The sequence below is a fragment of the Harpia harpyja genome, chromosome 14, assembly GCF_026419915.1.
Source record: "Harpia harpyja isolate bHarHar1 chromosome 14, bHarHar1 primary haplotype, whole genome shotgun sequence".
Lineage (NCBI taxonomy): Eukaryota > Metazoa > Chordata > Aves > Accipitriformes > Accipitridae > Harpia > Harpia harpyja.
Genome location: NC_068953.1, coordinates 21,674,122 through 21,746,210, shown reverse-complemented (window position 1 = coordinate 21,746,210; position 72,089 = coordinate 21,674,122).

Sequence of the window (72,089 nt, the reverse complement as noted above, 5' to 3'; positions counted from 1 at the left end):
GTCATACTTATACTCCAAAGCTTTGAGCCTGAGATGATAAAAATCATGGTCCCAGTTGAAACTAGGAGCTACTAGAAATAACCACTGGATACTTTATAATTTAGTCCCTGTGGTTTTATTTCTATTAATCCAATCAAAGGCCTTTTTTCTTCACTAATGAAACTGGAATGAAACACAAAAGGGAGGCTGACCTGTTAGCAGGTGACTGTTTCTTATAAGTTATTCATTAAAAACACCCTAATGCTCTGGTGCTGAAGGAGGCTGTACCTACTTCTGTATAAATTAAACATAAGTAAGTTCGTTGCAAGGGAAAAAAAAAGTTATTTCTCCTAACTCCAAATCATTGTACAGCATGCATGTAGAGGAAACTGAACCCTTGCAGACATTTGCAGAGGATTGGGAACTAACCCTTACATACCAGCTGCCCCCATAATTTTCAATTCCAAGTAGGTCTGAATGTCCAATTTTACCGTAGGCACAAATATTACCAATACTTTGCAGTCAATGTACTCTAGATAAGATAGGAATGGGCCTTGGTTTAGCCCTTCTTGCTAATGTTAGAGTTGGCTCAGAAATATAAGGGAAGAACTTTGGCAGAAAAACTGCAGTTGAAATTTTTCTTTATTAAATTTAATTACATTATTAGTAAAACTGTTTGGGGCATTATATTGTTGATTTGCATAATTCAATCCTTCTGTATGGAACTTTGAAGAATGTGCCACTGGCATTTCTTGAAAAAACACTATCTGAAAACACCAACCTGCCTGCAAACTTCACTGTTTGTTTTTCGTTTTTTCCAATGTTATTTTCAGATTCTCCCAGCATCTCTATGATCGAGCATTATTAGCAAGTATCCACTCTGGACTGCATTCCTGTCTGAATATACAATTCTTGAGAACTTTCCTGCATCTTAGCAAAAAATGAAGAGAGGATACTTATCAGAGCAATCGTCCAATTAGCCACCCACAACAGCCTGTGTCTGGAGCCTTGTCCATTTTGATATATGCAACAAAAAGTCCAAACTGAAACTTAGTCATCTTTATGCTCTGAACTCTGGCAAGAATTACAAAGTGGACACAAGCTCGGCAATGAACCCTACTTCTGCAGCAAGTTTTCTCCCCAGAACACCCCCAGCCCTGCGTCTGAGCTGTCCATCTTCAACACATACATCCATCTTACAGAAGGATCCTTAGGCATTCTATAGGCTCCAGTCTGCCTTAAACCTACGTTAACATCACCGAGGAGAAATACAAATTTAAGCTGACACAGACTTGCTTGTCTCTTCCTTTATGTTTAAACACAGATGGTTGCTTTTGTTGTGCCGCCGCATTTCAGCCAATGCAAGCAGCAAAGTACTTAACTGGAATATATATCTCTTCTCCTCTCCAAACATTCACAGGTTTTTTTTGTAGGTGAAGTATCCTTCTTAAGAATATATACAGTGTTTTCATGCATCTTGATCTAATCCTTTAGTCCTTATAATTTATTGTTAACTGCTTGGATGTAGGAGCCATGACAGCTTTGAGTAAAGCATTTAAGCAGGCATCTGCTTTATATAAATTATAGGAACCTTGGTCACACAAGTTTTCAGAGAGAAACAAAGGTCTTTTACCAACATCTGTAGCTTTTGGGATAGTGATTTTTTTTTTTTTTTTTCCTGCAAGAGGCTTTGGATCTTGGAAACAGTAACGGAGCAAATCTATGAACTATCTGCAGACTTGTTATTTACATTTGTATTTGGTATTGTGCTAATGGCTGCAAGGCAGGAGGAACATGATTGACATGGGGGTTGGGAGACGGAAAACACTTTGTTAGTCTCAAATCAGCTCCTTGGAGGCTAAAGCTCTGATTAACTGTAACTGGAGTGGATTGTCTTAATCTGACTGCTGTAGTATTTTATGTCTAGTCATTTAGGCTTATTTCTGTAAATACTTAGATAAGCTTGAATCAATTACTTCAATGTCTCCCTTTGGCTCCTACCATCGGAAATGGCATGGTGTCATGATATAAGTAGGCAGAACAGCAGGATCAGGGAAATGATACCTTGTGCACACAGAGCAAAGAAGATGTGTGTTAACACAAGAGAAAGCTTTGGAAGATGGCTTCTCGTATGCAAAGGAGGATGTTTCACATTGTTGCTCAGTGTCTCTCGAAAAGAAAACCTTATAACCAGGAAGGGTTGCAAAATCAATGTTATTCTGAATATTAGACTATCCCAGAGGACTTTCTCTCCCCTTTTGATCACCTCTTCTGGCTTTTGACTGGCTATGAGACATCTGAAAGGACAGCAGGACTTTTGCTGGTGATACACAGTTGACCAAAGGTCTGATGTGCATATGCTCTTGTTGCCTTCTCGCTTGTGCTGCTTAGATTACTTTGGCTCACTCATGAGGCTTTATGCATTGTACATTTCCTGACTAAACCCAAAGAAGTGTGACAGAGCAAACTAATTGAAACACAGTACTCTGCATCTCACTTTGGTACCACCGTTCCGTGCCGCAGCCGCACAGTTCAAAGTTAATAGAGTGCTGTGTCAGGGATGCCACTCACCGAGGTGAAATGCAACACAATGGTGGACAAACCTGGTGAGTGGTTTTCCTCTTCAAAAGTAGCTTGGAGACATGACTTCACTCTCTTTAGTAACTCTGGACGCACAAAGGCATAGCTGTGAAGGTGATGGGATCATATCAAATCTACCCGAGTGCAGAGCTTTGGTTTAATTTTTTTTTTTTTTTTTTAATATCAATGGCTGGTCTCAGCTCTAATTAACCTACTCCCCTATCAGTCCATTCCCTCCCCACATGCTGTCTTTTCCCCTTCCTCTTTGTGATCTCCATTTCACTGCAGAGATGGCCTGGCAAAGAGACATTATTCTATTTAGAAGCTGAGCACCTCACTAGAGGTGACAGGCCTGTTTTTAGGTCATTTATCTAATTGCTCTTTGCAGATAAGAATTAATTAGCCCGATTATTTTTCTTAGTTTTTGGATGGGTTCCCCACCTGGAGAGAAGAAATTCCTCTATGTCAGTGATTAATTGCTGAGCCAGAAGCTTTCTGCCTTGCATTTGTAATAAATGCCGACTGGTTCTTTAGGTCGCATTAGGAACCAGGCAGATTGTGGTTAAAATGCACAGGATAATAAAGCATTTGTACAAACAAGATCACTGCCATTAGATTTTGATTAAATATTTTAATTCATCTGGAGGTTGAGGGACTGCGGGAATCAAAAGGTTTAAGGTCTCCTATTCCCAGCACTTTCCGATGAGAGCTGCCCTATAGCCCTTTGATCTAAAACAGATGAACCTCATGGCAATGCTTCAGTTCAGGATTTGGCACAGCTGGTTTGTCTCATACTGGTCTGAGTGCTCAGAGGGTCGTGAGTGTGCAGCCAGCTCAACTCAATTGTGATAACATTTTGTGAACTACAATGGAGCAGGAGTTTGGTCGAGCTGAGGGAGGAAAGGTGAAGATTTGTGTGTGAAATTATGGCAGGTTTATATCCACCTGAGTTTAATGCAGTAGAAGTACTTCTCTTTCTTTTCTTTTCTTTTCTTTTCTTTTCTTTTCTTTTCTTTTCTTTTCTTTCCTTTCCTTTCCTTTCCTTTCCTTTCCTTTCCTTTCCTTTCCCTTCCTTTTCCTTTCTTTTCTTTTCTTTTCTTTTCTTTTCTTTTCTTTTCTTTTCTTTTCTTTTCTTTTCTTTTCTTTTCTTTTCTTTTCTTTTCCTTTCTTTTCTTTTCCTTTCTTTTCCTTTCTTTTCTTTTCCTTTCTTTTCTTTTCTTTCTCTTCTCCTCTTTCTTTTCTCTTCCCTTCCCTCTTCCCTTTTCCCTTTTCTTCCCTTTTCTTCCCACTTCCCTTTTCTTTCTGTTTCCCTTTCTGTTCCCCCCCCCCCCCTTTTTTTCCCCCTCTTTTCTTTCCATAATGATTCTGAGCATTCAGCCCGAAGAAAACAGTGTTTTTCTGCAGGACCTACTAAAAAAAAAGCAAAGTGGCCTCGATTCACAAGCTGGTCAGCCTAGGGCAGGTCTCCTTTTCAGGATTATACAGCAAGTCAGACAGTATGATCTCTTGTGCCCTTAAAACCTGATTTCTGCCCTAGAAAGTTCATGGAAGAAAATTAGAGTCTTGCCATTTATTTTGCTGTGCTTGTGAACTGTTTGAAGCCCCTGATGTCCCAATAGGAGAAATTAATTGCTGATGTTAGAGTGGTTTCTCTAACACAGCTGATCACAAAAGACATTGAGCTGCCTACTTCACAGTGATCACTACTACCTCAGAGAGACGAGGGCTGAAAAGGCAGAGGAATGAGATACTGTGACAACCATTGGTCTGACTCCCTCTGTCTCACAGCTGAGAGATGTTAGGAGGGCAGTATTGGGGCATCTGGCACTGAATGCCTTTGTTGTGTCTGTTTTCTAGAAAAGAAAAAAAATCTTCCTCATCCTGAAACACTTACACAACCTTTAAATTGGAGTGAATTAAATTAGGGTCCCAGTGTGGACTTTCACTGTTAGTGGGCAGAGTTATTTTACTTGGGGTTTTGGTTTTTTGGTTTTTAATGGAAAGAGGAAAAAAAAAAAAAGAGAAAAAACTGAAAACATGCAATTTTTCTCCTGACAAGTGGGCTGAAGACAGAAGAGGAGAACTGATATTTCTCTAATGTATAGGAACAATATTGCATTGTGAAAGGTAACTTTCCATGGAACTTCGATTTTTACTCAACCACAGTATTTTGAGAATACCATTCCCAACTGTGATTTAAAGACAGAAAAATCTAGTGCTACACTGATGGTTAGTCAAAAATCAATGCTTAAAAATTGCTCCTACCTTCAACTTTGAGCTATGGGATGTTATTTTGGCTTTGAGATCGAGTAAAGCTCATGTGTATCAGATATAGCTGATATTCCTCACTACCTACAAAACGATCAAAATTCTTTTACCTTTGCTTTTGTTAAATTGAGATTTCATTCTGGTCACCATTGCTGCCTGCAGTTCATAACTAGACCAGAATATGCACCCAAGACATTGCACCTCGTTGTTTTCTTTACCAGATACCCAAGGGGAGTCAGATACCTGAATTCAGTGGGAGTAGAGCTGCTAAATACTAGTTTTGATCTTAGCTATTGGACCCTATTTTAACTAATATATTACATAATAATTTGGGAATAAAGACAACATCTAACCATGTCACTGGGAAGTTACATTACAAGCCATTTTTCAGTTGTGGAAATGAAGCCCCTGTGAGTCTGAGCTCTTTCCCTAATGCCACTAAATGTGTCACTGGAAAAACTTCACACAAAACCTTAGCAATGTCTGCTCTTGTTTTAAGCCCACACCAAACCATTTAATTTAAGCAAGATTTACCTCCCCCACCTGCAGTGTCATTTCTGGCACTGTACATGAGGAAATTTAACAATATTGAGCGGCCTGAGTTATGATAATGAAAGAAGGTTGCTAAGAAAAACCATGATGATAGCCAAGAAATTAATATTACAGAGATGAAAATCTTCTTATAGACCCAAAATAATAGATGTTCTGTATCAATATATGACTAATCAGCACTCAAGGATTTATCTTTCAAATTACAGAACATGGTGGAGACATTTAATGCAATATGGTCTCCCTTCAGAGAGATACAGTATGTGACTAAATATCTCCAGTGAGTAATATTCACACTTACTCAAGTACTGTAAATATATCCCTGATAAATCTGGAGAGCGAATTCTTGTAAATTCTTGTTTAACACTGCAAGGAAGCTTAATAACTTTCCAATCTATCAACATGTTTTAATTTCCTACTGTGCAGTTTCTAACTGAAACAGGGCATTTAACAGAAGAGAGTCAAAACTAAAGGAGAATGGACTATCATGTATTAGAAAACCTTGGCATCAAATGTGCCACTGAATTGTATGGGTTCGGGCAGGACATTTTCGAATGTGAATGTTTCATTGCTGCTATGTCTAATTATGCATGCAATTTTTCATGTAAAATTAAGTGCATGTGCAATGTGCAGATTAATAAAAGAAATAATCCTTTCTAGTAGTAAGTGGAAATGGCTAAGAACCTGATAGGTGGTTGCAGCCAGGTGGTTACATCAGCAAGTGACATTATGTGTATTTACGCAGGCTTTGTAAGGTCCAGAATGCAGCCTGAGTAGAATACTCAGTAAAAATCATGCCACACTTAACAAAACCAACCTATTTTTAAGTGGGATTTAATAATGTTAACCTACATGTATTTTACAGGGCTTGGAAGCGTACAGATTGGCTGATTAGTAAATCAGGTTTATGTGATGTTTTAAGCCCCTGGTTTTGTCTTTTTTTCCTTGTTTAAGCATGTGTCTGGGGTGTGTGACAAGGGTACATCTACTCAACAAATTAAATCCAACAAGCTCATCGACATATATATTATCAGGTTGTTTGGGGTTTTATGGTTTTTTTGGTTTTGGTTTGTTTTTTTTTTTTGTAGAAGTCTTAACCTAATTTCTTTAGCCTCTTTTCTGAAGAAACAAACCCTGAACTGATGCTCAGTGGGAGAATGCCCACTGCAATGGTATGCACATAAGCTTGTGTTGGTCAGAGGGGAGCCAGGGCATTTGTTCTTGCTGGATCTGGAGGGAAGCAGATTTCAGAGTGAAGATACCATCAATGAGACAACCTCAGGGTTCATCTCCCTTAAAGCACTGCATATTCCTAGATCACAGTAAATCGTATAATGCTATTGCTCTCCTCCACTGCAATGAGAGCAGATGAATTTAGAGTCAGACCTTTACAACAGCTGGGACACAGGCCATACAAGGCTATAAGGAGCACTAAGAGGAAACCAGCGCAGCTCCTTAAAATCTAGGGGACTGCACTGAGGGGAAGCGTCAGCAGCCACACTGCCCAAAATCCGAGCTGCCCAGTAGTTTTCAGATATTGCCCCAAGAAGAAAGTTCACAAATAGTCAGAGCTGTGATGGATAGATGCCTGAATCCCAGCTGCGACATCTGGGTGTTACATGAATCAGTCTTTACCAATAAAACTGAAAATACCTCAACTTTTTTTTCTTGGGTGGTAATTATCTTTGGTTATCTAGAAGTTTTTTCCTGAAGCATTGGAACATTTTCTAAGGAATGGATTTAAGGAAAAGAGTTGGTGTAAGCCGTTACTTGACCAAATGCAGCAATGCCTGTATACTATTTTATGAAGTGTGCAAGGGTTTTTTAAAATATAAATTATTCAGTTATGATGATGATGATGTTACTGTGTATATAAACGTTTCCAGTCCCAGAATGGGCATAAACTACTTACTGTGAATAGCAAACTTCAAAGAAAACAACTGAGCTGAGAATTAATGACTCACTATTTCTGTTTTTTTCAGCTCTAGGGGTCTCTGCAAAAAACCCATCTTCCTACAAGTGATAACATGAAATCTTCCTGTTCCTCCTACTTGCCTTTTTCCTCCATGGGGTCTTTAAACTTACTTCAAGTATTTGAAAAACTTCCTACATTTTTCCTATAATCTTCCAAACCAGGTTTCCACAGTTTGTTGAAGACATTTTAATCTCCTGCTACCTGACAGGACTTTCCAGTATTCTCTGCAAAACTGATAATATCTGATTTTTCTTCTCTTTTATTTTTCCCCCCCTGCACAAAAATATTAGATGGGGAAATAAACACAGAAAACCAAGTACTCAACACATTACAGGACACCTGCAATAGGCCAAGGAATAAAATCATTATTTCCTGACCCCCTCAAGTCACCTTTTGCCTACCACAGTGCAGAGAAATTTGGAGTACAGAGAGCCACCTTCTTTTTGCCCATTATTCATATAATTAACAACATTGCAACAATTCACGATAGTCTTTTAAATATGAATTTTATCAATATCGGTGCTTCTCTTTGAATAATACATTCCTAGACATCTCTTGTTATGATTCACAACTCTTGGGTGCGATCGAGCCCCTAGTAACTCTCTTAAAAGTTCTTGAGACATATTTATTTCCATCATTTCAGGACACTCTTTGTAAAGATGAGTATCTTTCTTTTAATACCTCTTGCCTGGGTGCAAGGGGTGACCCTGATTTTTTCAAAATCTCATTTTGCAAAACACATGCTGAGTATATTAAGGCCCTGATGAGATACAGCACTGGTGAGAGAAACCTTCAAACATTACTTTTTTTCCTCCATAAAGTGGAAAACTCTAAATGATATTGTTGATTAGATACAGCATATTGGTAAAGGTCTTGCTAGCTCTCCTGAGCATGTCTGCTTGATTTCTAAATTCACAGCACTAAAATGTTTTCATTCCCTTTCCCTTCACTCCCCACTTAATCCTTAAGCATTTTCACCTTAATCCAGAAGTTTTCAAATGCCCTGACAAACCAGCTAAATGTAGAGAAATAGCTGCTTCTCTTAGCTTTTTTTCCCGTCAATCATTTAAAACCCAGCGGAATGTGTGATGAGGATGACTCAGTTTGTAGAAAAGCAGCAACTTAGCAGTTGGCTAATGTTTTGTGAGCTGCTTGGCTTAAACAGATGGAATACTTGTATTTCATACCTCAGCACCATCCCTGATTATGTTTTTTTAGTAGTCCCAGGTACTAACTACCTTAGCATTGGAAGAGATTGGTGGCAGTCTGGTGTTCACAGCTTACTTGTGATTCTGTAAGGTTTTCTTATTATATTCAATAGTTCTGTCAGACAGGTGTTGGAGGGATGCAGTTGTGCTTTGGGGAATAGCAGGTAAATTTATGCATCTTTAAAGAACTGGCAGATTTAGCTGCCTACATATGATTTAAGGGCCTGATCCCAAACCCATTAAACTTAATGGGAGTTTTTCATTGACTTAGTTGGCTTTGGATTAGCTCCTAAGTGAATTTCCAGTAGAAGGCAAAAACTCAGCCAACAAACCTGTCGATTTCTTGGCACACTCATCTCCTTTTAGTGAGCAGCGGCATAGCCAAACTTTGCAGCACTGTCCCCTAGAATTATTCTAACAAATACAACCTTTACCTGCAGACTCTTTTACCTCTCACCTGGAACTCCCAGAATCCTTGATAAAAGCTTGAAGGAACAAGTAAATATATTACAGGATTTTCCCCACAGAATTTTTGTTAAAAATGGAAAAAAGAAATGTAGGCTTTATTTAAATAAATTAGCATCTATTGGTTTAGAATAGAGAATTGCTGCACCATGTTGGACCTAAGGGCCATATAACCCGGTGTGCTCTCTGAATTTGGCTAAGAGCAGATCTCTCGAGACCAATGCAAGGCTATTTTCTAAAATATTCTGCTGTTTTTCAATGACCTGTGGCTTAGAAACTCCCTGAACAAGGGATCTCTATGCACTGAATAGCTCTCAGTGGGATTTTGTTCCATGAAGTTCTCCACAGATTGTTTTTGAAATTATGCAACACCCCTAAATCTTGTTACAAGGAATTTTAAAGTTGCTTTTGTGCTACAAAGAGTGAAATCTTATTTGTTTTGAACATACCCCTTGTTAGTTTCATTTGAAGACTTTTAAATCTTAGATTACTAGAGACAGTGAACACTCATTATCTATTTGCCATTTCCAGGCCAGCCAGAATGTTAAAGACCTATATCTGATCTCCTCCTCCCCCTCCTAGGTTGTTCTTTTTCAAGATGAAAAGTCTTGATCTATTTAGCTTAACTCAGAAAATATAATGTAACTTTTCCTAACCTCAAATAATTATGGACCTGCAATTAAATTTTGTGGCCAGCTTGGATTCAATCAATCCATTAGGCTTACTGGACATGATGATATTTGTTCTGACTTTTTTTTTTTTAAAATACCAAAATTAGTCTGACTCAACCTCCCTTATGAGACACTGCAGGGCAAAATAGGGGCGGGGGGGAAAATCTCTATTTTGAGGATTCCTGCCATTGCATTAGTTAATAATGAGGGACATATTAGTATTCTTGAAGTTCCTATAGTCTCTATGCTTCATACAGAGCTGTAAAATAAAACAGCCATACCCATTAATATGCTAATGTTATATGCTATGACCATGTTGCTCTCTCTCTGAGTATCTCCACTGTCTTCCTATCTCTTTCCACATCACATTAACACTCCCCGAGTGAAATCCTGACCCTGTTGAAGTCAATGGCAAAACTCCCATTGACTTCACTAGAGTCAGGATTATCTCCTCCGAGGAGCTTTATGACTTTGCTCCTGACTGCTTTTCTGTTTTCACATCCTACTGTATACCCTACTTGCTCTCCCTCTTTTCTGATAAATGCTCACCCTCATGCTCTCATTTATTTTGGTCTTGCACTCCTAATTCTGCACCTTTTTGAAACGAGTCTGCCAGCATCAAAAAGTCTTCCTCTGCTCTGCCTGCCCATAGACTCCCTCCTCCTGCTAGCAGATCCTGCTTAAATTTTGTACGGCTAATCATTCACTGCTAGCCATTGTTCAGGCATTCTCCCCTCCTTTCCCTACATCTGATCATGATGTAGGATATACTAAAATTGCAAGAATAGGTGAAAATTGCCTGCCCACCTCCTCAGATGACTTCAGACAAGGTTTTCATATGCAAGACATCTATAGTTAGGGAAATGCTTCCCGGGCATTTTCTCCCTCTCATTTTTCCACTTGTATTCAGTCCTTGCATTAGATAGACCTGTAATATTAATTCCTCACAGTTCTGTCTTATATTTTTAATTTAATTTTATTAGAGTTATGCACAGTTCTAGAAAAAATAAATTACCCTAAAATTAGCATGTTGAATAGGCTAAGGAGTAGTTAGAAATGAGCAGAGAATAATGCTTTGTAGATAATTTATCATGCAGGCAAGAAAAAAGAGTTTGCCTGACTAAGGACTTCAGACTCTCCATGAATATATAGTGTAATCAGTAAAGAGTTTCCATGATCAAGCACTAAGCAGAAAAAGGTCACAATACAAAGTTCATTTAAATCAATAGAAAGTCTCCGATTGTCTTCAATAGAGGCCCAAGTAAGGATTTCAGGATTTGACCCATTGCATCACATTGCACAGAAACCTTGTAATGCATTGTGGGTTGTTTTGTTTTTTTTTTTTAAATTTAAGTACATAGGCTGAGCAGCTTTATACTGTTGACTTTGAATAGTTTTGAGTCTAAGCTGAAAGACCCCAGAAACTATTAATACTCTCCAGAGAAATATCAGCCTGCAATAGTGAGTATGGATCCCTCTTGTTGACCTAGTTTATATCTACAGAATCAACCTACACAATTCTTTTCACCAGCTGCTCTGTGGCTTAGGGAGATGGGGTGTTAATTAATGAGACATTTGTTGAAATTTATAAGGGCTTTTCCTATCCAGGTTAGACATAAATTATGAAGGCTCTGGCAAAGTGGGCAGAATATTGTTGACTGTAACTGTTCTGCTTATTTTAGCCAGTACTGGAGAAAATAGGTCTTCAAAGAACAATTTACGTGCAGGAGCAAGCTTGATGAGGAAAAGAGAAGATTTGTTTTTCCTGTTCACTGTACTATTACTTTTTGAAATTTCTTTTTCAGTAGGGTCTTTTAGTCCCTGATCTGTTAGGTATAATATGCTTATAAGCATAATCATATGCTTATGAGATTGTGATCTGTTTGAAATGGGTATGATGTCATACAAAATTCAGTATTATCTGCTGCCTGGATTCCACAGAGATAAATATATTGGAAATGCACACACAGAGAGAAAATTAGATAGATTTGCTTTGATTATGTGTAGTCTTCTTTTTAATGTTAATTTCTCACAAAAATTCTAGCATGGGAATTTAATGGCAGACGTGTTTGTAGAAATAGCTACTTTAAAGTTAGTGTTGGAAAACAGTGGTTTTCTTAATAATGAAAAGCAAATTTCCATTTCTGAATCATAAGCATTGTCATTGTCAAGCTAATTCAAAGCCTGACATTTTATCAGTCAGGAAAAGAAACATGTAACATGCATTTAATTAATATCTCCCTCTGAGGGTTCGAACACACACAGGAGTCTATGATAGCCATTCATTTAGGAGCCTTTTGGTTCAAGCAGGAGATCCAGATCTGGAGGGCCCTGTTCCCGTTCACCCTCAACCCTTTTCATTTCTTATGACATGTGCCTGATTATATGCCAGTGGGGCACATTTTGCAATGAAATGTATTATTTTCATCAGAAAATGCTGATTCACCAAAAGCAAAATGTTATGCGGAAACATACTGGGTTTGATGAGCTTCTAAGAAAACACAGGTGGGCTCTGCTAAATGTTCATGTTTTTTCCATTCAGCTTGCATGATAGCTCCTAGGATCTGCAAATGCTGAACTTTCTGGATTTGTGATTTGATTATTTGTGAGATCCAGTCCCAGCCATCCCCCACCAAAGAGACAGCAATCCCTGCAAATCCTCATTCATGATTCAGATCCTTGCAGACCTAGAAAGCTTAGCGAAGCCTGTACAGAGCTACTAATTTGGGGGCTTGGCTTCTGAGTTCAATTTTATTCTGAAAAATTGCTTTTATTACTATTTTTTTTAGAAAATTTTGTTCATTCTGAAAGTAAAAAAAAAAAATAATCCTTCCACAGTTACTTTCTTGTTGCTTTTTCTCCAGAATTTCTAGCAAAATCACATCTGCTTGATTCATAACACTTTTGTTCATGAGCACCAAACACAGTTGCCTCACAAACCATTCTCCAGATGAGAATCCTAATTGAGTTATCAGATAGTTGCAAATGCTAAGAGCTGCTACAAGCTGAAAGAAAGGGATTAAATCCATTGCACAAATATCTTTCTGAATTACTACTATGGTAAATTCAGGCAGGAGCAGCTTTCTTTCATGGTTACTAGACCATTAACAAAAAAACCCCACAAGTCTATGTCCTGAAGATGATGGTTCAGCCTTGGTGAAGACATTTCATGAGCTACTGCAAATCCTATTTTCCTGAGAGGCCATAGGGTTATCATAGACTCAGAAATCAAAGAAGATCCTGTGCTCAAATTGCTCAGATCATCCTTTGCTCGCTCTTTACCATGGTCTTCACCCTGGGACTGTGTTTCCCTGTGAGCCATGTGGGCTCCTTGCTAGTCCTATGACTGCTCAAATGCAGTGATCTGCAGGACGATCAAAGAAGCCATTTCATGTTCCTTGTCAGGCATTGGGCCTCCTGATTTCTTATCAATTATCTGTCAAAAGAAGAGGGTGTTCTTCATTAACACATTGCAGTGCGGTAATTAACAACCAGATAGCACGGGGCTTAAAAAGTGGCCTCTCTTGACCACTTGTTCAATAAATATTGACATAAGCACCAGTAAAAGTATATCATATGGGTTTTCGCTAAAAACAACAAGCAAGAAAAGAGGAGAAAGGCAAACAAAGTGTATCACGACTTGTTTTTTGAAGAAACCTCTACCAGATTTTAGCAGCAAATGCAAACAACTCGGGCATTATTCAAGCCCAGGTTGCCTTGTTTCTTGTTTCTCTCCTGACTAAAGACATGTCCCCCTCCCCCTGCTTTTGGGTGGGGGGCAGAAAGGGGAGGTTACCTTCCTGTTGAAATAAGCCAGCAAGAACTTTGTCAAGGAATGAACTCTTACTGTAACCCACACCTCATTTGTCACCCTGATGGGCTGAGGAAAAGTGACATTTACAAACTGAGAATGAAAGTACATCCATTTCACCAGTCTGACACCCTGATATAATAACTATTTACCTTGAGAAAGAGGGACTGAGATTTCCGATTCTTGTGAATCTTCTCACTTTGGCACTTATTTTCTCACTCTGTCAAACAGCCCCAGATTAATGGAACAATTTGTTCAACAAATCATATTAGCAGAAAGCGCACAGGGTAAAGAGAAGGAGGCGGGGGAGCAGGAAATTTTTACTCATTCATAGCAGTGGTATCTCTGCAAATAAAAATGTAGTTATGCCTGACATTTACAGAGGTACAATGTGAAAGGGAAAAAGTGTAATGACTTTGGGCAGTTGAGAGATCACTTTGCAAGAACAGTAGTGCTCAAAAGGGAATAAGATAAAGTTACACATAACATCTAGATTGAGCTTCTTTCTGGAACATATTTGTCAAACACAGCAGGATCCGTCTGTGTTTAAAAAAGAGTTTTCCATTAAAATTAAGCACCGTGTGCTTTCCTAACTATAAAGGAATGCTCCCTTACTGTCTGCATTTCATAAATGTTAGGTAAAGAATTAAAGGAAGTTGGAGCCATATGGTGAATGCTATGAATCCTTCTTGCTGGCTTGATAATGTTCAAGGGACTGATACAAACCCCATCTAAGTCAATGGAGGATTTTCCATCGACTTCACAGGACTCCAAATTGGGCACAGAGCAGTCAGAAAACCAACTCTTCTTCTGCGTTTACTCCTCGTTTACACTGTATAATACCACTGCAAAAGCAAAACAGACAAACAAGGTTTCTTCTGTTTTCCTATACATATATAGCTCTTACCGTGGAGGCGAGAGAATGCAAGAATGCAACAATAGTTATTCCAGCTTTATAGGGCCTCAAATGTAAGTATAATCAATCCTGAGAAGTCATCTTGGGTATATGTTTTGGTTAGGAATTGGTAATGAGTTAAGACTGTACTGATGAGTAATTCACTGGGCAGCAAATCATACTTATTCCTCTCAGCTCTTTAACCCAGAGCTCCCTGCAAAACTGTGTCGGTATTTATAGTATATACAGAGTAGATTATCTTTAAGAAGTGTTTCTTTTTAAATCTGTGATGCCTGTTTCTGCTAGCCATGAAAATATACAGAGCAATGTAGCATCATCCCCCCGCATGCACACTCACACACTTACAAACACATTTTAAGAGGACACTCTAAGTTTGCCATCACGTTAATTTATTTCTGTTAGCTTGGTACAGCAGCACTGTACCCTGCATCTTCAATGAAAATTGACGCTCCCTTGTTCCATGTTTCTTTATGCTATGACCTTGGGTGTCAAGGGAAAATATTGCTTTGCATCCTTGTGTTGCTTGAGTCCTGCTTCTCTCTTTATAGCTTATTACTTGGCACACTTCAGAGCATCGTGTACTGCAATGAGATATGCACTCTACAGCTGGCAACACTAGGAATACTTCAGGCTATGGAGATAAGGAGAGCTGAGTCTGTTGTGCAAATAATATTTTGCCCCAAATTCAAGAATTTAAATGTATGGTTCAAAGATTTCTGGTGGTAAATTGTTACTTTCTTAATAAAATTACTTCTGTTATGGCTTGTTCCATAGCCGGGTGAAGTCATAGATCAGCCCTCCTCCATGAGGATGCTGATTCTCTCAGGACATTTTAGGTATGTTAGTATGCTGAGCAGGATGAATGGGGAGGAATCAGCTTTCTACATGACTGGGAAAAAAAAAAGCTGAAAACCCAAAGTCATTACTTATTAATTCAACTGTTTTTTACCTGTGTAAGTGAATAAGATACGTGCACAATTTGCTAAGGATGTGAATGAAGGGAATCTGGCATGATTAATGCAGTCAGGATTTGCAGCAGCACCACAGAGAGCAGAATCTGTCCTCTTCAAAATATGGCATGGGTAAGGGCAAGCACAGCAAATGAACAGTTGCTAAAGCTAACCCGATTTTAAGTGGCTCAGCCACTTCAACATATTTCAGTAAATCGAGAGCTTCTGAGAAAACATTGCCCCCTTCCCCTCTCCACCCACACCATGCTGAGCAAGACCCAGACGTTAGCAAGGCTGCAAAGTCCCTCTGCTGACCCTTCTCATCGCTTCTCGCCCCACAGACCGCTTTACTGCTTATTGGTTTTGTGAATTCCTGAAGTTCCTTGTTCTAGTTGGCCCTGAGGGCAAAACCACTGACATCCCCTATGGCTTGAACAGTGACCAAGGATGAAAGTAGTAGAGACTTCTTGGCTGCTCTTCCTTGGACATCTCCAAACTAGCACACACGCGAGTAATAACATAATTAGTTCAGAACAAAAGAGGCTTTGTACATTTCGAGGTTTACACCTCGCTGATCCTTCTGGGTGCATCCCAGTTCCATGGAAATTAAATTACAGCACAAGGACACAGTTGCAAGAAGAAGACCTGGCACGTGCCATGGTCAGATGGCAGGTTCTCCTGCCAGTCTGCAACCCCCAAGGTAAACAGAGATCAATCCCAGCTGGGTAGGAGGAATTTCTGGGACTTTTTTTTCTTTTTTTTTTTTTTAAATAGCAATCCCCTTCTCTCATTTTGGTAGGCTACCACAAGGGGGAAGAAGTTTATATCTTGAGGGTTCAAGAGAGTATTGGATTTTTTTTTGGCAAATTTGAAATTTTGTGGATGGAGCCTCTGGACAGTCTTATCACGTAGATACTGAAATAAGCTTCTGGTAAGGGCTAGTCTTCCTTATGACAGCATTAAAAGAAGGAAAAAAGAGGTGCCAAGGTGACTATCTTGCAACTGGAAATATGCCATAGAGAGGATAAAAACAAAACAGCCCTCCCTCTCCAGAGAGCTGGGAAAGAAAGAAACACAAAGCACTGATTGTGGATCTGTCCTTCCCAAAGCATCTCTGTTTGTCAACATATTCATATTACAGAAGGAAGTGCTCTCATCTTTTCCCAGCTGGGATTCTCCATCTCTCCAGGCCTGTTCACTCCCATTTAGTCACAGATGTAAAGATGGGTTTGAGGTGTTTGACACCTTTTCTAATTATCTAGGAATGACTAGAAAGCACAAGGACTCTATTTCAGGAATTGGCTCCACAGCAGAGGTCAGTTTGAAGGCTGTATGAACAGTGAGGGATGCTCTAAGAGATGGTCCTGAATCTATAAAAAACAAATAAAAAAGATTGAATCTCAAAAACTAAAATCCGTGAGGTGTGTGTATAGCGCTTTCTTTGAGAAGAGTAAATCATGTATTTTAATTTTGACCTCTTTGAATATTTCACACTTTTATTGTCATGGCAACTGGTGTTTTTTCCTTTAGAAATATCAGCAATTCAAACCATAATTCCCTTTCCCTTCCCGGCTTTTCCATATCACTGGATTATTTGCCCCCAGAAGAACCCCAGTAAATTGTCTGTGCTCCCACTGTAACAATGAGATGAGGCAGTGGAATATCATGTACCTGGGTACAAATGCCTAACTGGGCACTAGAGTAGCTCTCCAAGTCAGAGATGGATTTTGGAAGGAGCCAGGACTTATCCAGGTGCAATCACAGCTGTCTGAGTTGAATTTTTTGTGTAAGCAACACTGCAGCCCAACCCTTTGTTCTTTGTATGAACCTCAGTGACAAGGCTGTATATATATATATATATAAAAAAATAATAATCCCCAAAACAAAAAAACACAAGAAAAAAAATTTAAGATACTGTCATACATTAAATCCTACTTTAAATCCTATGTTCATAATTGGATCTTATGGGGTTTAATCTTCATGGGCTAAAGTTGAAGGAACACCCAGGACGATCAGCAGAAGTTGTGCTTATCAGACCTTATTCTGGAATTCTATTTTGCAGATCATACAGGCTAAAGATCTCTCTCATGCATCACTCACGAACATTTGGAGGGGAGCTTTAACTCCCAAATAGTAATATTAGTCCTTGTGTCATGTGAGATGATTTTGGTCATGTGGGAGTGCAATGTCCTGAAAGCTGAGGTCTGCCCAGAGCTGCAAACCTACTTGTGTATAGCCAAGAGGAGAATTCTGTAAACTGAAAAATAAAACCCTTAAAAAATGTATGTATCTTGCAGTGGAAAATGTAGCAGATTAATATGAAATTTGAATAGTATTTTGCTTCTTTGGTGCCATCCTTTATGACTTCTTATTCGTAATAATTCTTTAGATATTGAGCAAGCATTTCCACAAGTGCAGGATTTAAAAAATCCTAATGAAGATTTTTAATGCATACATGTCTTGTGGTTGGGTTCTCTCTGTTTTTTTTAGGGTGAAAATACTGACAGAAGCTATTTCTCCAGGAAGCTTTTCCTGGTCTAGGGACACTCATAATGCCTCTCTCCTGTGTAAATTATCTGATGTCTAATGGTGACAGACGCGTACACACATACACAGACTGTGATTGCATAAGCCTTGTTTCCTGAGTAAACCATGCTGAAAGAACCCATCAAGAATGCTAATCAGAATTTAAGACCATCAAATACTATATGTTGTAATACAGCTACAGCTTTTCATGTAAAGTTGCAAAACATATATACATAGGTCTATATATGTGCGTATTTAGAGTTTATAGATATATGTGTATATATTTGTGTACGTGTATATATATGCAGTTTTCCAGGTACTAGGAAGTCCCTTCTTCAGGCAGCATGTCATCAGTTTTGTTGCCTGTGCCACTGAACGCGCATTAGTTTGATGTGACTCAGCTTGTTGCATGATTTGTCCAAAATGTGAAAGGGGGCAGAGTGGGTGGATTGTCATTTAGCCATAATACAACCTGGGGTAAATGGGCCTCGGACACCCACGTATTTAGAAATCCAACGTACCCGTGAAACTTTTTTCACCCCTCTGATTAATATGGAGACACTGGTGTGAGTTTTACACACATTGCTCATCAGGCCAAGGTATAGAGACTTGCTGAGCTGAGACATAAATATGGCCTAATCATCAAATGTGGATTCGGGTCTCCCCTGCTGAGCAGGTAACAGTCTAAAGAGTTTAAACTGATACCTGCCCAGCATGTGGTCTCTTAATCAGCATCACATTCTTGCACTTCCTCCCTCACTTTGGTCTACAGAGACAATGACCTCAGGAAGACAATTTTATTTTAGTGTTCAAATTTGCCTATATGAATATATTTTTAACTCCTGCATTGCCTCACGGATGAGCACTGCAGCCTCTGCACAAAAGAAAAGTCACCTGTACAAAGGGAATTTTAAAGAGAGGTCATCAGATGAAAGGTTGAAAACTGAGAACCTTGATGAAGAGTTTAAGAGTTCACAAATTTTTTCAATTTTCATAGTTTTAGGCCGAAATCAGAAGTTTGGCTGGTATGGAACAGATTTACAAATAGCATTCTTCTCCTGCAAATCGCAGACTTGCAGCATGGCTGCAAACAACTGTGGTCACTCAGGAAGGTCCAGGCAGGAGCAGCTCAACCCTGAAGATGCTGTCTCCCCATCCCTCCTGCAGGCAGAGATCCAGCACCTGGGGACCGCCGAAACCTGCGTATGCCATCATCCTTCTTTCTGGGCAGCTCTAGCCAGAATGGAAAACTTGTTTTTCCCATTGCTACTCAACTCCTGTTGGGCGCAGACAGGGTGTGTATGGACTTTTAAAGAAGCCAGTGGTTGCTTTTTGAATTTCAACCCTGTTTATTGGGATTAGGGACATATTTCCTTGGAGGAGGCCTGGTGTCATACTGGTGCCTGGCCGGAGGCAGGAACCAAACCCCCAGAAACCCATGGATTTCATGTATGTCTGGAACAGCCCATTTGCACCCCAGTTTTAGGACGGGCTGACGGACTGGGAAGGGGGGGTGAAAATTTCAATACCCGAGCCCAGCCTTGAACATCCTTCCTCCATGCATGTCCCCAGAGGCTGGGGGGTCCCAGCACACTCACTTGCTCTTCTCCAGCGAGTCACCTCATCCCTATCCTTCCCATAAACCAGGGCTGGAGTCACTGAGTGTCCCCTTCCGGGTAAGAGAGGTCCTGGGAGAGCAGGGGGAGTCTCCCGGGCGCCTTGGCTTTGTTTCCCACTTTCACCACGGCGGCAGAGCCGGGTGGCAGGCAGAGCGGCGGGAGGGCTTATCTCCAACTCCCAGCACTTCCCCCGGCGTGCGTGTGGGAGCCGGCGTGCCACAGATTTCCAGCGTCAGGGGAGAGAACCGCGGCCGGGCCAACAGGAAGGCTCTCTCGCCGTGCGCCCGCACGCCCTGGCCACGTCCCGCCAGCCGCGGGAGTGCAATCGGGCAGCTGCAGGGATTTCCCGTCGCTTCCGCCCGGGCGGGCGCAGGCCTCTCCATCTCTTCCTGCGAGGCTGGCGGTGGGTCGGTAGCGGCCGCCGGGCCTCAGGAAGCCGCTGGCCGTGAGCAAGTGGCGGCGGGCGGGCAGGCGGGGTCGAGGAGGTGACGGTGGCCGAAACCTATTTGTTCGGTGGCCGCCGGACCGACACGCGCTGGCCGGGCTGGAGGAAAACAAAAGGGGGATGTCTGCTTCAAAAAGGCAGGAAATGAAGCAGCACGGGGGACGGAGAGACCTATTGGGACTGGGCTGGGGCTTTTCTCTCTTAACCTATTGTTTCATTATATAAAAAAAAAAAAAAAAGAAAAAAGAGAGAGAGAAAAAAAATAATAAATTGAACACATCCTGTGACCTCTTATCAAGCCATCGGGAAGAAAAACAAACAGCTCATTCATCTAAAGGCTGAGGGTGTTTTTGATGTGACTGCTGGACTCATTAAATCCGTCAGGCCAGATGGGCCGCAGAGGGGTCGGGAGCATCAGCCCTCCCTGGCCCCCTGCTCACCGCCTCGCTTCTTTTGACTTTTGTGCCAGGCGGGAGCTGTTTGTTTCCTCGGGTTTCTATATACGGTGCTGGGCACTTCCCAGCCAGCCGTGGCCTCCCTGGCCCCCTGGGGCCTCTGTTCCCTGTGTGCAGGAAGTCTTTCATTCCCCTCTTATCTGCAAACCAGAAGATTTTGATGGCTATTTCTCCTGCTCCACGTCCCCTCCCTTTTTTTGGCCAGACACCTATAATTTTCCACTCTTTTTCTTCCAAAGGAGGTGACATTTAAAGGAAAACAATGCCATTGCTTTATTTAGCTCTTACCTATGATTTTTTTTTTTTAATTATTCTTTTATGGCTCTCATACTTGTGAAGAACTGGACTTACACTCTAAAGTGCTACAAATCTGACCTAGCAAAACCTCCGTGAGTCCTGGTTCACACACACATCCACATAAACTTGTTTACATCATGTCTATAAAAAAGCCGTATTCACTTCTTGGATCTTTGGCTAAGCTTTTAGATTTTTAAAGCCAGAAGGGGTCATCAGGTCACCTATGCTAAGCTGCTTTATAATTCCAGTCTTAGTATTTCACCCATTTCCCACTGTAGTGAGCCTAATAAATCATTTTCAGCTAAACGATATCTTTCAGAAAGGCATCCGCTCCAGATTTGAAGACTTCAAGAGGTGGAGAACCCACCATATCCGCCAGCAGCCTGGGTCATTCACCTTAGTAAAGCACTTAAAATACCTTCTGAGTAGAAACTGGTGTGCTATTCTGACACATGATGCAATCTTATGGACAGGTCTTTCCCAGCTTCAGAAGAGCACAGTTAAGTGACTGCATAAAGGGTGTACAGCGTGCCTGCTGGCTTCCACTGGCCTCACCTGAAGTCCCTATGATATTGGCCATGCAAAGGTAAAAGGGAATGGTTCAAGTATTATTGAAAACCGAGGGACCGGAAAGGTCCCCTGGGCATAAATATGAGGACTGTGACTTTGGCAGCTTGGAGGAAGGGAAGTTGCCCGTCCAAAAGGTCTTTCATGAGAAAGGACAATGTGTTTTTACTGCTTTATGGCCTCCATACTGAGAGGAAATGCAGGTATTCTCAACCAGATATTTTACTCCCAGTCTGATCCAGACAGGCAGTAAGGATGGGGGCTGTGCTGACTTGGTCCAACACCAGAAAAATCCCACGCCTACACTATCTTCATGCCATAGCCAGTTCACTGAATAATTAAAACATCAGCAGGTGCCTGCAAACAATTAGAGGGTAACCCACAAATGTAGACTGTTTTGGTACTAACACTGATTTAATATTTCCAGCAGAGATAATGATCCCTACAGGAAATGTAAATGAAACTTATAAATATATAACAGAAAATCGGGCCACAGTATGGTTAAGATTACTTCTTTAGGTGCATCATTGCTATTGGTGCTTCATTTTCTAGAAAGCAGGCCATGGTAAAAGTGCAATGATATATTATTGTGAAACACTGGAAGCTCACTTGACCTTTCAATCTTGGTACTTTCTATATTAATCCCATGCTGCATAAATTATAAGACGGAAGATAAATATTTAGTTTCTTACTGTTCTGAACAAAGTCCCACGATGTTTTCTTTGCAGGCTGAAGCAATTCAGAGGCAACCAGGAAGGAGGCATACAGCCCAGTTGTCTTCCCATGATACTGGTAACACAGACTGCTCATCTAATTGCAAAACCAGAGAATAAGGAATGGAATTGCAGGCAGGGTTTTTTTTAAATTTTCAGAAAGACATAAATACAGGAGAGTGGAGGAAGAAAGGGAAATAGAAGACTAAGGAAGAGGATTTTATTCAATTCACTGACACTGTGTTACCTAAATTTGCTCTAGATTTATGGAAAGCCTTTCAGAAGAGCAAAGAGGAGTTAAGCCCTGCCCCCCCCCCAATTAATATTCAGTACAAATTACTCTCAGAGGCTTTGAACATTTCCCCACCAGGTACTTCAGAAAAGAAAAAAAAAAAACCACCCCTCCGAAACAAAACATACAACTCAATCTGAGTTTTTTTCTCTCTGATTTATCAGCCTAAATTAGAACTGTTTGGTATGAAAATTTTGCCCAGAGGATTTAGATACATGTAAGCAATTTTCCTTTTATTCCCACCACACTGTTGTGTTCAAAAGCATTTCAAGAACTTGATAAAGTTGCCCAATAGGTCTAATGGTTAACTCAAACCAATTACCTTGAGTAACATCAGTGCTTTCTTTAACTAATTTATCCTTGGCTATCTTCAGTGAGCCAAATCTGTCCCCTGAAGCTGCTTCTAAGTTCCCATGAAGTTTAACTCCAGTTTTTGGCTTCGGCGGAAGCAGAAATTGCACAGTGCTGGGGCTGTGAGTTAAATCACTATTGCAGATGATTACAGATCTACAAGGGAGGACGTCAAGGGTGGGTATTTGGTATCACTTCTGAAACTGGAGGGACAAGTTAGAGAAGTGAGGAAAAAGAGAGACAGCGGACTAAAAACTGATAGCCTGTAATTTCTAAGAAGTTTTAAACTGACTGTTTAACTGTCTTTGTTTTTTACTGATCTTGCTGGCAGCCTGAACAGCTGATGATATGGACTTCTGAGTTTCCAGATTCTAGCAGAATTGACGCACATCAAATAAGCATTCAATTTTTGTGTGGACCAGACTTGGAATTTGTAAGATGCGCTCACCTGCTGAGTCTCCTTGCATCTTAAATCCCCTTCATTTCATTAAAATCACAATATACTGATGGTCCTGAGGCAAAAAGGACCTCCAGAGCCTTTAGAGGGAGTCCTACAAAAGGAACAAGTGTGAAACTCTTGAAGGCTATCTTATCCCCTCATTGAGTATTAATGGGATTTGTATTGATTCATTGATGGGAGATTATACTCCTTAGTGTCTTTGTCATTAATACTTATTGGCAAAATGTACGACATGTGGAAGGTCAATATCTCATCCATATCTTTTTTTTTTTTCTAATTTCTAATGGCTCTGAGAGAGCAACCAACTGCAACAGGGGTTGTTAAAAGAGGCCCCAGCTACCAGCAGCCAAAAGGAAATCTTCAAACATTGATTTTTCACACACAGATTGGCTCTACTTCTTCCTACACATACAGTACCAGAATGATAAAAAAAAAATTTAGACAAATATTTATACATATGGCTAATGAGAACACCTGTCATAGCAGGCAAGCTAATGGGAAAGAGATGGAATGGATGTGGATCTCACGGTGTGTATTGCATCCCAAGCAGCTTGTTTTCTCTACTGATGTCTCCTTCAAAGAGCCTTTTGCTCCATCGAATGAATGTGCTAGATCTACTGCCCTTGAAAACAGTTGGGTTCCCATTCTACCTCAGGGCGAAAGCAAAAGCCACCCCGCTTTGGAGGCAGGCTCATTAAATCCTTCATGTACCAGTGCTTTTGCAGAGATGTCTAGTAAGCTGGTGATGGCATTCAGATATAGACAGATGTCTCCTAGGACCTGGGCTGGCACCACCAATTTATCTCATGTTGACCACAAAGTAACCATCACCTTCTAAAGACTTTCATTTATTACTAGTGACTGGTGAACCTCTGGAGGTTTGCTTGGGACAAATACCAATTCAGCTGCCAAACCTTATCTGAACTATCTGAACCTCTTGTGTCTAAAAAAATTGGGCTGGAAATCTCATCAGATAAAGATTTACTCTGCGATTGACTGTAGTTATTGCTTCCAGATGGGCTAGAATTGCTGACATAACTGCCTTTTTGCTTGGTATTTGGTGTATCCAATTCTGGCTCAGAACCTAGGAAAAAAGTATAGGCTACCAAAAAATATACATGTATTTTATATTGTATACATCTGAATTTTGTAGTTTTCATTCTCCAGTCTTCATTTCCTAATTGCTCCTGAACTGCAGAGAAATCTGAATTTTTTCATCAGACAGTCCTCTGATTCCAGTGAAATCTTTTGACGTTGGCCCGCCTTGTTTTGGTAAGAGTCATAGTAAAAGTACGTAATCAGAAAGGATGGGAGGATGGTCATACCACCCTATTTAGGAGAGCTGCTGAATGAAAAGCCAGTATACATACAGATAACTGGAACTGTCTGCCTGAACTTTGACTCTTTTTCTTTTTTTCCTTATGAAAAGAAGTCTGATAAAGAAAGTATTCTGTTCAAAAGATGCCCAAAATTCCATTTCTAAATATTTTCTTTGATTATTTAAATGTTTGCAATGTACTAGATTTTTAAGTGTAATGTTTTATTCAGTCAAACAAGTATTTTTTTATTTTTCTTTTTTTTTCTTTCTCATTTCTTAGTTTGCTGACATTTCTGGAAATTGTTTATTGGTGTTGATTGACAACTGTTCCCACCTCCTTGGACAGACTTTTTCTGAACAAGCAGAAAACTGAAAATTCCTTTCCCTTACCCTTATGGAATAAAACAAAGGCTACTGTAGCAGTAAACAGGCAACCAAAATCCTCCAGAAAGACAATATCGTTGATAGGAGGGAAAAGATGGGCACTGATGGTGGCCCAGGACTCTTGTGAGAATGAGAAACTTGAACTTTACAGCAGAAGTGCAAGGTTCCACAGAGAAGCTGAGATTGTCTGGGTGTTTTTTTAGCGTCAAGTCTTTGCTTAGACCATGTTAGCCACTAGCAGATGCACCGGAGGGCTTGAGATAAAAAGGCAACAGGAGTTAGTAGGTTTGAAAAAGTAAAGTGTATTGTGCAAATGAGAAGAAAAAATGTCCATTACTGTAAATCTGTGATAAGTCCACAAGCACCATGTGAATTTGATGGTGCAGCATCTTCATGCAGGGTCACCTAGTGATTAGGAAGGGAAGAATTCCCAACTGAGTACAGGTCAATGGTCCTGCTAGCTCTCTAGCCTGTCTCTGACAGTGCCAATTTTAAAAGATGAACTGTGGAGTAGTTTCCCAAGGGAAGCAGTGGAAGTCCCGTGTCAGGGGACTTTTACAACTAGACCAGATAAAACACTAGAAAATGTACTGTAGCTGTAGCGACCAATTCTGCATCAGCAGGGAGATGGATTGAATGATCTAATATGGCTCTTCCATCTGCAATTCCTGCGAGTCTATGAATCACATTTCTGTGTGGCAATGCAGTCGAGTAAATACAGTGCAGAGCAGCATCATCAGCTATCTTGGTATCTCTGTAACAGTAACATGAGTAAATTAGGCAGACAAATTCCAAGAAGGGATATATTTGACTCTCTGGTTCTAAATCCATCTGTTCAAACTGGCTATAGTACAGTATGCTACTGCTAATTCCTAAGTGATTCAGGCTGGATAACAAGATATTTTGTGTCAGGTATGCTATTAGCAAAGAACTAAACCATTATTAGTTCATGTTTTGTTGTACAGAGCTGGTGTTTCTTAACTCAGCTGGCACATTTTGGATTAATACAAAGACTGACCAAGCTATCTATAGCCTCTGTGAATTTTAACTTTAACCATATGGAAGGATCTTGCAAAAGTAGACTATAAAAATTGAAAATATGTCAGTTTAAGATGTAAAATGTCTTCTGACTGGAAAAGCAAGGGTGGAGGGATTGAAACATCCTATTACCAGACAAATGAGCTCAAGCTTCATCCTGGTCCTGTGCCCAGATGATCCAGACATAAATGAATTCATGGACAGTTGGGTCGCTGTCAAAGCTAACCAGATGTCAGATTAAGCAAACATTTCTTTTGTGCACCCAACCAAGCCCAGTGGGTCAACTAGGCTTAGAAAGACCTAATTTTGTTGATTGATTTGGGAAAGGGAAGTATCGAACATATCAAACTTCACTTGCAACAGTAATCACTACTGGACAGAATTACATGAAATGTATTTGCATGGTACGTCTATTGAAATAAGGGCCATATACAGAGATGTTACACACTTGACAAAAAGTCCAATGTTTCACTCTGATACATTTACTTAACAGAAGAAATTTCTTCAGCAGCCTGGAAGATACTTTTAGCTGTTTTTCATAAATCAACAGAAAAGCAAGTGTTTATGACTTTTCTTGTCCTTTTTATTCTGGTTGCAAACTCCTACAACACCAACCACCAAAGGCTTGTTTTTCTCATCACTGCTCAATCCCTCCCCTCACAGCCATGATCTTTCCACAGCCCTTCTCAACTATCTTCATTAAGTGTTACTCCATTTTCTGCGTCTGTAGCGTGATGTTTCTGCCACATGCTGTGGGATCATATTTGATGACTTGTGGTCCCAAAAAGCCTTGTCCCCCTAACTGGCTTCTGAGAGTGCCAGAAGGAGTCACCTCAGAGCATCACTTCTAATGGTGGAAGCCTGCATCACTAGAGGATTGAATTAGAAAGGCAATCCTCATTAGATTTAACACTATGTTTGAAGTTCTTCCATCTCAAGTGCAAACAGTGTAATTTGGGAAGAGTGATTATTACTGCATAAATACCTATCCATGTAGATCTATCCAGGTAGCTGTATGCTCACAGCATGTACTGCACATCTGAACAGAAGAGCTGGACATTTATACAGGATATCATTCGAGACGGTATGCCTACATATATTTGTGTGTATGTGTATGCCAACCGCACCACTGAATGTGCAGGTTTTTAGTTGTCAACAGGCCTTCACGAGTACCCTGACTGACTATTCATGAAGATACTGGAGAATTCAGTTTCATGACATTTAGACCTGTTGATTTATTCATTCTGAACTGCAGCATCTTTTCTTCGCTATTCTTCATTCATTTTTCCCTTGTTTAAAAAGTTTCATTCACTCAGTCATAAATAAGTAAGTAAATAAATAAATAACCAGCACGTGGCTTGGGTAACCAATTCCACACCTTTGTGGAGAATGAAATTGAACTGTTTATAAATAAACCATAAGCTGAAATGTGTTTGCATAAACTATTTGATAAACACTTAGGAAGAGAGTTATTGGAAAAAAATCCATCTTCATATTTTTCACTGAGAAAATGAAAACCATTTTCGGGGAGGGGAAATGTTCGCACCTTTTCCTCTATTTTTGGACTGACTCAGTATAAAATCCATTAGCAGGAAATGTTGAAATTGGTAACAGATTACTGCTTGAACTTAATAGTTAAAAAGTTTTTCCACTAATACTAAAAAATGAATTGGTCATGTTTATTACTGTTAAGGGGGACTGTCTGTCTGTAGCTGTCTTAAGGTTTGGCACCCAATCTGGACAAATCAGCCAAATCCCCTTGACAGTAAGAAGACAGAAACAGGCTCCTTTCCAGGACTACCCAGCCCAGCCCAAGCAAGACATCTGCAGTAGGTGGTATGAAGAGCTATGGAGAGACAACTTGGACAAGTAGCTTTGACATCTAGCTTTTGGCTGGCTAAAGCTGGATTAGATGAGGAACCCCATAAGATCCTATCAAACCAAGATAACATTTGTTTCCAATGTTATTTAGTGTTGTTACTCAACTACCAAAGGACCTATGAACATCAGATGAGCTATGTCTGTATAAACCCAGTAATAACAAAATGCAGCATCTTTGCCATAGCTGTGGAATGACAGCCAGCATTTAATAATTGGATGTTTATGTTTACATTATATCTGTTTTGTACCTGGATTTACTAGAAAGGAATCTACAATTACAACAAACAAACTGTTTATACGACTTCAGGGCAAAATAGACTGCAAAAGCTGCAGAACTCAGTAAGGATTTTTATTACCTGTAGGTTTCTGGATTAGGCAAGGCATACGCTGAGAGGTTTGTACTACAATATAGCCCCCAAACTTAAATGTTGTGACATTAGCAAGTAGCTTATAATTAAAGTATGTTGCCATTTCACCAGGCTTTCATTTATAGTAGAAAGTGCAAATTCTATTCTATGTGAACTTTAGATACATCCAACTTTTTTCTTTGTTCTTTTCTTTAAAGCTTTGCAACAAATGCATCTCCATATGCTTATATTAGTTAATCTAGTATTAAACATATTGGCTGTGCAAAATGTTGGCATGCATTAATAAATGTTTTCATTTTTTTATTCTTTTTTTTTTCCCCCTTACTTTAAATTCTTCCTTTGACTACACAAGCAACAGCTGTCTAGCTTCCTGTTCAGTACTGGATCTAATGCCTCTACAGAAATCTAGGTCAAAACACTTGGAATGCATGAATATCAAACAGAGTTTTCAAAACAGCAAATGAATACATCTTTAACTGGTGACATTTTCCTGTAGCATATGGCTGCAAGCTCAGGGGACTGCATGCTTTTTTGATGAATATGTTCCGTCAAAAACTAAGGAATGGCAGTGGGCTTATATCACCTTCTGTTTTGCCTTATGAAATGATAATGCAAACTCTTAAATGGATACTACTATCACAAGACTTCTGCCTTTTGTCCAATCCCAAAGTAGTACAAGGCCTACTGGTTAAGAGCCTAACTCTTTGGTCATGTTAAAGTATAAAAGATAACTGTCAAAGATGCTTTTTTGTAGAGCACTTGCCCATGTCACAGAGGGCATAAGATTACCTGCATTTCCATACTAGTGGAAAACAGCAACATACGGTACCAGGAAAGAGATACAGATTAATTCTAAAATTCTGTGAGGACATTAAACCATGCATATAATTTCTGCAAAAGAATGGCATGACATAACAAAGGTAATATTAATATAGTTTAGCTTGCCAGCACAACTATGCAGGGGAAGTTGTACATTTTTAATGATAGAAATAAGAGAAGAAAAGAATAAACTAAAATTAAAGTGCCAGCATCTCAATAGACCCCATATCAACACTAAAGTGACAGTCCAAAGAAAGCTGCTCTAACAAGCTTGTCTGTTATTCTCTGAGAAGAAAGCATGGGTTTGGCAGCAACACCAGAGCCTGTTGAATAATTAACTAACTACCGATTCTGACCAGTAGGAAATGATGGAGCTATTATTTCTGATCATGTATTCATCTTCCCAAATAACAAAAAACCTTCATGCCTAGTCTCCCTTTAGGTTCATGAAGCAGGTAGGTAGAAAATAATCTAATTAAATACTTCCGAATATTCCATCAGACCTAGGGCTGGAGATGCATGTCAGCTGGAAGCACAGAGTGGCTCACTCGCAGGACTTGCAGGGGATTGTGCAGGGGTTTAAAATATCATTGTGGCCAAGGTCTTTGCAGGTTCTGACCTCCAATACTCTGTGGGATGTAGTGGGGCAAAAAAATGCTGAATTCAGGCCTGTTTAAAACAGCCAGCAGGTTTTTTCTGGGTTGACACTCATGGAGCAAATGTGAGAGTTGAGCCCATTTAGATAAACTATGATTATATGAAATTGTGCTTTTATACAAAAGTCTGTTTTTAAACATCTACTTGGGTAACATAAAGGTTCTGTGTTGCTGAGTATGTATCAGGGCTTCTTGTATATTGTGAAGTCGCTTTTCAGTTATGTAGACCACCCCCACTTTCTGCCATCCTTTGTCTCCCAAGCTCCATATTAAAACAACCAAGAATGCAAATTTCATTGTCCCTCCCTGATATTTCACTAGTCTCACACCACCTTGCTGGCTCAGCTTGTAGCTCCAGGCAGAGACTGGGGAAATAGAGTCTGAGAGGGAAAGAATTTCAGAATTCAGTGGATTTTGAACAGTTTTTTAACAGTTCTTGTAAACAAAACCAGTTTACTAAAAGATGGAAGGATGGACTAATGAAATGTACAAATAAAGAATAGCTATCATTAGCCTCCTAGGTACTCCTCATAGTTTATAGGAAATATATCTGGTTTTGAAGCCATTGCAGGTAGGTGCCTGATATTTATTTTGCAAAAAAGTGATTGGTTAAATAAAAATGAAAAATATCAATCCTTTTGAAATAGATAGTTTTATTTCCCCTGCATTTTTCTACCATTTCTAAGTGCAGCTTTGGAAACATGCAGTCTCTTCCCCCCCCCCCCCCCTTTGTCTCCCTTGCTGTCTTTTATATATCTTATTGTCACTCAGGTGAAACTTCATTACATTTAACCCTAGAAAGGGAACAGCAAGTGTTTAACCTTCACACTGTGAGCAAATGTATTTCTTATAAATATCCCTATCAACATAGTATCTATAGTAGGGGTTAACTGATTAAATTATGTATGTATTTAATCACTGGTGACCCCTCCTTTGTGTCACTCAGTGGTCCACTTAATATTTTCTCCCTGGTTGAGAAATACTAACAATTCATCCCATATTATCCATTTGAATTACTGTTCTAAAGTTTAGCAAAACAAAAAAAAGGCCATTTTCACAAAGCCTTTCTGAGAAGTTGGATGAGATTTTTTTTTTAATACATTCTCTGCAATTATGACACTGCAAATTTTTATTGTTGCAATGTTTTAACTTAGATACATTTGCTTTATCAGGAAAGTAATCAAATTTACATTCATTTGATGTTAGGTAAATGAACCAAAATGCCCGCTTGATACAGGATAAGAAGTAACAAATCAAATAATTTCATTTTGAAGATGAGGATATACTTTCTCTGAAATCAACAGAAAAAATATTACAACTTAGTTGTACTTTCTTTAGTTCTAGAATTCCTCTATTAAACTAAACAGAAGGAGCTCTATACTTACCTATCTGTCCAGCTATGGGAAAGAGAAAGACAGCAGAGCTACACAGCTAACTGAGCAGGGACAGTAATGTTTGAGCTATGAAAGCAAAGCTCATTTATGTTCTAAGCTTATTTTATTTTTCTTAAATCAACATTAAGAAGGAAAAGTTGAGATATTAATTACCCGTTTACTGCCAATGTAGCGGAAAATGTAATTTATAGACCACTTGCAAAAAAGTGCTTGCTTAATTTAAGAACTCAAATTATTCAAATAACATTTTGAATTTGATTATTCGTATAATTGAAATGTTGCTTTCACAGCCTGAATTACTTCTCTGAGTTATAACCTGAGCAACAGTTAACTAAGACCACACTCACTGTGGAGATTATCACAAATGTGAACAGGAAAAGCAGAGAGACTAAGCCAACGTACAGCATTTACCTGGGGAAATTTATGGGGAAAGCATCAAGTTTTAATTTGAATTTGGGGTTTCCATGGGCTTTAGCAGCTCTCTACACACTGAGTTGCCGCCACTCCCTTTATTTTTCCGTATGGACTAGGATCAAATTAATTTGTTCCCACAAATCTGCATTCCTGAAATGAGTGATGTGAAGAAACCAAATTGTCTATGTCTGAACTGGCTGACTGTGCCTTTGACCAAGCGCCAATCATTGCATTGTGACCAAGGCACAACTGAATTTATATTCTGGTCCACCAACTCAGAAATTTTGGAAATGCAGCTGTATAGATGTTGATCTGAAGTTTGCCCAGTCCTTCTCTAAGACCTTCCTGAAATCTCTACGGAATCCTGCCACTATATATATTCTGTGGAAAATTTACACTGAAAGCAGGTATCCCACTTCAGAAATTCTGACATGAATAATATGAAATGTATTTCCCTTTTCTGCAATGCCAAGAAAAATGGGGCAGAATCAATACAGCTAGATACAGGCTGTCTATTGAGTCAAATCTTCATTTTGCTTAGCAAAGATACCTTTGAATTCAAACCTATCAGCCTGTATCTTTTCAATTTAAAAAATAAGTGTTTCCTATCCATAATAAGAGGGAGAATGAGATTAAATGGGATGAAAGATAAATGCAACATTTCATACTTGGCACCTAAAACACTCATGGAAATAAACCTTCTGAAGCACAGAGCATCTGAGGCTTTAGTGAAACTGGAGAAGACCTACATTATATTTCAAAAATGGATTAAGATATTTAAACAATCTTGCATCTATAAAGAAGGAGTCTCACCTGGCCTAGAGCAAGTTTGATTCCAATGCACCTGGATTTTCTTAGTAATAGCATCTCAGCTTTTCCAGGATTTAGAAAAGAGATTCAGACAGATCTGACCCTTTTAGGATTCCTATTTGTATATAATTTTTAAATTCTCTACAGTAAATACTTGTCAATTATTTTTTATTTAATATGTAAATGATATTATAGTTAATTATTAGATATAATCATTAGAAGTAATTTATTATTCTTGGCACAATTTCCATGATATTCTCCTCCTCTCTCTCCACCTGGCTGTTAGTGAAGCCAAGGGATCCTCTGGAGATGCAGAAGCTCATGTTTAGATATCTGACTACAGGACAAAAAAAATTTTCCACAAAAGAAGGAAGCTCAGGTACATGACAAAAAGTCATAATGGGAGATGCACCCAAAAAAAAGTTTCTTAATTCTCATGTGTCTGGATGGAGATGACTGGTGTACATTCTTTAATTCGGGCAAGCAAAGTAACTTCCTTCAGTCTCTCCAAATGAGTGAAAACTTTTTTACTGAAAAATATAAATAATAAAAATTAATACCTTAACCTGAGGTATAGTCAGAAAGCTTAGGCAGTGTTTATAAACTAGTAAAAATAAAGTATTGTAATAAAAAAGTGCCCCACAGCTTTAGGTGTAGGTGTTTTTGCTTATGTTATATACGACTAGAAGTTCTCAGGAAAACATATTAGTCCATCATGAAAACTTTGCACCCTGATGTTGTTATTGTAGATCTAATGGCATCCTGCTAAATCAAACAAATCAAAACAGACCTCAGACTGTGGGATTTGAAAAGGAAATGTGATGATTCATGTCTTATTGAGTTTAAATACCTAACTTGATCAGAATCTGAAAATCCTATCCATAATCAGAGACTTAGTCTATAGCAAGTTGGAAGGATTTTAAATGACAGATGATCTTTGAGAATTATGGATGAAATTAAGTAGAAGCTTTTTTTTTTTTCCCAAATTCTCAATGTCTCCAACAACTATGCTTCCTACTTTGCTGCTGAGAATATGAAACACTTGGACAGCCAATGGCATGATATTTTCTGTTAGGTTTTTTTTTCACACCCTTCTTTCCCAGCTTGTCTTTTCTTGTCTAGTCTTTTCTTTTCTAAACAAGCCTAATTCACTCTTCACATTTCAGCTTCCCCATCCTCCAATCTTTATTATTCTTTCCTTCTAGTCAGCCTGCCTTTCAGCTAGGAAAAAGAGGGGTTAATAAAGCCATGATTAAGCTGTAAAAGGCTGACATTTAGATATCAACTATGAATCAACAGCTAAAGTATTAGTGGAAATGATTTTTTAATTTTTTTTCTCTAAGATGGGCACCCTCTGCTGCAGTCCTCTTTCATATATTCCCCTTTTTCAAGGTGCAAGGGGACAAACTACAAGTTGTGTCACTACATCCATGGCCTTCCCCCATTGTATGCTCACCTTCCAAGTCTCGAGGATAAAAATTCAGAATCTTTTTGCCCTGAAAAACTAAAGGTGGAGTTATTAAACACAGTGGAGCGGCTTATCTCAGGAGCATTTTACCCTTGCTCACAGACAGCCAACTGAGGCGCGAGCCAAACTAGACAGAGAGAGACGGAGGAGAGGAGAGAGGCGGCACAGAGACCCCATTAGTGATTCCCCCACCGCAGTCTGAGTGGCAGCTGGGAACAAGGCACTAACTGTTTGCCCGTTGCCCATTCTTGTGTTATTGGGTAAAATAAAAGTTCTTTTCTCTGAGAATCTTTGTACAATAAAACAACTCTCAGTCATTCGCGAGTCAGGGGCGAGGAGAAAAGGGCCTCAGTGTAAAGTGCTGCAAACTGGCACATTGTTTCCAGTCATTTTCTCACTATTCACATATAAGGGGAAAGAAGTGGGGGAAAAAAAAAGGGCAGAGGGATGAGAAAGGAGCAGGAGGGAGGAGGGGCGACTCAGGGTATCTTTTGACAGAAATGTCAGATGTGGGGGGCTGTTGGGGGAGGAGAGGGTGAAGTGTGTGTCTAAGGAGGGCAAGTTTTGCCTGAAAGTCTCCAGCTGAACTCCTGGCCACGCGCTTCCCCCAGCTCTGACTCTTTGCCCATCCTTGTTTTCTCTGCTTGGGCAAGATGGGATAGACACCAGCTCTATAAGACCCGGAGGTCAGAGTGATCCAAACACTGCTCTGCAGAGAAAAGACAAGATGGGAAATTCTCTCCCTCCCCTTGTTGCATTTCTTGAGGTTTTCCTAATAACAGACACACTTAGCAATTTAATTAGGAGAAACTCTACAGAGCTGAAGGTCTGACTCCTGCACATGACATCTTATATTTCCAGGGATCAACAGCATAATAAATAGCCAGACAAAGGTTTTTAATGAAATCTTTTATTCAAGAGTCTCACATGAACTTGGCTCATATTAGGTGTTTCCACAATAATAATAATTAAAAAACTAGAGCCACGTGACACTAGTTAATGCGCAAAGTAGGGCACAGCAACTCCCTGAACCACAACAGCATAACTTCTCTACCACCTGGATGAAGAAGCACCTAGAAGCCCTGGTCACAGTTCCTCTGCTGAGAAGCTACCTACTAAGCCCTGAACTCGGGAGAAAAGCTTTTACTCCAGAAAAAATTCAGGACCTTTAAAATCATTGTGAAGTGACAACACAAGCAAACACAGGATTAGTGGCACCACAACGAAGATTCTGGTATTTCCTTCATGGTTCCTCTAGAGTAGGAAAGACAAAAGCATCTTAAAAGGGACAAGGAAAGTGTGAATCTGAAAGTAAGGAGAACTTAGAGGACTCATAAAGAAGTGGTAGGTAAGAGTAAGGCATGCCAACAGGAGACATGGAAAATTATGGCACAGCATTAGCTTGATGACTAATTTATTCTCATGCCATGGCCTGGATGTAGACCCAGGCTGAACAGAGAGGCTGCTGGATTTCTTGAACATGCCCACATCAAGCCATCAGCAAGACATGCTCTGTGGGTTGGTACCAATGGGAGGCTCTAGTTCCCCCAAACTTTCCACTCAGAAATCCCATATACGATTATACACATCATGGAGTCCTCAGTGAATGTCCCTTGTTTGAGTCTCACTCTGTAACTTAAGTTACCATGAGATTTTAATTCGGTAGAGGGAGCTGTGGGTGAGAGTGACACAGTTCCAGCTGAGGGAAGATTGATCGTGTTCATTCAGCCCCCAAAGCCTGAAAATGCTCCCTATTTATTTTATTCAAGTTCTTGTTACAACACATCCCTGAGTTGCCAAGTCATTTTTATCCACGAGCAAAAGTCCTTTCCTTTTCCCTGCTCACTTATGTGATACAATCAATCCCAAGAGCACTCTGGTATTTCACTCTATTTTTGCCCCCCTGGTGCCCAATCTGTTTCCTGATGGCTATGTGTATTACACCAGAGAGAGCTCAGTGTTTTATAGAGCTCATACAGACTTGGCTGCCACTTGTTTTATATTTAAATATGGTACTAAGCTGGATCAGATATGTTCCCAGCTTTGGAATGGCCAGGACCCATGATCTGAGCAATTCAATCTAGGTTATCTCTAATGCCATTGGCAAGCATCTTTGTTTAGTAAATGGGTGTTAAAAACAACATATACAGTGATTTTGCATTATGATTACAATGATTTCATAGCTTCATGGCTGTCAGTTGAGGCATACATAATGCTAGAGAAATAGTTCTATCACTTGAACTGTCATCCAGTAAAAATAAAAATTATTGGCCAGAGACTAAAGGATAAAGGAAGTTCAAGTACTGGAGCAGAAGTTTGTGAGCCAGAACTGATCCGGCAGAAGCTAGAAGTACATTTGCACATAAGCTAGTAAATTATGTATTTGTCCACTCAGTAAGTGTAAAAAATGTCAGCCCACTCAGCAAGAAGAGAGTATGTGGCACCAAGATGGGTACCGTTACCTTCAGAGCAACTGAGGAGCCCCTGTCTCTCCTATCTTCCCGTGGTGTCTGAAAGCTTTATTTGAGCACAACCTCCAAACTGTATTTGGCAAGGGCTATTACAGCTGGCCTCACAAGACTCTGCTCAGGAAAATTGAAGTAGATGTCTCTTTGTGGGCTCTTATCTTTCAAACGTAACTAGATTTCTGAATTCAAAATTGAACTGAATAAGTAACACTGTCATTAATAAGCTTCAGAAAATTTTTGTACAGACTGAACTGAACAGGAAAATAAAAAATAGCATGGAAGCAACAGTTTATTTGCACTATTTTTCCACTAGCTTCCATTTTTACTTTCCTCTTGCTTCACATGTAGTCTATCAAGGCTGAAAGCTCTTCAGAGTATGAACCATGTCTTTGTATTTGTAATTAAAAAGTGCAATCCATGCTGATGTCTCTCCCCATTATTCATCAACACTAACACACTAACTTGCTCATGGGTTCAATTGTGTTCTTACACAAGACAGTGATGACAGTTTTCAACAGAAAATTGCAGAGTAATGGTACATGAAGTAAGGACATCCTATGAATTCACATCTGATACTACTTTTTGGCACATTCAAATTTGGAAAAATCCATGAAAAGTCAGTTTTACACTGAAATTCCTTAGTAAGATTCCTGTGCTGTTCCTAATTTCTACTTGCACTTGAAATGAGTACTGTAGCAGTGGAAATAGTGGTGAAGAGAGCTTCACGTTCCAGCTCTGTGGCTGGAGTTGGATCTACTTTTCTGTGGAAGGGTAGGAGAACAGGTCAGACACAGGTTTGGAAAGTTTCATAGAACTGCCTGTGGAGCAGAAACACTCACTTGAGAGTTTCTCTCTGTTTAGTGTCAGATGAAAATTACCCTTTTTGTGATACTTTACAGCATAGTTGAAACTGCTTTGTCCCATTAGCCCAGTCAACATCCTCTTGCTTATGTGAATTATGAGAAACCTTTATGTTCATAAGCACAGGATTTAAATGTAGTGAGAAAAGCAGACAGGAGCCGAATATCCACAGGTACTTATTGAGTCTAATTTTGTGCCATTAAAATTATCAGCACTGTCATAACTGCTGCTACTATTATTATTATTACTACTACTACTATTATTTTCTGTTGCTCTACCATGATGTCAAAAGGCTTTAAAGCAAGATAAAAAGGAAATTTGAAAAACACTTTGAAATTAGCATGCAGCTTTTAGAAAAGTCTGTAAAAACTTATGGTCTTGTTAATGCGATGTTGTGTGAAAAATTTCTTGAGACCATTTGTCTTGCAAGGTATCATGAAGAGCACACAGGAGGTTCAAAATGATGAAGGTGTGGAGAATGAAGAAAAACAACATGTGGCCATTGGACTAAGAAAACAAGAGTCAAAGATTTTCCAGTGTTAAATTTGCATCTGGCTCATGCATCTATTCAGCTGTGCACCAGCATGACTTGCAGTTGTTATCTTATTATAATTATTACTTAAGCATTTGCTTTGTTATTTAAACCTATACAAAACTCTCCCTTCCCTGGGCATTTTGGGTCTAGAGACAGTGACAGCCAGGGGTGTTGAGTCTGTGACTAGGAACTCCTGAATGCTGATCCTGCCCCTGCTGCTGATTTACCTGCTGATTTGGAGACCACTGTTTCATCTTCCTGAGGAATAACCACCCTCATCCAGCAAAACTAGTGGCTGAGTCCCTATTACTCCCATTATTTAATGCAGCAAGTACATTGCATGAAGGTACAGCTGACATACAATTTATTGTGATTTTTCTCTTTGCTGTCCCATCTTCCAACTAGTTAAAAATCGAAAGCCACAGATAAAATAGGAGGGAAATAACAAATTCAACTTTTAAATGAGAATTGCAGCAGGTAGAGTTTTCCAACGGCCTTTGGATTCCAGCACAACTTCATGGTTTCAGAGGCTTATAAATGACAGTAGCATTTTAACCCTAAAATGTGTCATGAAAATGAAACTGGAGAGTTTGCTATGCAATTCTGACTTCAGAAAGTATGCTATATGGCAGAATCTTCCAGCTCAAACATCTTTTTTTTTTAGCAGCCACAGTCAGAGCCATGACTGAGGTACAAAAATGTTCTGGTGCTCCCTGGAGCAGAAAGTTGAGAAGTCTGCATCTGTACCGACGAAACTATACATCTATAAGCAAATACAATATTTTATGCCATAAATAAATTAATTTTTATTAGTATGATATTTACATAAAAAAAAAAAACTTTATGATTGTGATCATTGCATTGTCAAAATGGTTCAAGTCTGGCTTTTTGTAGGTCTCCAGAAAGTTTTGCAAATGAGTTCCATACCATCTGAACTATTCTTTAAACTCCAGCTTTGACTTTGAAGTGACTTTCATGAATATCACTACAAATGCAAGCATGCCGATGATCTTTCCTCTAAGTTTGACATCTGAGCCCAAAAGGACTGAACTTAGTTAAGAATCATTTAACTGAAGAGCACTCTTTGAAGGATCTTCCTTTACCACTACTTATCTTTAAACAAAAGCAAGTATACACAAACACACAGCCATACAGATCCCAAATCTCTGAATAAACTCATAACTCTTTGTGTACAGTGTTACTTGGAAGAGCTATAGGGCTGCATAATTACCCCAACTCCCGCATCAGGCAGGGAAAGTTAGTGACATGTTGAGTGAAATGCTACACTGTGTTAATAACGGTTTTGAAAGAAATAAGAAAAGTTAATCATGTGTGGACACAGGGTTAAGAAGCAATGTAACAGACTATTAAGTTTAATATAGATATGTGATATAAGCATATGCAGACAGCCATTAGCATAAATTCATGTTACAGAAGAGCAGCGCAGCATACCGCGCGATGGATTTATAGCATACGTGGTGTGCAGGGCGGGCACCAGAACGAGGGAGAAATGGGTCAACAAATTCATAGACAGGTCTTGAGTCAGATTGGCAGAACCAGGGCAAACACAACCAGGCTGCTTTTCAATGGTGATGCTGTCTCAGAGTGACTATCTATCATATAGCAGTCAAATTGTTTGGCTGCTGTTTTCTGTGGGTTTGAGCATGAAGACGTCAAAGTCTGGAGTGCACATGAGGTCCTCTGCTTTGCATTCTTACTATGTGAAGAGGACAGCTCTCGCAGATCAATTTCTGCTCCCTGTTTCTGTAATGGAGATGCTGACAAATTCTGCAAAAGCAAAAAGTTCGATGCTGCTCACCCAGAATAAGAATTGCAGAACCCTCCTTGTGTTTGTTTCTTTTTACCTGATTTCAGGATCCCTCATTCATATTGTATTAATTTTGTCTAGTTACTAACAGGGCTGAATGAAGAATCTGTAACAAGTTCTGCAAATTTGCCTCCTCCTTCTCTTCACAGAATGTCAAAATTATTCATTACACAAATTCACTGAAGAATTCCCCCAGTTTGCTAACTGCCTGCCTTGCTGTTTGACATCATCTAAATATATGTGGTCAAAACTGGCTCCTACTAACTATTCTTACTGGTAAAAATTGATTGCAAGCACATTTCTAGAAGATGACTAAAAAAAAAAAAAAATTCAAAACATTTACAGTTAGATTGCCCACAATGAATTGTGTCATATCCTAAGAGAAGCCAAGATAGAATAACGGGAACTCCTAAAGTTTGTTTATAACAACCAGCATTTTACCCTCCTCATCTCATGGTTAGTGCAATGCAGAGTAATTGGTAAGAGGCTGCAACTGGACTTTTGACAACATTTATAGCCTGTATAAATTGCACTGAACCACTTGTCCTTCATAATCCCAGAAAGAGCTTTTACACTCAAGATGCTTCCTGCATTCTGCATTCCTCCTAGCAATAAAAGCCCACAACAAAATAGTGGTAGGGCCTGATTCAATTTAATAGTGGTCTCCTCACAATACCTACAACTGTTTAATGTTATGAATCCTTAGAGCTATGCTACTCTTTCATCAACAAAAGAAAGGGTTACAACCTTCCCCATGTACAATGTTTTTATTGTATTTTGCCTTTGGGAATTTCCAGCCAAGCCTAATCTCTATCTAATTGTGTGTGAGGGAGAAAGTCCCCCATCAGCTCAAAGGGTCATTGATATTCAGGTAAGATCCAAGCTGTTTTCCAAAGTTTGATCATTCCTTCATCTTCAAGGGCTGTTTGGCATCTTATCACTCACACGTGAAAACAGCTTTAAAGGTGATTGCCCTTTGTGAACTTCAGTGTGGGTCCAAATTTCTCTCATTGTATTTGCAAAATTTCCCAGATTTTAGATTTTTAGCTGACCTTAACTTGGAGCAATTTGCAGCTTGCTAATGGTTGTTTCAACAAATTACACAATTAAGGCAATTTTTGTCCCTCCTGTAACCCCAGTGCCAAAGACTGAACCTCTCAAAATTATTGGTATTGCATCTTATCAGGACTGCTCCAGAGACAAATTTAAAATGAGAACAGAAGAAGAGTAAATTTAGTCTGAAACATGAGCTTCTGAAACACAAGTCTTTGGCTCGAAGAAAGTGATTTTCATGGATGCAAAGTTGTCTCTAACGATTTTGTGATATCTGGGCTTTCCTGCATAAGAGTTTATTCTGGATCCTAATAAACTTTTGGGTTCTGCATCACATTTGCTTTCTGAATGCTGGTTTTACCACTGCAATTGAAAGGGAGGATGGAGAAAAGCTGTCTGACTGAAGGGACATCAATTGCTGGACGAACTAAGCAGACTTCTGCTGATTGCACTAGGATGCCAAAGAGCAGTTTGGAGCCAGCCTTCTTTGGGCATGGAAAAGCATTGGCTGGGATGACTCTTGGAACCACCACTGTGCTGCTGATTATATTTCACACGCTTAAGATGATAGCAGCAAAAAATCTTACACTGGCATATTAACATCATGGTTATCTCGTGGACTAGGTTAACATAGAGCAGAAAAAGGTTTCTCATTTTGGGGGGGAAGGAGAGGAGGAAGAAGGGAATGATAGACTTTCTCAGCCATTTGTGCTAGATATCTTGAAAAAATAAGGAGAAAAGGGGAATGGTTGAAAGAAAATGCAACCTCTACACTGGAACCAAATGCATTATAAGTACAGGTTGATTTACATAGTACAGATACTTTATAAACATTTTATTGGTGAATTTTAGCTATGATATTTAGAATTTAGCACTTTCTTGCTACCACACTACTATCCTGCACTGGACATCCCCATTTGCCTCTATCACACTAATCAATATATGAGTAAGAAAAGAAGGTAGATTATAGAACAGGGAAGATTTCCAATGAAGCCCAAGTGCAGGTTTTATAGGAAGAGAGCCCCAGTATTGTACTTGCCTTTCAGTGGCTGAAAAGCTCAGCTAACTGCTCTGTATTCCCAGCCTGGCTCTTTCCTCCCCAACTTAAATAAAGCCCTCCCATCATGCTTATTAACATTCCAATTCATCAAAGCAATTGTTAAAAAAAAAAAAAAAAAGAAAAAATTTATTTCAGCACTGGCGGAAATTATTCTAACATTACATTTCAATAAAATACCCCCTCCCCTGGTCCTCTGTGTATAAGCAATCAATGGGTTAAGTTTAGATCACTAACGTATGTTCCATGACCCCAGAATGCTTCATCAAATGTACTCATTACCAGCTGAGCAAGTGAATGAGTAGTTGTGAGCCGCAGTTTAAGCGCTGATGGGATTGTGTGTGAGCCCCAACGTGGCCGAGGTATTTAAATTTTGATTTTTGTAATGGGCTTTGACATGTTTCATTTCCTCCGAGGGAGCACTCAAGACCTCTGAAAGTAAATGTTGCTAAAAAGTCATCAAGGCAGAATATTAAAATGCCATCAAACGAAAATTTCACTAATGCAATCCGGCTAGGCCTTCAGGTACCCGAGCGAAAAGGGGAGTGTCAAAGGTCCCGCTTCTTTTAGTGAAACATTATTTGTTCCTCTTCACTGACTGTTTCTCCAAAATAAATTATTTAAAGTCTTATTTCTTTTTTCTCCTGGGCCCTTTAAAGTTCAACTATGCTGAGAGGAGATGTGGGGAGGGGTGCCGGGGGAAGGAGGCGTCATATGTAGAAATTTAACAAATTGCTGTGCACGCATCACGCGCCTGTGAAGATTGGTTTACGCTTGCTGGATGTCTGCAGCCTTGGTACAGGCAGCAGACAGGCACTGACATGCTCTGGTACAGGGCTTCAAACAAGTGTAGGGGCAGAGACCCACACGTGTCACTGTAGGATCACAGCTCAAGGACGGGGCTCAGCCTAGAAGATATTAAGCACATTCCCTAGGAAATGGGAGGCCTCGGAGGGCTGGCGAGCTCACCCAGCACCTTACAGAGTTCCTCTCCTCCCTTGGAGACAAGAGGGCTGTTGTAAATTTTTCGGACCCATTCCCCATTGAAATGGTAAAGCAAGAAGCATTCAGAGAAGAGTAATGAGGTGGTAGGAAAGCAATGTGGTGGTGGGTGTAGGGATCTTTCTTTTCAGTGGAAGGCAGAGAAAAGGCAAAAGGGCATTGTGTTCAGGATAAAAGAACTGGAGACTCTGGTTTCACTTCCACTCGTTTTATGCCTGTGTAAATCTGCGACTCTCTTGCTGTTCCTCCTGACTTACAACACTGGGTAAAACTTAAGCCCCTTGTTCCCAGGAATCTGGAGGCAAATCAGAAAAAAATAACAGCCGCTTTATTTAAGAAGCGTCATTCAGCTGAGCTTCATTCAAACTTTACAAGAAGGATGAAACAGAGGCACCCTGACCTCGTGCAGAATCCCTTCCCGGGTGACTCCACCAAGGATATTCGAACAATGAACTCAACCAGTGGAACAGCAAAGAGGAGAACTGCACCATCAGGCCAAACACTGATTGACTGAGTATAGGCAGGAGGCTTGCTACGGTCAAACTTCATAAAGCTGATTAACACATCTCTGCCTGATACATATACCACCAGGAAGAGGGCAGGCAGCAACTGTCGGGGGACAAGCAACTATTAAAAGACAGTTGCAAAACAAGGGTTTCCAAATGATTCATAACTACCCTTTGTAACCCTCTTACTGATGTTTGCTTTAAGTGGAGGGAGCAAGTGGGTTTTTTTCCCTCTCGCAGCCATTTGTGTATCACTCTTGACTTGATGCAAATTCTGTGCAATATAGTTAATGCAAGCAAGTGAAAAGATATCTGAAGCAATCTCCCCAGTGGCTCCCCAAGTCCTGGGAAAAAAAAAAAATCCCAACTGCACACCCACAAAGTAAGCAATCTCATTTCAAAACCCATTCTACCAGTTCCTGACATTGTCTGATTTCACATTAGCACAACGGATGGAAATGGCATTCAAGCTAATTATCTACAGGAGACTGAGCAAGAGGTTTAGGTGAGCTCCAAAAATTAAATAGGAAAAAGAAAAGGAAAAAAAAAAAAAAAAAACCACACCACAAAAAAACACTCCCCCAAAAGGCCCTGCAAAATCCTTTCCAAAAAAAATCAAGCTGGTTTAGAAGGAAAATAGCATGTATGTTTTTTGGGAAATCCCCTGAAAACTAAGCCCTGCCTGGGTGCCCAAGGAAAGGACTGGGCTCTTTGTCACCAGGGGAGTGTTGGAGTTTACAAAGCATACACAAATGCTTCCCACTTTTGGGGGGGGATTTTGCAAACACCTGATTTGTGAGCCATCTGCCAAAGTTGTGGCTCAGATGCATTTCATCTCAATTGGGATTAGGGTGAGTGATCCAAAAATGTGCGTCTCAATCTAAATGTTGCGGGTCATGTCCCACGACATTGGTACCTTGTCTCTGCTGGTATTCAGTATGCAAATGGGATGCAGCATGAAGTGATCCAACAGCAAGATGTGATAGGGAGGCAAAAGATAGGACAATGTGTCAGGGGAAGAGAGAAAAGTAGCAGGCTGCAAAAGAATGGAAACAAGGGACGGGGGCAAAGCTCTTACAAGAAATAGAAGGGTGCAGTACTGTATGCTTGAAAGACATGAGAGCTGTGGGGAGAGCGTGGCTGGATTATAGACAGGCTGGAGGTGACAATATCACAACCTAGGTGGGACAAGGGGGATAGAAACCTGGAGTCAATGGGAATATTTCAGTGTACTCTGAAAACTGAAAAGAGAATAGACTTCAGATGGGGAGAAAAAGGGTTATTTGCAAATAATGCTACTTCTTTTTCTACTTGCAAGGGTTTTTTGTTTGCTTGTTAACAGAGTTTCAGTTAATCTTGAAAAACTAGGATTGTATTAAAACAAACAAAAATAGTCCCCCTTGGTGTACCCGAGGTTGCTCAGAACCCAATCAATGTTTTCTTTCAGCTCACTTTTAATTTCAATATATTTGGACATTTAAATTAAGAGCTCAAGATATGATAGACTAAAACAAAGACTTTAAGAATAACAGAAATTACAGAAAAGACAAAACTCAGTTTCTTCATGCTTGGCAGTCATTTTCAGCAATAGTTACAGCTAGACAAATGTTTTGGTTGTAAAAGCTTCTTTCAAAATGCCTTTTTGGTTTAAGAGCAAAGAAAAGAAAAAGTCGAACTGACCAAATTGTTTCTTTTGAAGAAGTCTAAGAAAAGCTCAAATGTTTTGTTAATTTGCTTTTTCAACTTGAATTGCTCTGTTCTTAGTACACTTTAAGTTGATTAAAGTTAAGACTTCCCAAGAATAAAATATTTCAGTGTGGATTGGTTTTTTCTTCAACTCATTGAGGCATTCAGGACATTAACAAAGGCTCTTTTTCAGCTGGACTCTAAACAGTCTATTTTAAAAAAATCACAAACAAGCTGAAAAAAATCAATTATTCACACAAATCTAGTATTGACCTTCTCTATAAATTACTCAGCCATCCAGTTCTGCCCACGAATTCATATATAAGTCACAGTGAAACCAAAGGAAACTGTGAATATGAAACTGGCTGTAACTAGACTGCTTAGCAAATCTTACAAGAAAACACATCCTCAAAAAAATCTAGCAAAGAAAACATGGGCACTAGCAAAAGAAGCTACAATCTCCATGCTTTTGGAAACTGAATTTTTTAAACTTCTGAAGATTTCCTCAGCAGTGAACAAGAAACCCCAAATTCCCTTCTGCTTCACAGATAACTCTTCTTTATGGTTTGTATTTTAAGATTAGATTGAGGGACTGAGATCCTCTGTTGCCTGCTGATTTCTGGAGTGATTTTAATATGCCCAGAAAAAGACAGGGAGTCATTTGGAATCGTTATATGATGGGGAAGCACAGGAACGGCATAGGCAGCCTGCAGGTGAATTTTAACCTAGCTGATCCAAGCAGACATTTGACCTTTGCTAAAGCCTGGTAGTGTCCATCTTCATAGTTTCAGTGTCACACTGCATTCTCTAGGATGATGGCAGAAAACCAACAAGGGATGCTTAAACTCCATTCATTCTTACTGTCCAATTGTTCCTGTGCTTTCAATTCCACATATACTTGGAAATACTTTGAATCTGAAACAGTTGGAAACCATTTGGGATTTTACAGACAATCTCTGTTTCAAAACCAATCAGGACTTTTTTTTTTGTTTTCTCTTTGTGAGCTTGCTGCTTCACGGCAAATGGTACAGAAAAGAAGCAAACCCTCTAGAGACACCATTTTGGGAAAGACTTTCAGTTGTCAAGGGGAGCATTTGACAAACTTCTTCTATAGCACAAATCCTCTGGCCCTGTTTTATCTAACTTGGCACAATGAAGATATGATGCTTGCAGAATGTACTATGTTTACTTTGGTTTCTCTTCCAAAAACTCAATCAATATTGCAGCCTCACCGTCTCCTTTTATAATTGGCAATTACAGCCTGACTGCCTTGACACCCAAGTATCTTCATGTGTGTTATTCTCTATTTCCTGCACAGGCAGCTTAAAGCAGGCAGAAGCATATCTGCATTAAGGAATGGGATCATCAGTTTGAGTTTAGCCACTGACTCTGTACTTGAACTACTTCCTCCACATTTTTTGCCTTTCTTTGACCTTCACATATCTAACTGGAAAACAGCTTTTGAAAGAAAGAAGTACTATTCGTTGGAGAAGGTTGCTAAACAGCAACAACAAAAGAAGGGTTAATAAAGCCTTCAAAATTTTCCATTGGGACTTTTGACCTAAAGCTTGGGAAGACGAAAGCTTGTTTTTTTTTCTGTGGCTGGATCTCTGAATTTCATAGCATAGACTTACTGCAACATTCTGTGCATGCATTCAGTTTGGGAAGCTACTTCTGACTGACAGTTCTTGTAAGGCCCACATGAAACACCATGATGATTGCCGCAAAAAAAAAGCTTTAGAGCTTCTTTTGACTAGCCTGCCTACTCCACCCAATATCTGTGATCTGCTTAGGTGGGTGCTAGAAAGAACATTATCCAGGAAGTGGTAACAATGCACTTTAATTTTCTTCTGGACCAACTTGCTGCCGATACACTCCCAAACTGTTTCTGAGCAAACTTTTTTCTGATAAACATTATTTTAAAAGTTAGTGCCCTGTTTAGGAGAAAGATGGAGACAATTAGCTCTGGCTAATAATGAGAAAAGTACTCAACAAACTATGTGTACAAATGAAATTTTATGGTGAACTCAGGTTTGCCTGGGTAAAGAGCTTCATTGCATTCATCCTGCAAAAGCATTCTGCTTTCAAAAGCAAAACAAGACTGCAGCTGTTGTAAACCTTCAGGTTTTGTAAAAGGGAAATCCCATATAAGAACATAGCTCTGATTACACGGACCCACAGTTTCCAGAAGTTCCCTGGTATATATAAACTTTCAAGGGGAAAAAAAAAAGATACAAAAGTTTTGGGCATTAGTGAAAGGTGAATAAACCCATGGTTAAATGTATAGCAGCAGTGTAAACAGCCAAAGACAAAATAAAACAAAATTTGGAACTAACCTGTTAAGTAGGTGTTACTACTTCACTGTATGAATAAGCAGTTTATGATCACTTTATCTGCAAAAAGTATACAAAATAGATCCAGGAGTTCATAGGAATGTTACAAAAATAAAAAGGGGTAGTGAAATACTTTCTTCAAATCACAAATGAAAACCATGAGGACCCTTTAGTATTGGGAGAAGATGAGCCAGAGAGAAGATGAGTGAAAGAGTTTTACAAAATAATGAACAGTATAGAGAAGTTAAATGAAAGAATGATTTATCACTTTTCCTATAACACAACAACAATGAAGTGCATTTAAATTTGAGAAAGTAAACAGTTTTCTTGGTGTTGCTTTTGATGGTTTTTAACCCAGTGACTTATTAACCTATGAGATTCATTGCCACAAAGTCTCTCTGCAGTCAAAAGCAAGATTGACAAAGCCATTTGAAATTTATTTTGATAATGACAAAAACTACTGTTCATTTTGAACATCTCTAACACACTTTTTTTCAAGGGTTGGGGTAAACCCTCCGGCTTCCTGGCAGAAGTCTAAACTAATTATTTCGGGTCAGGAAGAAACTTCTTCTCTTGGCAGGTCATCCCAGAGTTGCCCACTAGAGGGTCTCCAGGGTGTTCCTTGAAGGCATCTGGTCTCGGTCATCATTAATAGCAGAGAGAGGCCTTATCCAGGGTAATCATTCCCTTTTCCCTGTGTATCGGTACATTCCTGCATGCAAGCCCTTTGCAAATGTCTGTATTTTGCAGAACGGTCTTTAACTGGGGAGGTTTCCTGCAGCAGAAAAGGACGTCTGTTTGTCCCTCTGTCTGATTTTACCTACCCAGTCCTATGGGCTTGGATCAGAACAAAGAGCTGTGGGGGAGCGAGGGGAAGACATAAACCAGGAGTAACAATCCTGCATCCCTTTGCAGAGATTTTAATGGTATATGTGTGGAAAAGTAATAAACGGGACATAGTCCATTAGGCAAGAACAAATTTTCTTCCCATAATTTTATCTTTGTTTAATTGAATATTTAATTAGTATAAATATGAAACTAATTTTTTTATGTGTTCAGTACATTTAGCAAGAAGTGTTGATCCTGGTCTGCATCTTGAGAGGCATTTATGCAGACACGGACAGCAGCCATGCCCTTCTTGTCCCCTTCTGTGTGCTAATAGAAGTGAGCGGGTCATTTGGCATTAGCAAAGGAGTAACTTAGCATTTGCACTGAGCTGAATCTTGCCAGACTGTGTGCATATTGGAGCCAGTAGACAGCGGCTCCTTTCACGTTGATGAATGGCTTTTTTCAAGCGTTCTGCTCCCTAGTTATGAGAAGGGTGACCCGGTCAGGAGACGACTTTATGAAGCTATAAAAAATGTATGTCACTTCGGACTCTCTAATGTCACGGAAAAAAAGGGAGAGAGAGGGGGAGAGAGAGAGAGAGAGGGAGGGGAAAAAAATCCTGTGCACAAAAAAATAGCAGGGTAATAAGCCTGTTTTCAATGCTCTAAATAGCTTTCTGTCTACAGCCCCTGTGTATCCCTGTGAGCTGGGGCTGCTGCTTGCTTCAACAAAGCAGCGAGGGTTTTGTGTGTGTTTAAAAAGGTTGATTCTCTTTGCCTTCCTATCACAGTAAATGCTTATCATGATGACAACAAGGCATTGGGAACGCAGGTCGGGTGGCTGTTACGTCGGCTGCTGCGAAAAAGCTATAATGCACTTTAAAAAAAAAAAATGTAATCCACTCAAGGTGGCTCTGACTTTTAAGTATGCAGAACAGCTCGAGAGAAAGGCACCATAAAAGCAAAGTAGCTTTGAAAGGGTCCTTTCATCTAATATTTTATAAAGTATTTTCTCTGTGTCACAAAGAACAAAAAGTAAAGGGTTGCCAGGTATGTTTGCCCCCATGCCTTTGGTTAATACTCTGGAGTTTAAAGATACAGCCCTGTAGATTTTAACAAAGACGGCCCTCTGTAGATCCATAATTTAGCATTCATTGAATTTTCCCATTTCTTTTTAGGCTTTGATATGCATATTTCATTGCATTAGATGCTTCCCCCTCCCTCATGCCCCCCTCCACCCACCTCCCAAAGATGTAGCACATTTTATAACTGATGTTAAAATGTCAATTTGCACAAGGTAAGTGGCCCGGAGGATTGAGGGCAGAGGCCTTTTCTTTATTAGGATTTCAATTAGTCACGGGCCAAGTTGGGAACGCCCAAGTTCTGGGTTTGAACGCGGCCCTTGCCAAAGCTGAGATGCAAAAGCTCCTGAACTCCTAGACCACTGGTCTGCTTTCCTGTTTTTCCTGGTGGGATTTCCAGTTCTCACCCCACCCCGCACTGGAACAACTTGCATCACAGTAGAAACAAGACTAGCTGTGAGTCAAGTGCCAGGCTCAGATAAATCACAGACATGTCTTTGTAGAAACTTGGAAACCTCTGTGGTTTTTTGACAAGCAAAAATTGGTCCGGGAAGAACACAAATCAGCAGGATTCAATAACAGCAACGTGCAAGTCAGCGTAAAATGGGCGGAGGCAATGCAGAAACGTAACTTGCACCTTTCTGCTATTCTATAGGGGCAGAAAATGGATGTAGCTTTAATTCATTTAGAAGTCCCTGGAGACTGAACTGAGTCCTAATGAAAGTTCCCATTGAAGTTAATGGACCTGATTCTCTTCTCATTGCAGGGAGTAATTCTAATTAAGTCAATAGAGTTACACTAGCATAAAACTGGTGTATGTGAGAGGACTAGCAGGTCTTGGGAGAGTTGAGCCTCCTAATGACAGGACTAAAATTGGATCCTGAAAATTCCAATCATTCTTGCACCGAAATAAATTCAGCGTAATTGCATCAAAACACATCCAGTGAGCAGTGGCCTAAATTCTGCAAGATTGTTCCTTGGTCATAACTGTGTAATTCCAGCCTCTTTCTCATGGAAGCAAGATTAAGATTTTGCATTCAGTGGTTGGAGTACAGCAGGAAATACAAGCCCATAGAAGGGAACATTTCTACTCTGATTATCACTTATTATTATTTTCATTGTTCTTGACTCTAACCAGCATATACTTAAATCAATAGCAAAGCTCCTGCTTCTTTCTCACTAAAGAAGACAGACCTCAAACAGTAAAGCAAATGGAAATCAAAAGGAAAGCATAGTCACTACTTCCAAAAGCTTCCTATCTATGGAAATGCATTACAAAGTATGGGACAGAGAGGGGTCTTACCCTGACATCCCTACGACTGTGTAACAACCTGTGATGGTACTGGCTGTCTCCACCATAGCATCCTGCCTTAAGCCCAGTGGCACTTCTCATGCCACGGGAGAAAGGAAAACCATCACCTAGCATTAATTCGGTGGCCCCCTTCTCCTGATTCAACTCAAGAGTAGATGACCCACCAGTGTATAAGGTAGAGATAGTCAATGCAGCAAATCCCAAGATAGCTATTTAAAGCCACACTCTTTTTTTCTCCCATACTTTTGTCCTCTGAAAGTGTTTAAGCTTGGTAATGCATAAAATATATATTTTTGCAAGAAAAAAATTTCCCTCCATTTAAGAATTTATTAACAATTTACATAATTGCTTAAGTAATCTGCATAATTGACAGAAAGTTTAATTTGACCCTAGTTCAAATGCAACACTTATGGTTTTAAATTGAAATGGGTATAATTCATTTATGAGAGTAATTAAGCCATAGTGTCTAACAAATACAATGTATGCTGCCTGAGGCCTTCAAGGCCAGAACATGCTATTAGGATGTTTTATTTAAATATGTCAAATCTGTTCATCTCCAAAGCTGCCTGCGTTAAAATATATCAAATGTCTTACTTGACCTTTAAGGTGCCCTACTGAAAACAGGGCATTAAAAAAAAAAAAAAAAAAAATCACAGGCTTTTCTGAATGCCTAAGGAAAGGAAGGAGTGGTGGAAGGGAGACCAATGGAGGAGTGCTCTGAATGAGATTATCATACCTACTAGCAGCTATGCAGCTTTAAGGGACTGGCTTTACCTTCATTAAGTGAAATCCATTGCTGTGTGCAATGCCAGCGCAAGGCTATTTACAACCATGTAAGCCATCCAAATAGAACTTAGGTGGTGTGGAAGTCTTTATGTTGGTCCTCTGCAGAGACAACCAAGCAATCCCTGGAAATCCCATGATTGCTAATGTGAGCCAAGGTAGAGGAGGCAACCCCCAAATGCCAGAGACAGACAACAATCTCCTCCCAGATTACCCTCCTTGAGGATGGCTACTCAAGGTGACAGCTGTCCTTTAAGGACAGATTCACCTTACTCAACCTGACCGATGCTTTCCTTCAGCTTTATTCCTGTTAAAATTCTGGCTGCCACTCAATGTCCTAGACTGACTGTTATCGTTTACATTTCCCTACATTTGGATGTATGGAAATATATGGAGTCTAATCAGTTGTAATCATTTTGACTTTAGGGATGGTAAATAGAAGTCTGGCTAAAATTGCTTCTGAAAAGCAGATCCTAAATCTGTGGACATGTAGTAAGGTTTTAACGAAGGCCACCCTTTTTCTGTAGGGCTGTGGTCAGAAGAGTTAAGATTTGTCTTGAGAAGGAAAAGTGCTGAAGACCTGTTCAGCAGGAAGAAGAGTTTTTAGTTTTGTTTTGGAATTTTTTATTTTTGCCATGTTGCTATGCTGAGATTCCCCTGTGGCCCTGTAATTTCCCAGGCTTTAGGTCTGAGGCTGTGAACCCACGCCTGATTTCATCTGATTCTCCACATTGGACAGCTCGGCTGACTCATCCTCCAAACGCAGTTCCAGACTTGCTGGAGTATAACAAAACCTCAGCTCCTCAGTCATTTCAACAAGTTGCTAGTCAGGTATTAAAAGGCTGATCATTCTTTCCTGAATGAACATCCAGTATCATCACATAGAAAAATTCATGGCTATGCAGTACATGCTGTAACTTCTGATCTTTTCTCTGCAGTCAAAAGAAATGGAGTATGAAACACGGCTTTGCTTTTTTCCTCAAGAGGCATTTTCCTAGTGTATTTCAAGGCAGACCTACTCACTTTTCTAATTAAGATATGATGTGATATACATAGGAGAAAGAGATGAGATGCAGGACGAATGTATGCCAAGTAGCGATCTCAATTACCGATCATGTAGATTAAAACCGTCTGATATTAAGGAATTTATTAAATGCCTTCCATAAGCTACGAGAGTGCACAGAAGAGCAGTTTTACCCACTCTTGTGGTTGTGTTACTAGTTTCATGATGGAAGCTGTTTTTATCCAAAGTAGCAGCTTCAGAGAATGAGGGGCATGAAAAAAATTCAGCATTCATTAAAAAAACAGTAGAGATGATCCAATCACAACAGTTCAACAAATTACCATGAGTCAGCTAAGCTACAGTAACCATCCCTGCGAATGCATTTATCTGGAAGCAAATGCTAACTTATATGGTATAGCTCAGCCTGCCATGAAAGAGGGCAAAGTGTATTATTTTGCTTATGCCCCAGGCAGAAGAATGTACTTGCAGGAAATCACTGCAGCTCAGCCAACACGTGGTAACTTGCTACAGTTCCCGAGTAGCGGGTAGGAAGCATACATTTCTAACCTGTTTGCAGGCATGATGTATAATTGGAAAACACCACCCTAATTAACCCTAAATAAATAAGGCCCATTAATGGAAGCACATGCTTATTGATTGATTGATTGATTGATTTTTTAGTTTAGATTAAGAACTAATCAGCTAGTTATCTTCTTTTCCCACCCCTAAAATGCAACTCATGGCTTCAGAATGATTTGCTGAGAAATCAATATTAGGACAAGAAAGAAGAAATGCCCAGTTAGCTGATGAACCTGAATGACCATGCATTGTTCCAAAGTGTTGGGAGTTTTACAGTCTCTGTTGACAGACCCAAAGAAGTGCTTACAAGGACCTCAGAGAACAGAGGTGAGCCCCCGGTTTTAGAGAAAAAAAATAACAAAACCTCTTAAAATGTTGTTTGTTCAGTCATTGGGTTCTCTTCACCTGCACTGGTCTGATGTAAATGGGTTAAGAATGTTAAAGCGAGTATCATGTAAGCAAGGGAGTACATTGTGGTTTTAAGGAAAGGTCACATTTAAATGTCAGGAAAGGGTCAAGTTTCTGGTACTGTGTTCATAACAAATGAGTGGGATTATTAAATCTTTCTGTTAAAAAAAGAACTCCAGGCTTTTGCTAGTGTCTGGTCCCACCTGGAAGGAGACTTTTCCCCTGGCTGGGAACACGTCAGGTGACATTTAGATGGAGCACCCTGGGAGTGGGGAGACGAGAGCAGCGGGGCTGAGTGAGGATCCCAGGACAATTCCTAGGGGATTCCCATCACAACCACCAGGTCAGCCTGGAGAGACTGCCTGGAAAGTCTGCAAGGCAAACTGACCTCAGCATAAAAATTAGGCCATTGTGCCTATCTCTCCGAACATCTTTGATTCCAGAACATCTGCCCAGAATCAAGCACCACCAGTGAATTACTGATCATCATTACTGATCTAATAATAATCTCATAAATAATACATTGCTCTCAGCTTCAGGCAGCCAAGTTGGCAGTATGAAGTACTACTAACCCCGAAGGCACAGATTTCTTCTAAAGGGCCTCAGTTGAGCTTGTACCATCAGTTAAAAGTACATGGGTTTCACAGCATTTAATTGCCTGATTTGCAGTTTCCAGGTAGATGTCTAGATAGCAGTTAGACAGTAGGTAGCACAGAGTACTTTTACATCTGTAGTAGATAGGCTATTTCTGTAATAAAAAAATATATATGACACATAAAATATTGTATATAATTATTTATTATCTAGAAAAACAAATATTTCTTGGTTTAAACTAACAAAACCAGAATTTCCCATAGTATGAAGGTTTAACGAAGTCTTTATTTGTAAAACTCTAGCTGTAGTTTGATTAGAAGAGAAGGTCTGTGATTAAATCAGTCGATTGATCACTGTTCAGCCCATTACTTTTTTAACATAGTTGGCTAAACTCAGCAATCTATGTTTACCGTTTTAGTCTACATGGAAGCACTGTGGGGACCAAACCTGTGTGTGAACTTATAGTCTGTTGTCATACATTATAACTCTCCACCCTGTCATTCTTAATCCATGCTAAGCATAGCTTTGTCAGGATAAAGTTCCAGTATAAACTAAGAGTGGCTAAACAGACATCAGCAAGTTAGACCCATATTAAAGCACATTAAAGTCTTGTTCTTGTGTCTCTTTGCTTGTCCCCTGGAGCAGGCTCCCATGTGAACATGGGTTGGACACTCACCAACAATTCACCGAGGAGCATTGCAGCTATCTTCAGGAGTATCCTGGCAGAATCTGCCTTGCTTTCCAAAGCCTTTCAGTTCAAGCAAGGGGAGGTTAGTTTCAGATGCTTATCCAGACCAGCCTGACATATTCCTGAAATACCTTTAACATGTAAGTAACTCCTGCCTCAGTTAAAACCTGAACAAAGGGCTTCATACCAAAAGTTTAGAAACATTGTGACAGAAGTCATCTTTAACTATATTTCAAAGCCAGCCACACTTAATGTCTGAGAGGTAGATTCTCCTACCCCCTTTTCCATCGTGCATTACTCCAGAAGTAATGCACTGAAATCAGTAAGGCTACCAAAGAGCAGATGTTGTATGATAGGAAAGGCAGTGGACAAACTGAGTGGGAAGAGGGGAGGGCTGGGTCCTAGGAAAACTGGGCTATCAGACTAAAGTAAAATTTCAGGAACAAATCACACAGTCTGAAGTTTTACCCATTTACTTTTTTTTCTGTCCTTCATTCTATTTTTTTTATCATATTCTTTGCTCAGGCCCTGGCACATTATTGTGTATTCCCACAGATAATTGTAAGGGCAGCTGACATCATTTAGACATCAAAATACCTGATAGGGCATTTAGATGTGCAAGTGACCTTAAATACACCCACTGAGAGTACGGAAATGGAAAGAGGGCTTTAAAGTCTGGCCTCTAGAGTTTAAGTGCAGGTGATTCTGTAGCATTTCATTTGAAGTGGTTCTAGCTGGGCTTGGAATTTACATCCCTGCACCATCAGAATGGCCTGGAGTTTCTTAATTACCAAACAAATGGAGAGTAGCTGCTTGATTTTGACAGCTCCTTTGTGTATCATTCTTCACAGAACATGAATGATTAATGGAATTTTCCCAACACAGTCAAAGTTGTTTACTGATGGAATTAGAGCTGAAATTGGCAGTGCTCTTTAGGGAGGACTTTTTCTATAATGTCACCAGACCTGCCAAGCTCTCCTAAAAAATAGGAACAATTAGTGATGGGTCAGAAGGATTCTGGGTATTAAAAGGTTTGGTTCTCTCCAATGAAAGTGAAAAGGGGGGTGGATGGGTGAACAACAACAAGAATAAAAAAAACCCCTAAAGCCTGTTATTGATTATTTCCTTCAGGGAGTAATATCCTTGGACCCAAGTTCTGTGCTTGAATTAAAAGGGAAAAAAAGTAAAATTTCAATGTTTGAAGATATGAAATACATAGGAGAAGCCAGATAAAGGAAGCCAATGTTCAACACTTTCTGTTTAAGTACTTCTCATAGGACAAACGAACATAAAAACTACTTGGCCCTAGTGAGTGTAGGCTTCACATTGTCAACACAAGGTGACACTTCATGTGTAGGAGTCAAACTTGTGAGGCAGCTAATTATCAAGGGGTGGAAAAAGAGCACAGAAACTGCACAACCAGAACAGCTGTGTTTAGAACATGGCATTTGTGGCTTTGTCGCCATTATGAGCATTACAAAGGCCTGGAGGAACAGCTATCTGGCGCAGAAGGCAATCGTTACTGGAGGACATGCAATATCTTGTGCATCTTGTCTTGTAGGGAAGGTTACAGGGCTGCTAGATGGCCCGGGGAGCTGTTGTCACTGGAAATGTACCAGTACAGACTCTGGGGACAGGAATGTGCAGGTGAAGGAGGTGGAGAAGCAGCTGGTGGTCCTGCCATGTAATGAGAGCATGAAAGGAAGCTGACTGCAATGAGTCAGGCAGACCTGCAAACTAAATCACCTGGAATTATTCTGAACATATTCATAAGTATTGTTTTTCCCTCGTATTTTCATCATTTGCCTTCTTGTCCCCTTACATTGCCAGATTCCACAGGCAGAAAAATTTGTGGGAGTAATATCCTCCCATCAGCAGTGGTTCATCTGGGACACACTTACGAAGTTCATAATAAAGGCAAGCCCTACAGAGCGTGCTCAATGTTTAAAGTGTTTTATGAACAACTTCACACCAACCCCAGGAGATAGTTAGATAAGCATGTGATTTATTTTTATTCCCATTTTCCAGATGGAGAAAAAATGGTGAAGTGACCTTCTAAAGGCCGCAGAAGGAGTTGAAACTGAGATGAGATCAAGGAGCTCCTGACTACCCTGCCTGTGGGGAAAACATCAGATTGTTCTGCATCTCTCTTCTGCATCTATTGCACTGACAAAGGCCTTTTGCCATGCTTATGTGAACACGTCTACAAGATGGATTTTTATGACTGTAGTGGAATCTGGTAGATGGCCAGGACACTTTGGGTTTAGCTATCCCACATCAGACTTGTCTGATGTGCTTCTCTCTCTCCTGCCTCTAATCATTTTTCAATAAACAGGCAAAATTATCCATGAGCAAGGCTGCAAGGAACAGCAGAGAGCCAGTGAAGTCATATGCCTCCCATGCTTGTATAGTTAGCAGCAAGTATATATAACACAGCCCTGCCCTTCCTCTTCTAATGAAAGTGGCTCACCACCAGGTAGGTGATCAGCTGCCAGGGGAGGTTAATTGCCCCTTTTAGCATGTGTTTTGGGGTTGGAAGGGATATCAGTTGCTTTAGTATGTTTTTAACATCATCTAAAGTGTAGCCAAGGGATATAATCATACCCTTGGGAGAGCAAAGGTACAATACATAGCTGAGTGCCTCTAATCCACAGCAGCATGATTATCTACTGATAACTGCCTCCTCCCCTTTAGCTATCCTACCAATCCAGAGTTTGGTTAATAAAAACAAATTAATCCAGCATGCCACAGCACAGTAAAGAACATGTATTGGGGGTGTCAGGGTGGGGGAAGGTTAACTGTTCTCTTTTGTTTTCTTTTCTTTTAATGCAAAACCCAACTGGCTTGGTGATCTCCAGATATGCACAAATACTGATGCCAGATATTCACTTGCTCAGACAAAAGTAATACGAGTACAAAAGGGAAGGCTGGGGTGGAGGAAGAGGAAATGGCTGGGGCCAAGAACTGGGAGCCAATTCTTGCCGTGATGTACTCTTACTGCCTTTGTGATCCTGGGCAAGCCTCTTAGATTAAATTTAATAGCTAGGGCTGGATCCAATGACTGATGTTAACTAGAAAGCAAAAGGGCCTTTCACCTTCCGCTACTAAATTTGCACCTGAAGTTAGTTATCCGTAGTTAATTCTGTACTATTGCATCCTAAAGTCAGACTTCAGCACCAATGAAACTCTGTAGTTTCTATTGACCTCTGTAGGATATTTAGTTTGATAATACTGGTCATGATTTCCCCACATACCAGTTACATTTGCTGTGATAAAGGAACAGCAGTAGCACCTTTGTTCTACACTACCCTCACAAATTTATAAGGAAGTATACAATTTTGCAGGTTTTTTTAAGAAAAGGCAAAGCATCTAAAACCTAGTGCTAACTTTCCATAAGCACAGATAATAGATGGTGAGTGGTGTGTCCGAGTCTGGTCACACTCGCAATGGAGCTATTCAGAGTTATTTGTGTTGCACAATAATAATGTGAAAAGGAAAGTTCACATGGCACAGCAAGGCGGTACAGATCCAAACCATGTATGTACCACACAGTCATTTTGTTTTTGCCATTCCCTCACTGGGAATTAAACTGAGGAGAATGAATGCTTTTCCCATGTTTGAAAAGCATCTATAGAATATAGAAACTCTTAAAAAAGCAAAAAGCAAAAAAAAAAACCAACAGAAAAACCCAGCTTATTTGTTCATCCATCATATTTTCCAGGCAACCGGTCTCTTGAGAAACCTCCAAACAAATAGCCAGAATTGAGTGGTGGGGAGAGGAAAGATTTATATGAATTCTTTCATGCAAGGCACATCTTGGAGCTACCTAGTCCTTCTACTGGAATGTAACCTTCATGTTCTTTCCTGATGCTGGCAAGGGTGGGGTAGCAGTTTGAGAATAAATCAGTTTACCTGCAAAGGCCTGGACTCTACTTGAAGTAATCAAAATTCCTTTAAAGAATGATCTGTCCAGCCATTGCAAATGTCCTTGGAGTTCAAGCACTTCTATAACATTCATTTGATCATGAGAGTGCCTGGTTCTTGCACTGTTTTAAACTGGCCAGAGGCAGATAACCACCTACTACAGTAAAAAAAAAAAAAAAAAAAAAAAAAAAAAAAATTAAAAATCAATTGATCACATGCCCAGGCAACACTCACCATGGTACTTATTTTGGCTAAAGATGTACGAGGAAATTTTTTAAAAAATGCCCCGGAGGGAATAAACAATTAGCAAGACAGTTAAAAAAGCAACCACAACACAAATGGCTTAATGGAGCCATTGCAAAATATTCCAAATAATTTGACGTCTAACAAAGGAGGGCCTGTCAGGTCAGTAACCCAGAACTGAGGTAATGGTTTCATATAACAATACTTCTTGACTTGGTATTCATTTTCAACCCACAGTGGTAAGAGTAAAGTTCAACCTAACAGCAGCTGTCAAATACCTTTGGCTAATCCCCCCCGTAGCTGCTTTGGTACAATTTTGGTGGTGTAATACAAGGTATCACCTGACCCCAACAAGGCCACTGCACTGTTAACACTTTGCCCTTGGGAGGCACATGAGTGGGTCGGAGCACTTACAAACTTCCCCTTAGGTATTTAGGAGAAAGACCTGCTCACGCTCCTGACTATGTCTCTGCTGTACTTTGTGCCACGGTAGTGCTGAAATGTGTTTCTTTCCAAATCATTAAAGCCTGGCATTTCAGAGCTGGGCTCCAGGGAAAATGTCCCTGGCTCTCTGTGCCTTCCCTCCTGTATTTTGAACATAGATGCTAAGCTTCAGTGCACCTTCCTGCTGGATTTTCAAACAACTCAGTGTTTTACAGGCTTCAGGTTATTATAAATATTGGCTTTTTTTTTTTTTTTTTCCTAACTGTTTGCTGTTCAGACTTGTTTTGTTGCTTGGATTGTGCTATGTGCTGTGTGTAGTAGGATGGAAAGAGCTGGGTTAGTGAATCTCACATCCCAGCAAACCCCAAGCACAGATCCCTCTGTGGGCAGAGTGTTGCCTAATGATTGGAGCAGCCTGTTGGGGCATTTCTCACCATCCACCTTGGACTTCTATTTCTCTTTATTCTTACCTAAATACCACATACGCTAATGTCTTCCCTGTGAAACAGGCATACTTGGTGCCCAATAAAACTTGTGGCGTTTTGGTGTCCCTTTGCATGTAGGCAGAAGGTGGCTTGGTATGTTGCCCAAGCTGACCAGAAGCCATGGGGCAGCATTAGTGTGATATGAAATAATTCGTGAGAAAAGAAAAGAAAAAAAAAACAAAACAAAAAACAAAAAACCTGAGCCCAGTGTTGTACCTGGCAGGTACACAGTGTCTGGTCATCCTGGAGGTAGGCACATAAAGTTCATAAAGACCATGTTGTTAAAAGAACATAAACTGTGTTGCCATTCTGGTCTTTTTTTACTATAAATTCTGCTGAGCTCCACCTTCTCTTCCTTCATCATCTGTACCTGCACAGGCTTTCTCTTAACCCATCTCTGAATAATTCTCCTTGAATCTTCTTTAATGAGACCTTCCACATATCCTGAATTCAGAAAGAGAAATGAATAGAAGGCAGCAATGAGAAATGTCCTCTCCTATCACAGCACTGCCAATGTCCTGAGTCCATACCACCTTTCAGAGGGAAATTCAGATAAAGCTGATGGATGTGGCAAAAAGTCTCTGCATGTCTAGACAATCGGCATAGTTTTCCTTATCCAAACAGGCAAGTCAGAGACACTTGAAGCAAAAGGCTTTGGGGTGAGCTTCTAGTCCCTTTCAGTAGCTCTTCAAGTCTCACCTTAACCTCAGCCACCTTCTTTTTGGATATTTCTTTGGATTTGAACCCTTAATTAATGGAAACTTTCAAAATTACATTTGGCATGGAGGACACCCTGTATGGGCAAAGCACCAGAGGGTGAAGTGTTTCCTAATTCCATTTCAGAGCAATTTATCTGGGAATCACTGGCAGCCACTTTTTCAACTATGAGCAAGTTTATTTTACACCCCAGAACAACTAATATTCTTTCCCTTTGGAGTTGTGTTTGCTATTTAACTCTACATACTTCTCCATTTATTTAGTGTTCTTACACCAAAGGAATAATAATAATAATAGTTGTCATAACAATAATAAAAATCGAACTTCTTTTTTCTTTAAGGTACAACATTGTTCCACTTGACTGGCTGTAACGGATTTAACTCCTTTGAAAGTCATGGAATACATTGCCAGCACAGTTCACTTGTCTGCTTCATTTTGGAAAATTCATCTCTTTTAATGTCTCGGCCATACTGAAGCTCAGCATCGGTTGCTACCCTGTAGGAGCTCAGCATTGCAACCCAGCAGTCCCAAATCTCAGCTATGCCCTGAAAGGACCCAGTAGTCAAATTGGCATAACAGGGCCACGGATCTGGTCTGGACTATGTGATCTGAGGCTTTCATTGGAAGTAAAGTGGGAGGTGACATGACTAAAATCAAAGGGAAATTACCATTTTATGCTTTCATTGTGTGCATACTCCTGTGCAATGCCACTCACAAGCATGCTCAACATGAAAACATTTAAATTATTGTCTTACTCTGAGGAGCTGTTCTGACATGGCAAGGAAGTCTCGGGACTTCACAGTAATTTTGCAAAGTTCACAAGTGAAGCAATGATTTCTTTGACTGAAAGTCACCTAAGGTTCAGAAATCCACCTGTTTGTTTGGCTCTCTTCACCACCACAGAGACTGCTTGGTAGTACCTGGGAACCACCGACGTTTGTGTTATAACAATTCCTCCGTGTGAATAGCATGTCTCTAAGAGCCATGCTGGTAAGTGGGATGGGCACATGTTCAGAGCAAGCTACTCTCAAATAATCCTGGGCCACTGACTTCTTATGGGAGGTGTTGGTCTACCAAAGCCCTTAGACTGTTTTATATAGTTCCGGTGGCCAACATCCACCTGTATCCTCATCTCAGAGTTGTAGCAACTCATAAGTCCTCAGATCTGGCATGATTTATTGATCGATTGAATGGACAGGATTGTCCCTGCTTGTATGGATTTTAGGCACTCGCAGAAAACAGAAGGACCCTGTGAAGTCAACTATTCCACCTTCCTGTATCAGAGTCCAGGTATTTATATCGCAAAGTTCACAACTAGATACCAGTAAATGTTGATAACATTACCATACTCTCTGGAAATAGCCCATCATCTATACCTGCTGATAAACACCGATATTTTCACCTGCAAAACATACAAAAAATTGACAGTCAGACTTTATAAGTACCAACTCTAGTACCTCTCCACACACACACAAGAAGCAGATGATTTCTAAAACATTTGAATTTTTAACAGGGGCACAGCACTAACACCGATTTCCCAGGCACAGAGGACTGAGAAATTCATCAGGCAGGCAGCTAGCTGGGGACTTTCCACTGCCACGTCTAACACAATGTGCATTCACTGGGAAAGGAGTCATATTTAGCACACTACAATTTACCTGCATGATTAACCATTGACGGTGTTTTTGGATGTCTAATCAGATTATATTGGGTTTATGTACAATTTCCTAAGCAGGCCGACTGATAGATTGATCAAGGGTAGATGGGATCTGACAGCAGAATATTATGGCAGAATTCTTCTGGTGATGGATGAGCCCACCTTGACACAAACTCCAAAGCTTTGCCTCTTAGTAATAAATCTCAGCATGAAGTCATCTGTCTCTGACCTGAAGCTCGAAATCAACGACTCAGGATACTGAAGTTTCATCGTCTTTATGAACATTTAAGTTGGCTCAATGGCATAAATATACACCTCCCGCATTCAATCTCTTTAATAGTGGCAGGCCTTATAATGTTGTTTTTATTTTTTTTGGTTTGTTTGTTTTATAAAAGGTAGCGACTCATAACTGATTTTCCCACCAGCCAAGGAGATCACTGCTAATAGATTACATTCTGCATGATGCTTAATGAGCCATGATTGGGAAAGGAGATGGGAAATGGCACTTTGGATTGATTTAGCAAGGATTCAGTGGCAGCGATGCCACAACTCCACAAATAGCACTAAGTTTTACGTGGTGTCATAGAATTATATAACAGGCACCTCAGGTAAAACCTTTAAAATGCCTTGCTGGCTTGGGAACTTGCATTTTCAAAAGCTAGTTAAAGTCAGATTCTGAAAAATATGGCTAGTTACCCAGAGGGCTTTTTCAAACAATGGTGTGAGTAACTTTCAATAGGAGATGATTGGATAGACTTAAAAACCAAAATGAAATTTTCCCCCAAGCCCACCTGAAAAATCCCCTGCATACTCTGGAGCTTTAAAAATCGAAATATCTTATTCCTTGCTTGTAAACTGCATTATGCACCGAATATATAATGGTGTGATATGGCGTTCACACCATCCAGAATTAATAATCTCATTTGCCTGGGACTTAATCCAAGGCCACTGATGATACTGTGGCCCTATTTCTTCATGGGATTTAAGTACTTAATTTTTATCAATTTCAGCACGAGGTCAAGGTTTAGTTCTTTTTGAGAATCCAGGTGCATGAGGCCTCAGATCACGTTTACATGCACTTGTAATGTAAAAATGTGAGGTTGTGTAACCGAAGTCCTCTAAGCTCCCTGTGTTTGGTAGTCATCCTGGGTACCTGCTGCAGCTCGCTGAATTAATTGAGTAATGCTTTCAGGTGACCCACTGCAGATATTTTGATCTGATGGAGCCAAGAAATGGGGTAGCTAATAGACCATTTTGGAGTATTGTAAGATCACAGCAATCCCATATTTAAGGAGGTTAATATAATACTAATTGGGGCTTGGGTGAAGAGTTCATAAGACAGATGAACCCACCTGAATTTTGAGAGTTTGAACAGCTGGATTCTTAACCCATATTCACTACTGCTTTGAGTGTTTTTGCTCTTTAGCTAAGAAGGCAAAAAAATATCAGGAGATTGCTGTAATTGTCAGCTTTTTCTGACTAACCTTCTTGACTGCATCTTCTGGGTTCATGATGGCTGATAACATACCAGTGTCATGGCCAATGAGAAAAATCAACTTGTAGGACCAAATTCACCTCCTGACTGACTCTGATAGACCTAACTGCACTCTAAGATTTTATTCCTGCTAATATCAAAGTCCAGAAACTGACAAAGCTGTATTATTGTCAACCCCTGCAGTGAGACTGGGAAAGTAGGAATAACAGTTAAGTTAGACCTGCGTGAATAATTCATAGGGAAAAATTTATTTGATGAATTGACCTCCTTTTTTTTTCCCCCCTGTTCATGGCCCTGTCCACAAGCAGCCTGTGATTTTCTCTCCTCAGTTGTTATTCGAATTGAAAATATCTGCTGAATAATTTCTGAGAATAATTCTTGTTCTGCAAATTTGTCTCTGAGCAGTTTGCTGTGAACATTTGGTATCTGAAATCCCAGTGCTAGCTAGACACACAGACCTCATGGTGTTATTCCTGTTCTTTGCATAAAGGGAACATACATTCAAAACAGTGTTTTCCACTCTGGCTATTGGTAATTACGAGTCCTTTAATGTAGTGTTAAGATCTACAAGGTGTGTATTTGATTGTAAGGTGCCAGTTTTGATTCATGTGAGATAAATAATATGTATAATGAAAGGAAACAATGCTTTTCTTCAGGGATTTTCTTATAAATCTGCAGGTGCCTCCCAGTCAAATCCACTAGCTGCCCCATGAGAAGTCAAGAAAGCCACGAGTGAAGGGGAACAAATTCAAGTTTTAAGAGCAAATACTTGGGCACTGCCTATATCACCATCCACCAGGTTCCTGTAAGCAGGAACCCTACTAACCCAGAGCCTGCCCCAGCAAACACAGAGGGACAACAGACCCAGGGATGCAGCACAGTCTGCAGGACATGTACAGGGCAAGGCAAGCAGCCCTGGCCACCCTCCCCAGCTCCCATCACCCCAGTCAGGAGGGCCACACAAGCACCTTCACCCGACCTTTACAGCTCCCATTCCAGTTTCTGAAGGCTTCGGTGCTGAGCCACTCCTCAATTCCCTTTGAAGCACAATCGTTTGTTTACTTGCTCCACTCATTGTCTGCACTGACGTAAGGTGACTACAAGACTGCACATCGACTTTCAGAGTCGGGGGGGAAAAAAAGGGAGCAAGACAGAGTTAAAAGTTTCAGCCATAAAAGCTTTTGACACATCTTTCTGTCTCTTTCCGTCCATGTAATCAATCTTCTAAGTTTCCAGGAGCAGCTGAGATTTTTAAAAACAGCTGTAATCTGTGGTCATTGATGGTGGAGTAGATTGTTTGCCAAACTATTACCATAACTGTCAACCGAAATCAGAAAAATAATCTCATTGTGCTGGACAGATGCCTTTCCTGCATTATTGATATAGTCACTCCAGAGTAATAGAGAAATATAAAGCATTGTTCTATTTACAAAAGGAGATTGGCCAAGTCCTTGAGAGTGAGCAGGAGGGACAGGCACTTAAAGGAAGTGAGATATAGTCAACTCAGTAAAAGTTATGTGTCAGGGTCATGTGGCCTCCATAGTCAGCAGTAGAATCTCAGTTTTCAATAGCTTTTCCTCTCCTTTCTCACTTTCAGATTTAGCTCCAGAGCTTAATCTCTGACTAAATGAGCTTTCCAGGGTTTCAATGCAGCACCATGGAATTTACCCAGCTTTTTCCCCTTTCCACCTCCCCTCTGGCTGCCAGTATGACAACCTCAAATGTGTCTCTGGGACTGATGCATTTCCAGAATATGCAAAAAGACTGCACCTTCACCATGCTGCTTTTCGTAGTGAGGATAAATCAGGTGAGCGCTGCCCATTATAATACAAAAGAATTTTGTTTGCTCACCGTCAAGATATCTCGGAAAGCACTTTGCAAAGCAATGTACTAAATATGAGCATTGCAGCAAATCTTTAGGCAGATGGAGCAGCCAGCCTGCATTTAGCCATAGCGCCCACAGAGTCTTTTGCTGTTACAAATGTTTGTATATAGAGAGGGGACCAATTTTGCATTGGAATCTGCTACAGTGAACCGATAACCCCAAGTTCCCCATTTATAGCACAAATGAATAAATATCTACATAGTCAGAGGACTGGAGGTGGGACTGGAGCTTCTATTTTCATTTGAACACCATGTAGGGGTCAGGCACAGTGAAAGTCCTGTCATCAGCTGAGGACAGGCTCTGGAAGATACATGGTCTCCTGTCCTTTTTTTTTGAAGTTTTTTTAATTTTAAAATTGCCTCACATTTCACTGCAGGGAAAAGTTTCTCTTCTCATCAGGATTTTGAAAACACAAAATTGGAAATTTTTTTTTTGGAGCAGGAATTATCTATAGAGGTAGCTCTCCATTTAACTTGAAAAGAGAAATTAGCTTTTACAAAATTACAGCAGTTTTTAGCTTATTCTTGTTCAAAAGCAGATATATGAGATGCTAGCCTCATTTTGGTAGCAACAAAAGTACTTTTCAGCAGCTTAACGTTTTGAGGCAACACATGGCTTTTTTCTCTCTTTCTTGTGACAAAAACATACAGATGCAATCTTTGTCTCAGTAGAAAAGAGATGGAAATAAAATCAGTTCATTAAATTTGGTATAATGAGAATTATTGTCATACTATAAAAATAATTTAAATAACAACAACAACAAAATTGCTTTTACCCCAGTTTTAGTGAAACGCCTGTGAAAGAGCCACTCTAGTGAAGCAAATGGACCCTCTGGTCTGAAGTGTGAAATTCAGCAGTACATAAAAAAAACCAGGGCTAACTGAAGGACAAATTCTTCCTGGGTGACCACCAGTCAATCAATAGCTTGGTCCCATCACGCTGACTGAAAAACATTTGTAGCTTTCAAATAAGAACAAATTATTGCGAGGAAAATGCTTGACTGCCTTCATGCAGAAGGACAAACGGTCTGTGGTCAGGAAACGAATGCATAAAGTGTCCTTGACACTGCATTTGTCTTGACACACACTCTTCTGCTCTGAAGTTGTTATACTCTGGTTACCAAGATGTTCTGAATCCATTAGCGCATGTTGTGGACAAGAGGTTTGACCCAATCCCTTGCCACGTTACACCATTAACTCACACCTATCACCAGCACGCATGAGCGCACACAAGTGCCTACATGCACACAAGCAGATACCAAGCCCAATAGCGTTTTTAATTGAAAAGCATAAATTTGGCCTGCTAAATCTATTAACGATTTATTTTAATTAGGAACCCAGCTGCTTCCTGTGATTTTGCAGTCTGGGTTTCAGAACTTTAGCCGTACTGAAAATGAGTCTCAAGTGAGTTGCTTCGAGTCTTTCGGCTCAGCGTTTTTGCAGACTTGTTGGAAGGGAGATGTTTTGAAAAGTTTCCACAGCATGCCCACCACCCCTCCTCTCAGTCCTTGGATGATACTGACTCAGAGAGGGTAAAACTAGACCTCCTTATATTCGAGTGCTTCTTAAATCCAGGTGAGTTTGCTTCTCCTTATAGAGAGTAGTTAAAGTCCAGTACCTATCTTAATGTAGTTTTCAGAGAGCCTCAAATGGGACCAAATTAAAAGATGTTTCTGCTGCCCCAAACCATCCTCTCCCCAGTGCAGAGCATAGTTAATTAATCAGACTTCCCAGTAAGTAAAGACACCACTACTGTCTTTTATCAAGTATCAAGATGAAACCTGTCAGATTTAAGGACCCTGTACGGGGACTTGGAGAAGCCAGGCGAGAAACGTCACCTTTTCTTGGAACATTTATTTAATCAGATCACACACTAATGAACTTCTGGGCACTTAGGCACTCAAACCCTGCTAGGTTTGCATTGCCACTATTAGCCAGAAGAGAAGCACCAGCTTTTGGCTGATCTTTTTATGGATGTGTGAGACCATATGAAACTGTCTTTTATAATGCTTTTTTTTTTTTTTTTTTTTTTTTCTTCTTCTTTCTCAACCAATGCCAGTTTCAGAGGCAGGTACCCACATAACTACCATGTCCATGGAAAAGCTCTGAGAGAAGGAAGGAAAACAAAGTAAAGTGAAGTAGCAATGTATGTCATCAGGACACAGGAGCATTGGTTTCAACCATGTTCACCGTTCCTCAGACACTGATGCTGGCTTTGCTCCCATTTGGATGCCCAGGATGATCTCTCAGTATCACCCTCCAAGTGGAGGGGAATTAGGTGTCTGATGGCCCTTTTTCCATCCAGCCAAGAGGTGAAAGCTGGCATAGGTTATCTTTCTCTTCAGCTTTGCTTCAGTTACTCATAAAAACTTTTCAAATAGCTCAACTCTTGACCACATTAGTTTATTTTATCAATCAAGCTTTGATGAACTGATAATAAACACATCAGCAAGACTCTTGGACTTGTTCACTAATAATAAACAGAAAGCTAAGCTCTCATCGGAGTTGGTCAGAAAATGGGAATTGCTTTCTACAAAAAAAAATTATTGTTAATAAAGTATAAAAAACAGACTTGAAATTTTTTCATAGGTGCTCTCTACATTTCATCAAACAAAGGAGAATTCCAGCCTCCTGCAACAGAGAGGAGACCTCTCAAAGTAAGAAGTTCCTCCATATAACAAGTTCATGCAGTCAATCCTTGGACTTTTCAGAGTTCCCTTGACAGGATCTATGGGCACAGATTTAAGGTCTCTCAGTCCCATTTTTTTCATGATTCTTTAATGTGTTTTGTTATCCTCTGCTTCTGAGGTCATGATATTGCATGAAATTCAAACTGCATTAAAGGTCTTTAGTCTGTACACAGGAAAACGGAAGCTTGAAATCTAAACATTAAATGAGAAAACCACAAGTAATCCTTCTCTGCTAACTACTTTTTTATCATACAACCTCATTATATTCAAACCAATCTTATGCTTTTGAGTAGAAGAGTATGCTTTATGAGTTTTATATACTTCAGTATATACTTTTGTATAAATCTGAATTCTGTATTTCTCTTTAAGGTACAAATTTTCCCAAGTCCAGCCTAAAGTTTTCCAAATATAGATTTTTTTATTTTTATTTGGCATTTCTAATTCTTAGTCAAGTAACAGGAAAAAATCCAGCAAGGATGCTCTTATCTCCTCTTACTTTTTAACTGGTTTATCTTTAAACATGTATTTTGAAGATGGTAAGAAAGCAAAAGAAGGAATGACTTGACCAGCTCTGACTGTAATCTGGAGCAACCGCAGTGAAGTCCTGAGTGACATGCTGTCTCTTTAGACTCCAACTTCTAGCCTTTGCTTCCCTGGCGGATCTTAATTATCAGGGTGATGCAAAGCTCTCCCTCATTAGGACACTGCATAGTTTTCTTACCTCTGCCATGCACTAACATCCTGGTTGCTCAGTTCTGCAGTTGTGGCTGGGGAAAATTTGTACACCTGCGAAGCCTGCAGCAACTTTGAAACAGGGCTAGGGAAAACTGAGAGTTGGAAGAGACACTGAGTTAGGTCTTGGGTTCCAGCAAAAACAAATCTCTGAATTACAGCACTGAGAATTAAATTTAAAGCCTGCACAAGTTTTCTTGTGCAGGGAAGGAATGGGTTTGTACAGAGAAATTTTTCATGTGCACCACTACTGAGAAGTTTCCTAGTGACTTGGGGCTGGCTGAAAGCACCTTTGCATGGGCATAAACTCATACCCATGGGTGCCTAACTTACAAGGAACCTGCTGCTTTGAGAGTGCTTGGAGGGAGTGCCCTCCTCACAGATTTATTTCTGTGCAGCTGAGTGATTCCCTCCTGCTAACATTTCCCTTTCCCCCCTTCCAAAGGGCTGCTCAGCTACCTTAAGTCTTTTTTGGCTTGTTTACTAAATCTTCAGTTTGCTCACTCAGGGTTAAGGACCCTCAACTTAGGTATGATCCTCCATCACGTGCTTTGGTTCCAGGGTTGACTCATAAGCAGAAGAGTCCTTAAGCCTCAACAAGCAGATTGAAAACTCAGTAAACAAGCTGAAGAAGAGAAACTCAAGATAAGAAGCCCAAGTCTCCAGCCACACAGGCATGAAAAGCACTTTATATATTTACAAAGAGGTTTTCGGTGACTTTGTGATGATTTACAGGATGCGTGTCTTATATTTTTTTTATTCTCTTACCCCCGCTGCCCCCCCAACCCTTACCAGTCAAAGCTGGGTTTATTGTGTACCCATTTGTCCACACTTCGCTCAATAATCTTCTCAGTTAAATACTGAGAAGCAGTATGCAGAATTGCTTGTTTTTCTTCAAAAAGAACAAATGCCAAAGAAATTTAAGTAATTTCTTTTTAAAAATGTGTTTCTGCAACCTAGCAATATAAATGTTCCGGAGGTATACTGGATATAAACTTACATAATCTTGGGTATATTTAAAAGTTTCCATGGAAACCATTTCTTTGTCAAAAGAACAACATTGCTCTGGGCTATTTGTAACCCACACCTAGCAATGTCCAACTCATGTATGGGGTCCAGGAGGTGACTCTGATGCCAGAAAAGGGATGGGTTTAGCTGTTTTCAGTTTCTTAGCCAGAGCAGAAGGTGCAAAGTAACATTCCTTCCCTAACCATAAATGGAGACAATAACAGTGAAACAGTTTAGGACCCTGACACCTGGAAACATCCAAATGCCAACCCACATGCCTTCCCTTGCAGGGACCCTTCTGGTTGTGCTAAGTGTTATCTGTAAGAGGGAATGAACATACAAGGTCTCAGTTCTCCTTAAGCAAGGATATTTGTTCTGCATGTTGCAGGTTTTCCCTCCAGAATAAACTGCTCTTTTAATAAATGCTGTTTTGACAGCAGTGTTGCAGCTTGCCAGGAGCTGTTCCCAATGCAGCATGCCTGTCTGTGCATCTGCAAAGGCATCTGCAAAGTTGCAGCCCTAATTCTCACACTGTTCCTTGTCCCCACTTTTACCCAATTTTTCAAGACAAAAGGGGAGGGGGAAAGGAGAGAAAAAAAACCCAAACCAGTCTGACCCTCCTCCTGCTGCCAGAAACACTACAGTTCACAAGAGCTGTAAACTGTAGCTGGGTTTCTAGCTGACAGCAGCTGGGAGTCAACAGCAGCCCATCTTATCCACTTCAGAAATGAGCCCTGGCTGATTGGACAAATATTTCCTATTTACCAGCTTCTCCCCCCCTCCTGGATAATTCTAGGGTTAATCCACTGCACCACCTCCTCAGCCCAGCCCCATGATATTGACACTTAAGAAACACTGAGCTGTTTATATTTCATTGGAGAGCTCATACTATCAATTTTCACATTAGTGAGTCCAGCTATTGCTCTCTTCTATCGGGATCTATTGAGTGGTGGCAGTAGAGATATCCGCTGTAGTGAAGGAAAAAAAAAATACTTAGCTGTCTGATGAAATGTTTTAAATGCATAGGGTTCACCTTGGGGTTGGCTGCTGCTCAGATTTTATCCATTAATAACACGCAGGGCTGCCACACTACTCTCCAGGGCTGATAGGAAAAATAGTACCACTTACAGATCCCCTGGTTTGCCTCGGGGAGAGTGCACCAAATGCAGCACATATCATACATTTCGGGGCTGAAATTTACTCCACAAGAAGAAAAAAAACCCAAACATTCTTTATATTAAAAAACAAAACCCAACCCTATTCCTGAAGCACAGACAAAGGGAAGTTGCCATGTAGGCCAGTAGTTGCAGACCTCAAGTGCTTTGCTTATGCTATGAAATGCCTCTAGGCAAAACAGGGGTAAGATTCCAGTGTAAAGGGCCTTTTTTAGCTTACTGCCCTGCAGGTTGACATTTCACCCAGCAGGGAGAAGAATCTGAATTGTTACAAGGAGCCAAGCGCGAAAGAGTAGACTCTTGGTCAGCCATCGTCTTTCCAGCAAGAGTCTCATTTATTTATGTTTTCTTTTTTTTCCTACCCTTGAAACAATTCACAGGAAAATGATCATCAGAATAAGAATTGTTAGCTGATTAGATTATTGTCGGCATTCTGTACAAGAACACAGCCAAGTGCTCAAGGGTAAGTATTATTTTCATTTAGTGATGAGGCTAAGAAAGGATTCTTCACCCAATTCCCTGTACATTAATGATCTGAAGATATTTGGGTTGGGTTGCATTGTTTTCCCCTCTCTTTCAAAGCGAGCCACAGAGCTCTTTGCTGCCAGGAAGTGTTATTTAAGAATATGAGGGTTTTTGTAAAGGGAAGGGCATAATTAAATGTTAAGAGCTGATTATTGTATTGTTCTCCACAGAGATTTGCAAAAGGAACTGCATTTGAAGAAAGAAGGGAAAGTATGTATTGTGCTTGGAAAGTGAGAGGTATCTGGCTTAAATATTCTCTGTCTCCATATCTGAAAACTTTTTACAAGAGATAAGAAGTAACCCAACTTTCCATTGCACATTTGCTGCAAGCAGCCCATTGACCTACAATACCTCCTGTGGGAAGCTGGCACTAGAGTTCCCACCCCAAAGACCAGAAAAATCTCCCATCTCCTCAAATAGGGATCACTTGAAACAGAAAACCATGATTTTTTTTTTTTTTTTTAAGGAGCTTTTTGAAACAAGATGAACTCGTGCCTGCACATCACTGTTTCCTGCTACTCCAGCCCCAGGAAGCTGTCATACTTCATACTTCCTCCCTTAGGCACTCAGAGAAGCAAAATGTTTCTATCATGCAACTCTCAGAGAAACTGTTGTAAGCAATAAACCATTCTGAGTGGACAAGGACCCATCTAGCTCATCCAAACTCTGTAAGGCACTTAATGTAGGACATACTGTAGGCATTTATCCATGTTGCACCCAGAAGAGACCTGAGCTGCAGGTAGATATCCACCAAGAACCTCTCTACTCTGTGCCACACTACAGAGGACACATGGTCTCTAGTTGCCATCCCCCTCAAATGTCAAAAATCAAGCTGACAAACCTCATGCTTTTCTCTGG